This window comes from Oenanthe melanoleuca, chromosome 6 (genome assembly GCF_029582105.1).
Source record: "Oenanthe melanoleuca isolate GR-GAL-2019-014 chromosome 6, OMel1.0, whole genome shotgun sequence".
Lineage (NCBI taxonomy): Eukaryota > Metazoa > Chordata > Aves > Passeriformes > Muscicapidae > Oenanthe > Oenanthe melanoleuca.
In genome coordinates, this window is record NC_079340.1 from 14,056,137 (window position 1) to 14,128,225 (window position 72,089).

Genomic DNA, 72,089 nt, shown 5'->3' on the forward strand with positions numbered 1-72,089 from the left:
ACAAGTCCAAAGAGGAGATGTAGCACACCTAAGCAAAGGAGCCATTTTAAAATACTTAAGACTATATTAGACTTACAGGAAAAAAGCCTACAAATCCTATAGTATGAAGTATTTTTCACCTCCCACTAAAGCAAAACTAGTGAAGAGTCAATTGATCTAGCTGATTCATTCTGAAGTAAAATCCAAGAGATGCTCCATGCATCACGAAGGTAACTTGCTCATTTGCAGTTTATATTCTCACAAAACAGGGGAAGAGATGCTAATTAACAGCCGTACTTCTTAGACCTGAGTAGTTACACCCAATATTGGCAACATTTTAGGTTTCCACACTAGGAAATGCAGCATTAACTTGGGTCAAGCCATCTCCGCAATTCTACAGATATCCTTCACATTGTGGAACACAATTTAATAGAAGCACAACCTCCCCAACTCTTTCCCTTTTCCCATTAGCAAATTTCTAACATCCCTGTGGCACCCTCAGCAAGTGCTTATGCAGCAAAGAACTAGCAGAGAGGCATTGAAAACTGTTTCAGCCACCTTTCATACAGTTTTAACCATGTGATCAGCAAACACTACAGACCACAGCAATCCACAAACTAACTTCATTATCTGCTGCAAAACTAATGGCTACATGGATTACAACAGTGTAGCACAGAGTTCATAAAGCATTCTCTTCTAACCTTAAAAAGCATAATTTCCTGAGCAGAAAGTGCTCCTTTATTCATTAACATCAAAATGTCACTAATAGTGCCACTAGGCATCAAGCAGCATCCTTTTGAGAATCTGGCACATTCTTCACTCCCAGAGCTTTCAGATGAGTACAGCATTCGGCTGAATAGCTTTTTCAACAGATGACATTTCACAGCCTTGACATAAAAATACTTGCACCTTGTCAATCATTCACTCACCATCAAGTTCAAATGTTCATCTTCACAGAAATGAATTTGATCTGCACTGCAGTTAATGTTAAATATGGACCCAGAGAGGAGAAGACTAGCGCAAGTAAAAGTACAAAGTAATTGTGGAAAATCAGAGAAAATACCATGTCATTTGTACATTAAATAAGCAAGTAGGAACTTTTGTAGCATGTAGACATTCAGGCACATGGAACAACAACGGTCAAGTGCCAGATGACAAAGATGGAAATGTAAGCTGATATGGATGGCCTCCAATTTTAAACTGCTGACCTAGACGTCCCAGCCCAAAGGTTAGCTACTGTTTTATCTATCAAGGTTGTTATACTGCAACCATCACTATAATATAACACAGCCAGTCAGGTACTTTATTGCCAGAGAGAAATCCATGTGTCATTTCCAACACCCCAGTTATTTTTTTGATAGATGTATAAAACAAAGCACTATTGTGCACAGCAAGTTGCCTGTACTAGCCAAGGCATCACTCACCCTATGACTCAAACCAATTCAGTCTGAACAAAAAAAAAAAAAAAAAAAAAAAAAAAAGGTGGGGGGTAAAAATTAAACATACACACTTCAGAATTATTCAGGAAAAATAATAATAATTACTAATATTTGTATATCATCTCTCTGGGTCTATATCACAAAAATAATTCAAATATCTTAAAGATGCCTGCACGGAAAGAGCAAAAGCCACCTAAAGTCCTAGTCTGGCTTTTTAAAAAGGTGCAATAATTAAATCCAAAAGAGCTGGTACCTTAGTACTTTCAGGTCACTTCAGAAATAACAATCTAAGATGCCTACAATGACAAAGGTGTTGCCACTGAATCCAGGTGCTTTTGGAATTGATAGTAATGCAAGACACATGCAATAGGAAAGGTCTTGTTTAGTATTACACTCTTCCTGCTTTTCAGAGTAATTTTAGACTTGGCCTCATTCTCCCCTCCTCCTGCAGTGGGCTTTACACTGAATTCTATAGTATTTCACAACTGCATTTTTAATGGAGAACTACATTTAATAGAGAAGGCCATTTTCTAGCATAGCACCATTTTGACATGATGTCTTCAACCAGCCTGTTCACAGAGTTTTCCCAGTCCTCCCAAACCACCCAGAGAAGACACTTTCAACATCTGCACATGCTATCTTCCATGGAGATCCTGTTGGGCCACCTCACACAGCTAGGACACAACTGAGTTTTTAACAGGCATATCTCATTCAAGAGTTAAGGATTGGGATATATTATTCCTCTCATTTCACATTCTGTTTATTTCCTTTTATCTTGATACCAAACACCTCAGATAATAAGAGATTAAACAAACTGGTCAGCGGTCATACATCATCTAAGCTGATATACCACAGTTCTAAGGTTATTGACTCATATAGATTTTAATATCCCATTGAACAACCCAATGTGATTAACTCAATTTAATTCAATGCCACTCATTCATTACTTTGAGATCCTAACTTCCACATACTAGGTCTGCTGGATTTCTGTCTCAGTTTTCTTTTCATCCCTGTGTCACAGATTAGATTACTCTATACAGTATTTGCAGTCAAAGACCTCAGGGAATCAATTCACGAGTAGCAAGTGTCAATAAAGCAGTCTCTGCATTAAAGGTTTCAAATAGTCTCTCTTTGAATGAAGGTGCTGCTGCTTTAATAAGAACTCCTCCAGTGTGGGGCATTCCCAAGACCCTAAGCAACAGATAAGTGGCAGGATGAATAGTCAGGACACACTGGGATACTGTCTCCATGTTCAAAGACAGCAGACAAAAACAATCAAGGCTGGAAAAAACCTCTAAGAGAGTCCAACCTTTGACCAAATACCACCATGCCAACTAAACCATAGCACTAAGTATCACATCCAGTCATCTGTTGAACACTTCCAGGGATGGTGACTCCATTCCAATGCTTAACCACCCCTTTTAGTAAAAAAAAATTCTTCCCAATATCCAACCAGAACTTCCCCTGGCACAGCTTTAGGCTACATCCTCATGTTCTGTCAATGGCTGCCTGGGAGGAGAGGCCAACCCCCATCTTGCTGCACCCTCCTTTAAGGTAGTTGTAGAAAGTGATAAGATCATCACTGAGCCTTCTCCAGACTAAACAACTCCAGCCCCCCTCCTCATATGACTTATTTCTTTGATTTTTAGAGCAGCCTGCTCTTGTGCCCCTCTTGGAATTTTGATCCTTTTTCAAGCTACTCTAGGAAGGCTGGAAACACTATACATCCTCTTTCCAGAGTGGCCTGTATGCACAGAGCTTCCTCCTGCTCTTCTATGCCAGTGCAACACTACCGTATTGCCCATTCCAAGCCCTTTTATCTAAGGAGGGCTCTTGGATATGAACACTGGCATGAGGAAGAGGTACTTGCATAATAGCAAGTACCGGAGCTCTTAAAGCAATGTATTTCTCACCTGGTTCTAAATAATTTTATTGTATCTCAGATTTTCATCACATTATCTCAAATGGCAGACACTGGCCCACCATTCACTTTCATAGCATTGCCATTACTGCAAAGAAGCATTTCTTAATGGTGCCAGCACTATTGCTCCAACAGTAAAAAAAAAAAAAGGGATTGTGGTAAGGTGCCCATTTACCCACTGCTACCTCATTTCATCAGCCATTTATCAACACATTCTTCATTTGGAGAAATAAAATCAATGGTAAGTGGAGCTCTTTCAGTGCATTTAACTTCCCTGGCATGATACAGGTGGTAACACAGCTGAGATCAAACACTTCCATCTTTCCTCCAGAGCCAGCTTGGCTGCAGACTAGCTGCTTCTCAATTAGAGACTGCAATATTTCTGGCAAGGATTATGTGAGCTTTCTACAGCTCAGATTTGCCTCGCAGTTGCTTTTTTTACTTAAGGAACAATCACTTTCTTCTTACTAGATCATTCACCTTTTACCCAAGGTCTGTAAGAAATAAAAAGGCCTGGCTCAAGTTATGTATGCAACATAAATCTGTGGAAAACTTTAAGCAGATATGAAGACAAAGATTTTAGAACACTGATTCTGTGTCACAGTTTATAAATCCTGTCACACACTGCAGTAAGCATTTCTCTGTTGGTCTCCTGAAAGAGAAGGGTTATAACTGCCTTTTGAACAAAGGCCAAGGAAGCTTCAGGCAATCACCTGGTCTGTGGCTAAGTCATTTCTGTACCCTGGACATGTTTACTCCACTTTACTCCACACTCCAATTGTTCCCTGATAACAATTGCCTTGCACAGGAAATTATACCAAGTTCAATTTCTATGAATATCCATGAGGACAACAGAAAAGGAGTACCACCATTCCAGTGCTTTGCAGGGAGAAAGGTACTGTAGTAGCTTGCTCCACTTTTAAAATTATTTTTCACTTTCTTGGTTTTATATTTAATAAGTAATTTAATAGGTAAAATCAGCTATCCCAGCCCTAGAAACATTAGAGATCCCGGAATCAAAAGGTTAGTAATGCCTTATGCTTCCACAGCACCATATATGAGGTCCCTGTTATGGCTTGTAAGAATGGCTGATACAGAATTAAAAACTGAAGAGAACTCATACCAATACAAACCTTTTCTTTTTAGAAAGGCAGAGTATTTTATAATGTAAACCAAGGAACAAGAAAGAACAACTGGAAGTCCCTATATTTGCCATAAATTCCTCACAACCTCTTTCATGACACTTACTACTTTCTGTGGTTTAATATTGTAGTAGAATACTTCAGATCTTTATCTGCATCCACACCTCTCTATGCCACCTGCAGGGTCCACAGGATGACAGTATGCCATTTAATTAATTTTAAACTTCTACATATTTGTGTTCATTAGTATTTGCTTCAGTTGGTCACTCTTTGCAATTAATCACTGCTTCACAAGTAATGATTCAAAATAACTCAGATGCCTAGTTTTCAAGTTTAAAGCCAAATGAACTGTAGTCTCACTCTTGATACTGAGATCAGTAACATTTGGCTGACAGGTAGCATACCAATTTACAAATACAAGGCTTAAAAATGCTCCATACAGGAGATATTTCCCCCCCATCTTCAGGCTAGCTCCTCATCCAGTAATGTACACATTGTTTTGCACTTTATGAATTCCTACTATGCATGTAGCTCAATAAGTCAGCACTTATAAATCAGCCACAGCCTCTGTATTGCATCCATCTTCCCACTCCCTGCCTTGAAATGCTTTGTCAGCAAAGGCTTGAGCTATTGGTTCTGCAGGTGCAGGTAGATCAATATTAAACACATGGCAGTTTAGTCTGCAGTGACTAATTCTAGCTCTGCTCCCCTAGTCATTTGAGAGTGCACATACCTGGCTGAGATTACTAGAGCACTCAGCACTGACCCAAGTCCCCAGTATAACTCCTGCTGACACCCAGCATACAGATTCTCCTGTAAGCACTGATTATATTGGCCACGGACAAAAATGTTCCTGAAAGCTGAGGAAGTAGGACCACCTTAAAAGGAAAGACTGGATGGTACAGATCAAGCTGTTGTGTTGAGGTTAACAGCTCTTTCATCTGCTGAAATCCACAAACCTAAGCTCTCCTGAGAACAAGCACATCTTGCCACATCCATAATATGTAAAACTATCTGTCAGCTTAATTTTTAATCTTTTCTACAGAAGAAAAATGGGAACTCAGAACCCTCATTTTGCTACCTTTTGCTGATATTGAATGCAAAGTGGAATCCAATCTTTCTACACACTTTAGGTTGCACCTTGCCTGACATGCAAGGAAGTAAAATCATAGAATTGTAAAAAAAGAAAGGAAAAATGCACACCAGAGATCAGGCTGAAGCAGCACAATTTGGCACAAACTGTTTTCATCTTCAAAAACAATCCTGACTCTTAATTACATCAATTTTTTCCTCTTACCAAAGAGCTAGGAAATGGCTTTGCTGCTGAAGTACCATGTGATTTTTGGCAGGGTATCATCATAATCTGATGTAAAGCAAAGAACTGGGATATGATAGAAAAAAAAAAATATCATCTTTAGTCTACTTGGAAGGGATGTAGAAAAACAACACCAAGGAGGCAGCAGTGTTTCAGCCATAGGTATCACAGCTTAGTGTATAGTCCCAGAGTAAACATGGGAGAGCAGCAAGTTGATCCAGGGGTGCAAACAAAGTCAGAGACCATAACTGATGCTCCAGATAGAGGGATCTGTCAGCATTTAAAATAAACCAAAAAAACCCCACCCTACATTCACAAAAACAGTGTCATCATACACCACCTGCCCAGCTCAGCTGTGTGGACAGGCAATAAAAATAATTCTTACTGCAAACTTAGCACCTCTGTCAAGGAAGACAGTATGCCTATCATGGAGTGTCATGACATACTACAGACAAACAAAGCCCTTCACAGCTTTCAACTGACAGGTAGATCAAGCACAAGAATAACTTCTTCCCTTCTAGTATAACCACTGGAATGCAGTCTCCTCCAGAGCAAAACACTGAAGAGATTTAACAGCAAAAATGTAACTCCACACTGTAGATATTACAACGGAAACACAAAGGTAGGGGAATTAAGGAAACAATCTATAGTTGCAAAAGAGCCAAGGACTGGAGATAATCCTGGTTGCACAAAGTGATGGGAATAACCACTTGTTATTGGCCACTTAAGTCTTTGCCTTAGAAACTTGCCTAGAAGGAACTCTACCAAATAAAAAGAACAAGTCATCCAAGTCACCTAATAAATCATCATCCCTTCTTCTGCAGTATTTAAGGTTTCTGCATTCGAGTGCTCACCTGAGCATCCTCAAGATCTTACCAATCACAACCTGAGTGCAGCTTTCAGAGGGGAGGTTCAGGGGGGCTCCATGTTATGACAGACTGCTCCATGCTGTCAGTTGGTACCATAAATACTGTCAAACTGGATCCTTGCTTTGGACCAAGGTGGCATGATTTAAACCCAGGCAGCAACCTAGCCCCACATAGGCATCCATTCACTCTCCCACCAGCAGGAACAAGGAGAGAATCAAAAATGTAAAAGCTAAAAAACTTGTAAATTGAGAAAAAGACAGTTTAAAAGTGAAAGCAAAAGCCACACATGCAAGCAAAGCAAGGAATGAATTCACTGCTTCCCATGTTCAGCCATCTCCCGGAGGGCAGGGCCCCATCACATATAACAGTTACTTGGGAAGACAAATACCCTCACTCCAAATATGCCCTCACTTCCTCTCCCTGATCCCACAGGTGGGGAAGTGAGCAAGCTGTACCTGGTTGCTGGCTGGGCTTAAAGCACAACACAAGGACACATTTCTACAGGCCCCAATATGAAATATGCAGACTATTACATTTACATACAGCTTTCACATTCCAGCTGCTTTAGGAACAAGACAATAGTCCATGGAGAATGCCTCTCTGCTCTTTCCTCTTGTTCTTTTGCATACCCTTGAGCTGCTTTGCTTTTAGCCAAATGCCAAAGATATTGGGCTTTCATCCTCCATGGCAGCACTCTACCCCACAGGGAAACACATCAAAGCTGTCAGTCCTACACACACATCACCATTTACTGAGAAATTGCCCTGTACTATTGCCACCCACTCCTCAACAGATAAGCAACCCCACCACATGCATCAGTCTTCAATAAGAAATGGAAAAGCCTGCAGCCAAAGCAACAGCTGCCACAGTCAATTTAGCCATTGGTAGAAACAGATGTGAGGGAGAAAGAAACCCACTGAAACTCTGTAGTCTTTGCTGTTATTTTTATTACAGAAGATCTTGATCAACACCATTTCAGGTATAATACCTATACAGACCCTGGATCAGGGTAAAGTCCCAATAGAGGAGACATGCCAGAGATGTAGTATTTCTGTTTCTACAACCCATTAATATAGTGACTACATGACAAAGGTCACAAAGGGAAAACTGGGATTTGTGTCTCCTGTGACACAGATCAGCACCAGACTAGGGAATAAGGGGCCATTCATGTGCAAGAACTCCAGCAGCCCAGAAGAAGCCTTTAAGAATAAAATTCAATGGGCAAATCTCAAAACTGTCAAAATCAAACTCTCATGCTAATGCTCCTAAGCTGCTCCCAGGCTCTGAAATGGTTTCATTATATATGTGGAATGGTACAGTAGAGGTGAAGACCTAACACCAGATCCACAGCACACATTCAGACCAGAAAATCCAATGGCAATTTTCCTTCTGAATTTGCTTTTACTAAGCCTTCAGAAGAAAGCTTCACACAAGATCTCAAGCCCCAGGCTGTAAACAGTGTTTTGGTGGGATGTTTTTTTTTGTTTGGCCATTTTCCTCCTGTTGGAGCATAATTTCCACTTGTGGATTATCCAAGGGGGAGAAAAAGAAAGAACCAAGGAAAGTTATTAGCACCAAAGATGTGCTCCTATATTCCAAGATGCTGCTAAAATTACATAAATTTGCAGCTCTCTCTGCCTTACAGGATGCATTTCCCCTGTCCTCCAAGCATATCTGTGTTTCTACTACTGTGGCAATGGCTCCAGCCAGAGGAGGACTCCATGATGCCAAACGCAGCCCACTTACAGTAAAGAAATGGCTCCTGCCCCCAAAAGCCGTCAATTTAGAACAAGGTGAAATGAGGGGGATGAACCAAATACAGAGGACAAGATAAAAGGATGGAAAAGCTATTATAGGAACAGGACCTTCAACTGACCGACTCTACTCCCCCTCCTGTTTTTAGAGATCTTAGCTGCCCACAATCAACACATCATAAAGACTAAAACCATGAATTGGAGTTTGATGCTTTTTTTTGGTGCAGAAAAGGGCAGAACTATAACAAAGAGCTACCTTAATGCAGGAAAATTCAGCTGTTCCCATGCTCTCTTAAGCAAGTAATTACAAGTGATTGGGTGATTCTCTAGAGGTGTGTTAGGGGAGGCAGGGATTTAAATGCTGCTCTGAATTTTACAACAGGGGAAGGTACTTATCTACCCTGACCTGGACCTGCTTTTTATGACTGGCTTATTCCATTCTCAGATGCCTAAAAATGATGGGAAAGAATGAGAAAGTGTGGGAGTACTCTTCTTTTATCCCTGCCTGAAGCAAAGAGAATGTTTAATTTATAGCATGCCCACTACACAAACCCCACCACAGCTTGTATCAGTCAGAATCTACAGCAGAAGGACATGACATTTCTCCAGATTGCAATACGTCCATTCATTTTCAAATACCAGTACTGGCGCTTTGGATAACTACTGCACACCAGGAAATTACTAGGGGGGGGAAAAAAAGACAGAAAAAACAAAACCACCATGTGCCAAGAGAAAACAGGACGCACGTGCCAAGCTCTTTTCCAAGAAAATTATGCTAGAAACTAAGCAGTGATCTGAAAGGATAACTTCAGATGAATAGGCTCATATGCAGCCCATGTACTTAGCTCGTATGCCAACTGCCAATATAGCACAGCTCTGCTATTCATCCCATCTGATTGTAAAAGGGTGGGAGTTGGAAGCTTTGCACTGCCAAAATGCCAGCCACTAGCCAAAAGGTACATTTGGTTGCTTGTCAGTGCAGCAGATGTGAAATGGCAGCCTTTTCCTTCTCTGACCCCCTCAAGGACAGCAAAAGCAGCTCCAGAAAAGACTAGAAATTAACAAAACTAACTGTTTTTCTGAAAGTTCTGCTTCATGGCACTATTCCTACATTATAGATTTTTTTTTCCCCACCAGAAATTTGTCAAGAAAAAAATATTCCCCTTAATATTTATCTCTTGTATAAGAAAATCTAGGAAGCTGAGGACATTCAGATTAAATAAAAAATGAGAGTTATCAATAGCAGCAAGAAGGACTTGTGCTGACGGGATTAAGAGGAATGCTGACCAGCAGGTGGGAATACTGAGCACACAGGACTGAGACACCACATAAATATAAGTCCTCTCAGTTTTCTCTTAAAAATGCACTGCTTACTGGCTGCCTTTTGAAGTATTAAAACATGTAATGGGGTATCCCATACCTGGAGGCACTTTATTAAAATTCAACAATCATATAAGTACCAGGAAGAAAGGTTGCTTCACCTTGCTGTGCAGCATGGAAGAAAACTACTGCAACCATAAAGAGAAAAGGAGAAGGCAAGAGGAAAGGAGTTTCACTTGGTGACTCCACTTGAATCAGTGCTGGGGAGAAATCAGCTGCAAACAGGACAGCTAGGAATCTGTAAGAAACAATTCTACACTTAAAAGAAATTCCTCTAAATAAAGATATGACAAAAAAAAGCTATCTTGCTGCTTACCAGCAATAAGTATTTGCCCAATCCTACCACAATATCACAGTCACAAGAGGCAGTTAACCTCTTGTGCACCAGCTAGATTTCATGCAAAACAGAGACAGCAGAGATGTGATATACACATATATACATATATATATATATATATATATATATATATACAGAGAAGCTTCACAAAGCTACCATTCTGAAAGGGAAAGGATGCTTGCCCTTTGGTATGTTTACCACCTTTTAGAAACTCCACCAAAAAAACTGACAAGCCAAAAATACTCAGTTTCAGCTTTAAAAAGGCTAAAATTTTTACATCTGCCTGTTAGGAAGAGCTCCTGTATTACATATAATTCTAAGCAAGTTGATTGGATAAATCCATGGGTGATAAGCTTTTTCAAAGTTACTCATTTAATTAGCCATTGTATTTTCAAATTGGAACCTGCATTTAAAGCCACTGGAATATTGAAGTTATTAAAAGTAGGGTTTATTTACAGAGCCATTCTTAGCAGCTTATTTAGTTAATAAAATATAGGTAAATTGTATGTGCTATTAATAAGCTTATTAAAACAGTTAACCCAAACACATTTCTTCCTTAATACAGTAATCCATAACCCTCCCAGAGAGCCACTCCTTCCCTGTTCAAGGGAATTTACTGAGACCAAACTTCCATTTTTCAATTCAGGCTATAAGTGGCATATTCCAAGAGGTTAATTTGAATGACCAATTTTTAACACAGTCTATCCAATCAGAATAATAAAAACTTTAACAACATGCTCCACTTAGTCACAACTCCTTTAAAGAAAAGAAAAAGTTCTTCTGTTTATCCTGGTAGTGCCAGGAAATGATTGAATTTCACCTTAGCAATTTCACCTCTTCAACACAGTAATAAAGATCAGATGGAAACACCTCTATAAGTAGAACACACTTCCTTCTACAAAAGCACCACCAACACCTCCATCTGGAAATGCCAGGTGACAAAGGCAAAGACTAGGAACCAATTGTCTCATGAAGAACTTCAAGTAATTGAGGTTTCTCAATCTCTATACTGTTATTGTGTTCTCTCAACTACACATAAATATCTATGAGATTTCCCAAGTACCCCTGAAGTGAATTAACAATATTCTCACTATATTCCATTTCCCTTTCCAGCCCAGAGGAGGTGCAAGGTGATAATGTGTCACAGTTACACGCACGCACACACACAAGTCAAGGAAGAACTAGATGACATGTTACACTGATCAAAGAGAAAGACAAGCCTTCCTCCCTTAACAGCTGAAGATTCATAGCTTTCCATCTCTTCTGCCACTGGTTTCTCTACCTGCCATCTCTACACAGAAGGACAACTCAAAAACACTCCAGTTACTGAGATTGTTTCTCTTAACAATATTTCAGTTACTAATGTCTGTCTCTTTCCTTCGAGCTTCCAAAACTCATGAATGCTTCAGTCATTCACTCCATGCAATATGAGATACTTAGAACTCTAGCACCTACACTTGATCTAGTAATACAGAGTCAGAGAGCAAAAGGCATTTACAGAACACAATTCATCTTCAGAGATTCTTGGCTACCTACCTTACTGTGCATTGTGCATCCAGAAATACCGTTTCTCCATACCAATGATGTACAAAAGTCTGGTCAGATGCAGGTAGCTAAAGATATTAAGCTGAACCCTTTAAATTCAGATTTACAGAGCAATTCTTCAGAGAAATGGTAGGTGAAGCAAAGACATTATAAAAAAATTATTAATTTCTTGAATGGTGCCAGAAGTACACTTACAAATAGCATTTAAAAGCCTCATACTTATTTCCCAACTCAACTTGTCACAGTTGCACAGATTTTTCAGCTCACCTCAGAGCCAAAGTCAAGGGTATCCTTTTGCTGTCCTGTACACAAATTTTCTTGCATTTCCCACAAACAAGTCCAGTCCCCAGTCCTCATTTTCAGGCCCTCCACTGACTGAGTTTGATCTGATGATCACAGTTCACTTCTTCAGGATCTGTTTGCACAGTGCAAGCTTGAACACACCAATAGCCCTTTACCTGAGACAGTATCTTGTGAACTATTAATTCCTGATCATCCTGCATCAGGTCCAAGATCTTTTTCACACCCCAGCCACTGTGTTACATTAGAATAGACAAAAAGGAAACAAGCTCCAGGGTCTAAATGGCTTTCATAGTCTCAAAAGGAAGGGCGGTGATGTGGAGACGAGGAAGGGCAAAGCAACCCCAACCATCAACAATTATGTTGAACACAATCATAAATAACTACTGATGAAAGTTAATATTTTTTTTTTTACAAATATCTAGAAGGAACTGAACAATGCTAGTGCTGTACACTGACTTAACAGACAAACTCCTTTCTAATGGCAGAAAGCAGTGAGAGGAAGCAGGATTTCTCACTTCTGCCTTTGTACAATTACCACTTGTATTGCTCAGGTTTTGGTTTGTACTGGAGATACTTTACAATACTTCATTCAGAGACTACTGTCCCTTAGAAATAGATTCTAGAAGGATCATTTTGATACCTCCTGTGTTCAAGGCTCTAAAAATGTGTTACATCAAGGAAAACAGAAGTGAAGGATAACTTGCTGTAGTACTACAGTACCAAACACCGGAAAAGAGCAGCTTAGCCAGAGTTTCATGTACATTAGTGAAAAAACAGAACAATACATGGCATCAGCCTGCAACACTAGCAACGAGTATTCTTTGCCAGAGTCTCAGGAGGACCCAATACATTTATAGTCTAATATTTTATGTGTACTAGTGCCTAACAAAAGCTCTTGGAATTGCCCATGTGAGGCCAAAGCTTCCAATGCTCCAAGGAATTCCCAGTTTCTCACATAGCATGAGACTCTGTGGTGATAAGAACAGTCCTTCGATGCCTGCACACCCTACAGCTTTTAGTTTCCTCCTTCAAGTCAGTGAAGGAGAAACCACTTTCTAGTGAAAGAATCCCTGCGTCTGGTGGAAAATGGCCTGTCCATGGCTAGGAGCTGGAACTAGATGACTTTTAAAGTCCCTTCCATCTCAAACCATTCTATGATGACTTTACATGCATGGTCTCAGAAGGTATAAGCCTCAGAAGCTATCACTTTCAAAGCATCTAGATTGCTCCTCCTTTTTCACTTTACTTCATCAGTTTATTAAGAACACACCTGTTGTCACTTTAGAGCTTTAAGACAGGAAACAGGTCTGATCCAATACAACAGAGCCAGGCTTTAAAGCATGGTGAGTATTTGGGTCTTCAAGCTTATTTCAGCACCAGAAGACCCACTGCCTCTTCTAAGGATATACCAATACAAAATATCATGGAAAAGGTAGAAAACTGGGTAAGAGCAGTCAGCCTCATTTACTAGAATTGTTATGGGACATACAACACTCAGTTAACTATTCCATTTGCCCTTTTTAAGGCCAAGCTGATTGCACAATAAACACCAAATCCACATTTCATGCCTTATTTTATGTATACAAAAATTCTGCGGGTGCATAAACATCAAAAAGCTAAACAGTCCATGAAAGAGACTGCAACAAGGCTGGAGGAGTTACTAAACCCCATTTGGTCACAGAAATTGTCTCTGCCTTGGAATGAGACAAAGAACTTTAATTTTCCAAAAGGCATTTAATTAGGAAAGTGTATGGCACACAGTAATCACCCATGTTCTCCAAAGTGTTGAGACAGATGACCAGCTGCATACCTATCCTCCTCCTGGCCTAGCTCCCAAGTACTCTGGCATTTTCCCCTGTTGCCTTCGTGAATCTGACTGAAGACAAAGGCAAACTGCATTAAGGTTTCTGGCAGTTGGGTAGCACTCCATGTTTTAAGGACCACAGCCCAGGTAGGATTACAGTTACAACAGTAACTGTTTATAACATGCTACAAATACCCTGTTAGGAAACATAACAGCTCCAAACCGCCCTCTTCTGTGAAATATATCAGCAGAGTTTTGCCAGGGTACAGCCACAGTAAGTATTCTGCGCATCCTTGAAATCCAAATGTTTGTGCCACCAAATCTCACTAACCTCTCACATACACTTGCTGGATAGGAAGCTGATGGTAGCTGAATTAATTTCTAAATTTCTAGTTGATTTAGGGGTTTTGGGTTTGTTTTTTTGTTTTGGTTTTTTTTGTTGGTTTTTTGTTTGTTTGTTTGTTTGTTGTTGTTGTTTGTCTGGTTTGGGTTTTTTGGGTTTTGTTCGGATTTTTTATTTCAAATAAAATCTTGTTTACTGTTCCACATAATTTGCTTCTGTCCTTGTAAAACAGGGCACGTGAAAATCCAGAGGCAAAAGCAGCTTCTCTTCAGTGATATGACCAGAACTACAATATTCCTTCTGCAAGTTACCTCTTACCTCTGAAGCCTCATTCAGAAAACCACTTGTCTCTTTTTAAGGAAAGAGCACTTACAATAATAAGGAGCTACTGCCCTTGTTACAGCTTTAATTTAATCTAATTGCCCAATTACAGTTGCTCCCATTTTCACAAGAGACAATATTATTTGAAGCATTCCTCTACCTAGCAGAGTCTTTACTGACATCAACCAGGCACAGCGTAATTTATTTCAGAAAAGGATGAAGAGAGAAACAAAGTAAAGCTTTCAGGAAAGAGCACGACTGTGTTTCCCCTCTGTGGCAAAATGTAGCAACTTCAAGAACAAAATGGCACCAGAAACAATCTTTAAAAAACACACGAAGGTAGAGGAGGGAGAGGAAGAAAGAAAGAAAGAAAAAAAATACTAATAAGGGACTACCCACAAAAGGAATGCAAGGTGAAAAGGACTACAGGGAACACGAGGTGCAAAGGAAAGACTGTAAAGTAAATTTCTCCCAGATATTTCTTCAAAGAGCATGGCAAATTCAGGAACAGATTCCATAGCAATTGTGCAATGCAACCCAAAAGAGCTAACTGTTGTCCAGAGATATTTATGATGCTTTATACAGGGAGGCTATTATCCCTTGGAATGGACTACAGAAGAATCATTTTGCTACTTCACAGGTCCAAAGCTCTAAAAATCTGTGTTACACTTAGGAGAGTAAAAGTGAAGTATGCAGAAGTGATCAAAAGAGAACAGGCTGGGTTTATAGCCTGCAGGGGAAACAACTGATCATATATTCTTCCTATGACAAACAACTGAGAAAGTAATTGAGAGCCTAGCAGAAACCAATGTTGTTACCTCAGCATTATTGATTTTCGGCAGACATCTTAATCTAACACATGACAAAACTTTGGTCATTCCAGTAAGATATAGCTTTCAAGGAAAAATTATATTTATAAAGGTAGTTTATGGTTCAGTTAGAGATTCTTATGAAATCAAGCTCAGGCTATAAAGAAATGGAAAGAAAAGGCCTTCTGAAAAACAAAATGGATAGAAAGTTCGATTAAAAGCTGAAAATATGATTCAAGTATCCTAAAGCAGAGGGATCTTCTGATCTTCAAAACACTAAAAGGAGGCAGTAAAAACATAACTTTAAAATACTGTACTAAGAAAGCTTTATTTTTATCAAATGGATGAGTGGCACTGAAGACTCACAGTTCACCTGTTAGGCATTTTTGAAAAAATTTCTTGCAAATTTTACCAGAAATATTCCCATCATTTATAGTAAAAAAAAAAAAAAAAAAAAAAAACCTGGTAACAGGCTAAGACAGTAACAGCCTATATAGTCCTTTGTTAACATTCAAACTCAAAGAAACACAATAAATAAAAATTATTAATACTAAAGAGCAGAACCTCATAAAATTACAACAAGCATCTTATAAATATATGTTGAGAGAAAAAAAGTGAGTTCAGCTCATAGCAATTACAAAGACTGCATCTTCAATTTATTAAAAAAAAAAAAAAAAAAAGGCAGGAAAATAAAAGGAGCATTGAACACAACTAAAAAATCCCTTCCTACCTTCCCTCTGTTTCTTCCTACAAGCAGCCTGCCCTTTACAATCTCAGACGCCATTCTCTGCCCATCTCACTCTCCTTTTTCCTGGGGATATCTGAGCCATTCTCCCCACTGTGGCTTTCCAGCCTGCAGGGGGTAATGCACCACGCACAGTGTTTCAGGTGACACTAATTGGGCTCTCTCTTCAGCAGATGTTTTCTACCTGCTAAAATCACTACTGCCTTCTTCCCAGCTGCATATTAGCAAACCAGAGCTGATTAACACAGATGTCCCCTTCTCTGATTTTTCCAACTGACAAATAATCTACTAAGAATTTTTGCTTTTAAGTCCCAAAGTTAACAGCCAGTTACAGTTTTTACATGCTTGTGACAAATTCTTACTTGTGAAATGAAATCTGACCTAGAGCTCTCCAGAAATCAAGCCTAGTGAGATGACCATTCATCATTCTTTAATATGCTCGGGGTAGGCTATCTAATAACAACCTAGTCCTGCACTTCTTCTGCCATCATGCTGCTGCTGTTGCTTTTGTGCACTCTCAGACAAATGCCCTTAAGGGAAGGGAAAAAGTACTCGCATCCAAAAGTGCTCTTTATTTTTCATTTCCATTCACATGGCTGGTATGAAACACATGCAACCTGCTAGGTTTTGACATATATTTTTTTCAGTTGTCAAAAAAGAGAGGCAAAATATATAATATGGGAAAGCCTGGTTAATGAGGTGTCACAGCTATGGTTGATTTGTCCACTGCTTCTTTAATTTTATTACGTGAATCAGAGAGATAAGGAGCAACATTTCTCACATTTTGTTTATGCACTATACAGTTTAAGGCTTAAGTGGAGCAGCATCTTGAGACTCACAGCAGGCTTTGCAAGTGAAGCAGAATGCTCCACTCAAGTTGTGTCTATTTCAATCACATGGGGACTATTTGTAGGAGCAAACTAATGCTAAGCTTTACTCCTCAGTAATAAACATCCATTGTACCACTGTCCATGCACTCGCTCCAAGTGTGAGGCTGGACTATAACCTGGAAGGAGATCATTCAGAAAAGTCTGACACCTGTTTTGAGGAATTCAATATGCCTCTGATCCATGTACTTAGACTGCAAAGTCTCTTTGTCAGGAGAACTGCTTCTATCATTGGATCTGTCAAGCTGAGCCACTGAACAAGCCATTTCACTGGGTCTCCCCCAGTCAAGCTCAATTTGAGTTTTACAGTCCTTGATACTTGTAGGATATTGTCATAGAAGCCATTAACGTACTTTGCACTGGGAATTATGCTGCTTGGCAGGGACTATCTCTCCTCACGATACCTGCATGTCCAAAGCTCAACCTAGTCTTGTAATGAGATTGCAAAAAGTAGTCATATATATTCAAAATGTTGGCCTGTAAGCCAGTAAGGCCTGAAAATATTTACCAATATGTCAAAATACTTCTAGCTGAAAACCGTTTCTAAACCATTCGCTGTTTGCAAGTTTAATGGCTTAAGGCTTATGGGCTCATGAATCACCAGCTTTCTTAGCAGCAGCATTTGAAATGTTGATATCTTAGCCTTGAAATAGATGTGAAGGTACCAGAGCCTTTACAAGCTGTTATCGAAAGACATACTTTAAAAGCTCCCACAAAAGACTGAATGCAATAGAAGTAGCTGAGCAGGATGAAAGTAACCGAACCAACTTAGTTAAAGTCATTGTTCATGTCTGTGCTCCATTTCAGTGATTGCCCTCCAGCTGGACAATGAATCATACTAAAGGAAGCTTTGCTACTTACAGTTCATCTGATACAAAATCCAGATGACTTCAGAAGCAATGATGAGTATTTGGAAAACTATTAGTCTTATTTCAAATTACTGAATTCAACCTAAAAAAAATTTGGAGAGCAATTCCACTTATCACAAATTTTAAAATTTTTTTTTAAAAAAAGGGTATCATTCTTAAAATTCCAAGATTTTCAGCTGAGAATATGAATGAACATTTATGGGAAAAAAATTGATATAACAGATATGTGTGGAATGAGTATCTCTAAGGTCAAGGAGGTTATGCTGGTAAATGGTATATCCTGCTTTACAGAACTGCAAAATGAAACCTTAAGCATAATACCAGAAAGATAATAGGGATGGAACAGACAAATACATAGCAAAACCAATTAGAAGAAATAAGAAATCTCAGTCATGAATAAAATAATAATTTCATATACAGTCCTCTAAAATACACCATCAAGTGATTTACCTAGGTCTTGCAAGGGGATGTACACTGCAGAGTGTAAAATCATCAAATAAACACATATTTCATCTACAACACCCAAGACAGAAGAATGAACACATAAATAAGATAAATAATTTCTGTTTCAATTTTAAACAAAGATATTATAAAAACCTATTAAAATAGAATAAATAAATACAGTTGAATGCTTATGGGTTTGCTTATTTGTGAATATCTTAAAAGGTAAGGAATTCCTGGCCTGATGTCTTTTCTGAATATCTGGCCCAATCTATGCATGCATTCATCCACAACATCAGTGCAGACAAATTGTAAATATTCCTCTTCCCTCCTGTCTTCTTGAACCAGATTTAAATCTCAATCTGTATCAAACATTTCTCTGAAGATGGCTAAAATCAGGTCAGCTTCAGCTCTACAAACTTTTTGCTCCATCAATATAGATAAAAATTACTATTTTGCCTATCACTCAACCTATAACTCTTCATTATCAACTCTCTTTTCACTCCAAACCCTCACACTCAGCTATGCAATACCAAGCAGAAATATTTTGACATACTTTCAAGATTGTATGTTCATCTTCACAATTAAAAGGTTTCATTACCTAGCTTGCTATAACTTCTTTCCTCAGCTCTCATCTCATTCAAGTCACATTAGCCCAGACTTTCAACCCAATAAGCATTTTCAGCAATTAATCTGACCACAGGAATGCATGAATGCATTCTTCTCGGGTTTCTCCTTGTATTTGGGCTTTTACTTATTCTGCACTCATACTTGAGGTAAACTTGTAAACCACTCCGGGCTTCATTTTCCTTCTTCCTGATCACTCCTTAAAACTTTGCTCTGATTTCTCTTAAGAAATTTGAGTTAGGCTATTGCCAAGCACACTGCTCAATACAATCCAATTCCCTACATTTCCTGCCCATGACCATGGTTTTACACTCACACTGCAAGCTTTTGGGGACAAAGCTGTCTTCTCTTTCAGACGTACACAAGCGTCAAAAATGTTTCCACTTTACTCACTAAACTAATTACATGTAGCCATTTTGCTTGCTTTTCAACATTTTGACATGTTTTAGAGGACTGTGTGACTGCTATCCTCGTTGTAAACAGAGGAGAACAATGTGCAGATAACTAAGATTTTAAGTAAGCAACATTTAAATTATGCTTGAGGCCAGACCATAGCAACCTGAATGAAACAGACACAACATGCAACTCCACTGAATGCTTTCCAAAGTCATAGACAATATATCTTCAACAAATGTTTAGGGCAACAACACATGTAAGGCAGTGAGTTGTGCTGTTCAAACACGCCTGTACACGCTTCCTTTGGGGTATCTGTGTTACACAGTGATTTTCCACCACAGAGTATGATTTTAGAAAGAGTCATCTATACCCAGGCTGCTCACACAAGACAAAGGCTGAAACACTCATAGATTTTACTCCTTTTTAGTGCAGCAGTAAGACAATCATGATGATCATAAACTACTCTTTACCACCGCCTTGGAGCAGGCCACAGCACATCACCAATGACCTGGAAGGTACAGCCTGCCAGAATAGGCTTTCAGATAGTTGACACATGGAAGAGTAAAGAGGGAAATAAAAAGAAAAACAACAACAGAAAAAGATGTAAATTGGGAGGACAATGAAAGGAAAAACTTTCTATACTCAAGGCAAGTAATTTAGCATTTTACAATGGTTCCTCAGTTACTAGGCACAACTGGTACATGTAAAAATAGTTGCAAATGAAAGGCAGAAACCTGGAAGTGAGATGACAGCCTTATCAGTGGGCTCTCTGCCAGTCCCATTTCTACAATAAGTCTACACAGATGACACAGAAGTAGATGGTGTGCAACATTCTCACATAGAAAAACACTCCTGGAAGGAAGGTTCCCGGCAAAGAACAGACTATCCAGTTCTGTAAAACTTTGAATAGATTATCAACATGAATAAATTTGTACACCCTGAGATCAGCCACTATCCTGTCTGTCCTACTCCATGTGTTTTACAAATGTAATAATGTTCTGGCTTCAGTCTGAATATGCTGCCAAAACTCTCCTACCCTTTCAAGAATGCAATTCCAGAGAGAAGGAACTTTCAGGCATAGCAAATATGCCTACTGACTACAGTACTGGGAGCAATCCTGATCTTCTGTGAAATCTGTGCAAGTGGACTGACCTTAAGATTTAGGGAGCAGTGGGGTTTGTGTCCAAGCCCATATTACACTCAGTTTTTATCATTAGATAACCTTCACCTTACTTAGCACAAGTAGTAGGCAGAAATTTACCAAAATGTTTAAATGCTCAGGTAGCCACCGCACACTGCAAGTACATGTCTAATAAATCTGCTAATCAAAATTTTCTGTTCAGTATATATCACAGAGTTAAGTAAACTGAAAATGGAAATGGCTCAGAGAAAAGCTGATGGCTCCATTCTATCCAGCTGGAATATTAAAACGCTTTTGATCCCTCCCTATGAAATTGTTTCATCATATCTTAGATATCTGAAAATCAACTTCCTTATCTAAAGGAAACAACATGTTGTCCAGTACAGCTAGCAAAGGTAAGCTATTACTGATTAACCGTTTGGGGGCGGGAGGAATTTCGGAAACACATTTATGTTAGCAACTCAGTTCACCAATTCTCTTGGAGCTTTCAGAAACTTGAAGTTCCCAGAGATATTTGAATGGGACATCTTGTCGTGTCGAGAGGTCACCGTGACACTGGAATCTTGCATACTTAGTGTGTTTCATTGAACAGGGTTCCTCTCTCCCTTGTGCTGCAGTTGTAGGGAAGAATCACTAGATGGAGCCGCACCGTCACAAATCTGATTTATGGCCGCTGTAAGAGTTGCTGCCTCCTATAGTTGTTCGGCCTGAAACTGACACATTGCAGCACCTGCCGATAACTCATCTTCTGAAAGACGGGATGGAATGCTCTCATTTACAAACGCAAAATGTACACAGAGAAAGTGACAAGATGCTGAATGAAAAAAAAAACCACCAAGAAACCAACAACACTTACAGCTTTCAAAATCAAATAAATTTTAGAAGTGAACTGAAAGTTATTTTATCTGCCAAGACAGATCATATGTCTTACTTTGGTCTGCAAATAAGAAATCACAGCAGACTCTCTAGTGAGTGGTTTAATCAGTTGCTGGAAAAGGAGCTCTGGGGGCAAGTCTTTGTAAATAAGCTCTAACACACTAAAAATGCACTGATAGCAAACACATTTCCCATAAATACCCTAGTGATATACTTAATCCCACATTTAAGATGCACTTTAAAATAATCTTTTTCTTCTAACTGTACTGACATTTGTTTTGCTAGCATAGGGAAATAGTTGAAATGTTTTCATCCAAACCTACCAACACACAATTCATCTGGCTTTCTGGAGATAGACTATGTGTCAAAAGGGAATTTTTACCTGCTTTCAGCCTACATCTGTGGAGCCCAAGTTGCAACCCAGTCCACTCCTATGTATTCCTGGTCTGTGTGCCATGGCACTAATTTCATCTCTCATAGAACGTCAAAATGATAGAGCTCCATATTTTGCTTGTGTTTTTCCAAAACCCAGATATTACCAATACTTTACAAAATGAAAACCAAATCCCCAGCCCATCTCCAAAAGGCACAGAAGCACAAAAAAGTCGGGTTTAGGCTGACATGAAAAAGATTACACCAATCACTGTTGACTTACAAACCAACTCCCTCAACAACTGATCTAGAGACCCTTGTTGAGGGATTTCCTCCCTCAACAAGGTTATTAAGCAGTGGCGAGGGCACTGCTCCACCTCACTGGAAGGAGGTACTGCAGAAGGGGGCTGAAAACAGCAGTGGGGGAAAGCAGGCCCCATTTCCCATCTCTTGGAGAATCTTCCTTGACTCCTTTCACCTGGAAACTCATAGGTCACAGGACTGAAATTCCAAAAATGTTACATGCTTTTTGATGAGTAATTGCTCACACCTCAGCTGCAAAGAAATGTGCTCTAGGGGAAGGAGAGAGCTTGCTTCCCGGGCTAGTTGGAGTACCAAGCCTCTTACAAGAATATTTCTGTGAAAAGCTCCTCCAGCAGAGCCCATTACGAGCTCACACGACACTTGGGTGTGTTTTAAACCGAAGACTGTAGTGAAGCTATACCAGAACCAGCCTCTGAGGAGCTGGTGGCACAGATTTCAGGCGCTGTCTTTGTCACTTTACGCACCACAGGCGAATATGGCACCGAGAGGAAGGCGCACACCTCCCGCAGGTGACCTACCCTCTCGCCACCCCGGCGCGGGGACCGCAAGAGACACCGAGACGAACCCGAGCGCCGCCGGGCCGCCACCCACGGGCAGCGCGGCCCCGCCCTGCGGGGCGGGCGGAGCGCACCGCGTGAAACCGGGCCGGGCCGCTGCCTCCTGCCGCGCCGCTCGCTGCCCGCTCCGAAATGCCGCTTCTCAGCGTGCCCAAAGAAGTGGCCGTCGGGACGGCGATGCTGGGGGTCGCCTTTGCCACGGGTTTGCTTGCAGGTAAGCGGCGCCCCCCAAGTCCTGCCACACAGGGAGACCTGAAGGCTGCGCCTTCCTCGTGTCCCCACCGGGCCAGGACGGGACGGGAACCGCAGCGCCCGGGCAGATCCCTCGCTGGGCGGGCAGGAGTCCCCGCCGCGGGCACTGCCCGGCGGCCGTCGGGGGAGCAGCCCCCTCGGGGCTGCCCTGCGGACACGGATTTATTTTACTGAGCTGCGGCAGTAAATACACTGATGTTCTTAGAGCCCAAGCCGCTCCCTATAATCCAGCTATCGCAGTGTGGGGCCGGGCCAAGGTCCCAGCGAAGGCGAGGACGCGCTCCCCGCCCGGTCCCCTGCCTGCAATGTTTGGCCAGCCCGGAAAGGCCGGGGTGTGGTCCTTGCGCACAGCATTGTTTGCTGGTAGCAGTTTCCCTTTCATTCCCCGGGGGCAGCGAAAGAACGAACCCACGATCCAGGAGGGGAAGGAGATTGCTGTTGGGTTTGTAACGCGGGCGCTTGGTTACTTACGCTTTGATTTAAAGCAAGTTGTTGAAATAATCTGCATCTCGGCGTGGTCGTCTGCAAAATAGAACCATTAACAGAAAATAAACGCACTGAAATAAAAGTATTCTGTAGTATTAGACAACTACCAGGAGATGTGGAAATTAATTTGTTATTTCTTCAAAATAGTTGATCCATTTGGTAAAAGAAACATTGGGCATGAAAGCTGCAGTCTGTTCTGTATTTGAGTAGACATGTACTAATCCTTAAACTTCAACTTTCAGCACCTACTTTGTCTGCATACAGGTTTCATGCTTAACAAGCCATTGAGCAATACTGCATTTCCCCTGGCTGGAGGGCAAGACAGTGTCATGAGGGAGCACAGGATTTGAGAAGACACATTGGCTGATAAGCCTAAAACCCAGCAGCCTCTATTCATCTGCAAAACAAGGGCCCCAGACTAAGAAAATTGTACATCTCATTCATGTTTCTCTCTTTAAACTTGCCCTTTTGAGTTTTGATGGGGTTACTTCTCCTGTGAGATTATGTCAGTTTGTAACCATCAAGTTGGCCATTGAAAAACAGAGTACTGAAGCCTTTTCCCTTCAGCCTTTGGAGGCCTGGGCTGGACATCTTAGAGGCTAAAAAGGAGAAGAGGAAAAAAAATTTATAGTCTATCTGGTTGTCCAGCTATGTTGCATTTTTCATTTCCACAGCTATTTTAAAGCGGAGAACTTTTTAACCTTTAGTAACACTTCAGTGCTTACTTTCTTTAAAACAGCAATAACTGAAAAGTATAAAAGTTCTTATTATTACCTTTTTTTTTTTTTTTTTTTTTTTTTTTGTAGGTAGAAAATACCCATCTTTAGTTTTTGGGACACCGAGTGGTATGATTGCGAAAAACAGTCCTATCCGACAATACATACTGGATCACTCTCTGCGGGAACATCCAATTCTAAAGAAGCTGCGTCTGGTCAGTATCACCCACACCTCATCCTGAACTGCTGGGATCCTGGTCACATTTCCTTCCTCTGTCTTGTTTGCATACCCACTAGAGGGGTTTTTTAACTGGTAATGCCCAGACTCTTCAATGTTCAGGGCTACCTACATGACTATTCAATAGTATTGGCATACATTTTAGATATGTCTTTCTATCCTTGGCTCCCAAGGCTTTGTGTTAGGGCTGTACTTGATTTGGACTTGAACAGATGACTTCTGTTCCTTTTGGTTGTCATATAAGGAACCTTTTACTCAGAGAGGTGATGGCCTCCATCAGGCTCCAGTGTCAGAGATGAGACCAGACATCCTGACTCAGGTTTGAGTCATTTCAGGTGAGACAAACTGTTCTTGTATAAAAGAAATTAAATGCTAACTGCTGGAACAGGTTGGTTGGAATGATCCCTAGCAGAAGAAGGGAAATACTGCCATGGCACAGCCCTTCTTCTCCCATTGCCCACTCCTCAATGCCAAGAGCCTTTCCATGCTGGGATGGGCACAGCTTCTCCAGGTTTACCCTGTGTAGCCAGGACCATGTGGTCTGATCTTTGGCAGACGTGAACCTAGCAGTTCATTAAAGCATTCTACACATCTTGAAGGAGTTGTATCTGTGTAAATTCACAGAAATCAAGCACTTTCACAGTCAAAGTTCCTCTGATTCTTCATTAGTTGCAAATATTGCTGCGTCTGTCACAGCCATGGTAACTTTGGAGCATACTACTGCTTTGAATATCCACTGCTTATGATGCACATAACATGCTCCTTACTTATAGTTAAATTCAAACCAATTTCTGGCTCATAGATGGAGTAGAAAGGGATCTAAAATGAGAAGACATAGGTATTTGTTTTTCCTGGAGTTTCACTGGGATTTTTTTCTTTAGGAAATTGGTTTGGTAGATTTGGTTTTTGTTTGATGCAAAGTGTTATTTTTTTCCCCTTTTCTAGCTTACTGCTGATCATCCCTGGGGCAGAATGATGGTGTCCTGTGAGCAGGCTCAGCTTATGGCAAATTTGGTCAAACTCATTAAAGCCAAGAAAGTTATTGAAGTAGGTAAGAATGTCACTTTGTAGTAAAATAAAACTCTTGACCTATCATTCTCCAAATACAGCCATGTTTAACAGAAAATACCAAATACAGAAAGGCAGTGCATACCTGTCAGCAAACAGGTGGGCAAACTAGAGCATGAAAAGGAGTGTCTGATTTGCACTTGGTTGCCATTTTGTCTAACTGTGCATTCAGTAGTTCTGGCATCAGCATGGATGGCTCATCAGTTCTGAGGCAATCTGAAAAACTGAGCTAAATAGACCTCTTGAGTCTTCAGCAGTTGCAAGACAGGGTGTATTCTGTCCTTCCTGTATCAGTTTCTTGCCAGAAGAAGATAATTTTGCGGCACAGGCCCTGCATCAAGTCCACTTTGCTTGATGCACCTATATTACCAGGATGTCCTAAAAGATAGACTGGTGCTGAGCAGCCAGGTATGGGTTCCCACCATCTTCTTTCTTGACCTGGCTGTTACAATTCCCTGGAAATTTGCTGCTCACCCAGTCTCTCTGGGTTACACATGCAAGACCAGACTCTGCCTTGTAGGTCCATGAGCCTTTTGGAAAAAGCTAACATTGAAGTTTGCTAAAAGATTGATTAAAAAAAAAAAAAAAAAAAAAAAAAAGTAAAAATTCCTTTCAACCTACCATTACATTAAAATGGAAGGAAAAATGAAAAATCTTTACTGTCTATTAACAAATTGCCATCCTTAATTCATTTGTAGATTTTATTCCTGAAAAGAACCCTGTAGTAATTTTTCCACAATACAATAAATGTTGATGTCTCTTATGATTTTCCTAGGTGTTTTCACAGGTTATAATGCCTTGAATATGGCACTTGTCCTGCCAGATAACGGCCGAGTTATTGCTTGTGATATAAATGAGGACTATGCCAAAATTGGAAGGCCACTGTGGAAGGAGGTAAGCAGCATCTCCTGTACACCTGCCTTTATAAGTGAAGAGATTTTGGTATTTTAGACTTGCACATTCACACAGAAGTATTCTTACCATTAAAGGAGGCTGATAAGAGTTTAGTTTGGGAAGAACAGTAAGTGGTGTTTGGAACCTAGAAATAATAGGAAAACTATCTGAACCCCAGTCACTCCCTGAGTACAGCCTACTAATAGATTATTTCTTGACCACTTTTATCAACACTGTTCTTTTGCATCTTAGGCAGGAGTAGAGCATAAAATTGACCTGCGGATTAAGCCAGCAATTCAAACGCTTGGTAAGTAACCTGAATTAACTGATTGTTTCCCCTTCTCTAGAAATAGAAGAGGGGTACAATAGTGATGAAACATAAGACCAAATAAGCTTATGAATGTGATCCCTTTTGCTAATAGGGAGGCGGCTTCTCTTATATTAAAAAGTAAAAATCTTTAGGAGTTCACAGTTTTCCTACCTAGTAGTAGAGAGGAAGAAAATGCTTGTCTTATGCAGTGGGCTGTACTGGTCACTCACCTGTCCTGTCCATCACTTAATCTATCAAGTACTATTGTCAGCTGCTTCTGGGAAAGCTGATTAACACAGATTAATTAGACAAAGCCAAATTTCTCTTATCCATTGTCCATTCTAAGAAAGTACTTCTTTGTTAAGAGAGGAAAAGTTCCCTGAAAGGGCTGAGGTGCAGAAAAAGTTCAGAAGCCAATATATAACTTAGGCTGAATTGTGTTTAGAGAAGTTCAAATTTAGGATGTGCCAAAAGCATGCAAGGCAATTAGTGAGGTAATAACTTTTCTCATTCAAGGAAAGAGAAAATGTGAGGCAGAGGAAATACTAATAATGTTATGTTCTGAAAATGCAAGAAATTTTCTAGGATTGTTGGATTCAGAAGGATTGCAGCAGAGGTGTTTGATGGATCCACAGATCCATTAATAACCTTGTATTACTTTCAAATCCATCTTTTCTAAAGAGGCAGATATAAACAGTTTGTTGGTATGCAAACTCCTTGAAGTCTATCCAACTGCTTTGTCCAGACATTGCATCAGACAAAAAGATCATCTGCTGGCAGAGGCTAAGGGCAGATTAGGGTGGTGGCAGAGGACCTTAGGAGATAGCAATCACCTCCTCTGCAACTGGCAATTTGAAATTCTCAGTCAAGAAGTCTGTTTAGGAGAACTTTAAAGGGAATTCTACTTGCATTGGCACAGAGAGAGACTACTTACAGCAATTTTTTGCTGTAAATATCTCTAACAAGGTTTGTTCATGACCTGTGAGAAAAATTCTAATCCATTCAAGAAAACACTTCTCAGCTCAAAAAAAACAAAAAAGCTGAAGATGTAGAGTATGTCCAGTTTCAAAGTGCTTGACTTACCTTTCAGCAGTCCCAGCTGTATCCTTCAGGTTTGGAGCTGCTCCACAAACTCCTAAGCATGCAGAACTCAGTCACTGCATGTTTTATGGCATATATAATGTCTAGATTGGTTTCTGTGGGATAAGCTTTTCTAGTAATTACCTGTGGAAGAAGAGGCTGCCTGGTCAAGGCAGCAGAAAACATTTAATGAGAACTTTGACACAAATAGATTACTTCCTCCTACACAGCACCAACCAGGGTATAACAACTCACTTTGTTGCTCATCTAGATGAACTGTTGGCCAATGGAGAAGCGGAAACCTTTGACTTTGCTTTCATTGATGCCGATAAAGAAAACTACAATGAGTACTATGAAAAATGCTTGCGCCTCATAAAGAAAGGGGGATTAATAGCTATTGATAATGTAAGTACTGCAGTTCTGATGGTAATGCTCAGGCAGTTACTGCTTCTGGCTGTGGGAAAAGAAAAAAAAGTCATAGTGGAATTCTAATAATGTGACTTCTGACCTGCAGTTAGGTTGCTAATTGTGACATGTTTGTTCCATGGAACACAAACAAAAAGAAAATTTAACATAAATTCTTAAAGTAAGCTATATAAAACACTAATAGAAAACATGTATTTTTTTTGTTATTCGTTACAGAAAATGCTCTGTATTATTCTGGTTTGTCTTGTAGTATGTTTATACTATGTACAGTACTTGCACAAGATCAAAAGTAGCACTTTTAATCAGTAACTATTAATAAGTTATCAATTAATTACTTTTACAAGAAACAAAGATGTTAAACTTCAGGCACCTTTGGGGTGGGGTTATGGTAGCAGCTGAATAGGGGCTCTTAAAAAACCTGTGTTTCAAGACATCTTTTATTTCAACAGTAAAAAAGAAAGTAAAATTAGAAGTAAAATCAGAAGTAAAATTAGCAAGTTCTGTGGACTCTCACTCTGACTTACTTATGAGAGTTTCATGTCAGAGAGACCATTAGATGTCTGAAATATAACAAATAATATCAATCTCTAAAAAATATAGGGGAACTTTTCCAAAGCTGCTTCTGTGGTCCAAGGACCATATTGGAAGAAAGGAGGTATATCATATTTCTTTTTTCAATAGGTCTTTTGGAATGGAAAGGTGCTAAAACCAAGGAAGAATGACTTGGCAGCACAGAGCATCCACCACCTCAATGAGAAGCTTCTCAGAGATGCACGTGTCAATATCAGCATGCTCCCAGTGGGGGATGGAGTCACATTAGCATTCAAGTTGTAACAGCAGATGGGAAATAGCAATCAGTATCAAATCATCAGGAAAAACACAGGTGGAACAGTATCAAAAATTTAATTTAACCTGTATGTCCACTGGATAGCATAGCCCAGGAAAGCAGACTTTAGGAGCAGCAGGATCCTAAGGACAGCTAAGTAGAGAAGAGAGATATATTATGAGATCTGCTATAGTTTCTTACTTTAATTGTAATAAAGTAAATAAACTTACTTGAAATTGTCCTTGTAAGGCAGTGGTTGAAAAAATCCCCCTCTATAGTTTGTCCAAGTGACTCAATACAACAAAGTAATTTTTTGTCCTAGAAGAGCATCTTTAGCAGTGCAATTATCAGCCAGTACCATCAAAAGGAAAAGAAGTGCACTTTAGTAAACTAATGTTTATAAACTAATGTTTATAGCCATAATAGAAAAATGGATTTTTAATGAAATTACATCAAGGAGCTTGCTAGCCTTCTCAGACCAAAAATATTGTAAGTCATTCCTTATCTTTGAAGGGTACTACAGAACAAGCCTCAAAAAGACATCATCTGGAAAAAAAAAAAAAAAGTTATTTTTAAAAGCTTGTCAAAAAACAAACGGTATTCACAATACAGTAAATATATCTCTAAAACCTTTGTGTAAAAGGACTGGATTTCTTTAACCTAGGTAACAGTGTACGTAGATTTTTTTTAAGTCAGAATGAGGAAAAGCAAATGGGCAAGAAATAAAGCAAAACAATATTCCCTCTTTCCTGTGTCACTGCCCCTTGCCCCATCAAAGAAGCAACTTGCTAGTTGCTTGTTTCCTAGGAAGTTGCAAGCACAGAGTATTGGTGGCAAGCCTAGGGAAGGATTATGATTGTATGAGGATGCAATACAGCTGTTAACTGGATATTTAAATTGTTATTGCAAGCAGAGATTCCCTTCCCTAGGAAGCATGTAACAAAATTTCAGCCTGCAATTCTTTATTAAAGATAAGAATTGATTAAATAAGAAACTGGAAGTAAGATTATACAGACATAAGCTTCACTGGTAACTGGTTTGGGGAACTGATAACACTGGAAGGGTATCATACGTAAAGAAGAAAGAGATCTTCAGTTTTGTTGACCTGAAGGGAAGCTGTATCAGAGCTAAGAGAATCCTTTGTCCATTTGCTTAAACAATGCACTTGAATGACTCGAGGCACCAGGGGACAAAGATTTCAAGTTTCAGAGTGTTTAAAACTGGCTGCTTGGCTCATATTTTTGAAATTTCTGGGTGATTTGGCTTCTGGTAAGGGGCAGAAGTTCAGAGCATGGCTCTTGCCTGTCTCAGACACTTGCCATATTATACTGTGATGAAGGGCAACGAAGAAAGGAAGCATTGCCTGATGGCTTCAGACTAGGGTTATGGCTGAGGAGATCTCAATTCTATTTCTGTCACTTCCACTTAAAACCCTGATTCAGCAAAGCATATCAGGATGTGCTTAAGTACTTTGCTGAATTGAGAACTGACTCCAAAATCCATGTCTGGGAGAAGGCCAGGACAAACTGCGCGTTGCCCTTAAATTAGAATTTAAATCAGGCATAAAGTTTGCCCAATTTCGTTTTCTGAGTACAGATTTACCCTCAGAGCTTTAAACCTCTGCACTCCCCAAATTTCTTCTCTGCATAAAATAAATAACACCTTATTAAATTCTTTGTGGCTATAACAGGTCTCAGATGGGGTGGCTAAAGGAGTGTACAGGATCATTATACATTTGCATGCAGAGCTTCTGACCATGTTCAACTTTACAATTTTACTTTGTCAGTAGATACTAAAAGAATCATAAGGGTTAAAAACACAAAATGCAACACTTCAACAGCAGGGGCACCTTCTCAAATATTCCTGTTTTCAAAGGCTAGAGGCTGATAAACATAAGCAAGCCAGAAGCTGCTAAGAATACATACCCTGCCCTAAAAGTACCATGATGGCCTTTCCCAAACATGGAGAAGTCACTGGAAGATCAGTCACGACTGTTTTACTACTCTTTTCCAAGTTGCAAGAACCCTCTCAGTGAAGGTGAGCCAAAAATGGGCAAGCATCATGAGTATTTTTGCAGGAAACTGTCAATTAAGGGTTTAGCAACATTCAAAACCAGGTACAAGCACTCATAGTTGATGAGTTCAAAAACAACTATTCTTTCTGTGGTGGGAACTGGCAAAGTCCCCATTACCTATGCTAGAGGAAGACCTACCAAGTGCCTGAGGTTGAAGCCATGTGCAGCAGCCAGCTAGCATTTTGCCTTTGCTTTTGGACTCTGTTCCATTTTAAATATGCAGATCATAATGTGAGTATTTCATCAAACCTGTCTCCATCCTGATCACCTAATTACCATTAGAAAGAATAGCAATGTGTCCCTAAACTATAGATTGATGAGCCATCTGTAAGCGGAAGCAAAGAGCAGAAGGAAGCTTAATTGAATCAAATATTTAGAATACATTACTCTATCTTGTAGTTACTCAGAAACTGGCCTTCTCTTCTGCCCTGCACATCTGGAATTCATCACCACTAACTGCATTTCATCCTTCAACCTTACTATGAAATGACTGCTAATAATACATAATTATGGTTTAATTCAAGTCGTGAATCAGCTGTGGGGAATTTGTGGGGGCAATGGGAATTTAGACTTCCATTAGCTGATGAGAATGGACCACCCAATAATGCAATGCAAGTCTTTGTCTCTCTCTAATGGAGACACCATGAATGGAAGCTTGTGGGTCTGCTGGGTCTGCTCACCCCTCTCAGGTAATTCACCTGCCTGAGCTACTCTTTCACTATAAGGGCTCAGAATTTTCTGCCCCTGGAGAGGAGCTGACCCAGAGGCACAGCTGTTGTCCAAACCCTCTCAGCCAGCTGTTCTTGCAACACCAACATCTCTTCTGCATGGAAGGGAGGACCCCAGAGAGGTGACAGACGTACAGCTGGGACTTGCTCAGAAGCAAATGGGGCTGAAGGATGGGTCATTAAACAAAAAACAGAAACAACAACAATGAAAAACAATTCCCCCTAATATGGTAACTCCCAGAAGCCACCATGAGAATTAAAGCATGTAATCCTAACTGCTGGTTAGGTATCCCTAGTCCAAAGATGTCAGATTCAAAATCATATGGTATGATACTTACATGGGTGACAAGAAAGTAAACAGAAGACTTTTTAAAAGTATGCTTTGCATCTCTGCTAGCTAATTAAATGAGCAGGAATGAGGCTGAATGCTCAGAAAACTAGAGAGAAGGCTGACCCCAAAAAAAACAGCTCATTGTCCAAGGGTAGACACAGGGCTCAGGGCTGAGTTCTGCATTTTCAATGCTGCAGCTTTTAATCCTGCTGGGACACTGGGGGGACAAAGCAGGGAGTATCCTCAGTCTCTCATGTTACTAAAGAAAGTAATGGCCTACAGAAAACCTGTGTTACTGAGTGTAACATAACTTAGAGTCATTTGTTGAACCTCTGACACTGCTGTTACTCTCTCTTTTAACAGACTCAAGTGTTTTTAATCTATTTGAATTCAGTCATGTTACACACAGACAGCACTTTCTGTGAATTGCTGCTCATAGAAGACAATTAGCAAACTTGTGACAAAACACTTAGGATACAGAGAAAGGAACATTAATATAACTTCATCCCAACTCCTTCCTTTGAGGCATGAGCAGTTCCCAGAAACCTTGGCAGCTCAGATCTGAGGGATATGCCATATCTTAAGCATGGCAATCTTGATACTGGAGTGGCAATAGCAGCAAGTGCCATAACTGGCTCCTTTTTGATGATGTAGTAGCACACAGTTGGTGCTACTGTTGGTGCTGCTTATGTTCTGTTTTTCACTTGAAGAAATCAATCCTAAATTATCACAATGGGAGTAAAAAAGCTAAGAGATCAGTACTGTTTTAAGAGATTTTTCTCCTGTGCTGGGTTGGGCTGGAGAAGAGTTAATTTTTTTTCATAGCAGCTAGTACAGGGCTATGTTTTGGGTTTGTGCTGGAAACAGTGTTGATGTTCCCCTCACTCCACTGCACCAAGGAACAGGCTGGGGATGCATAAAAAATTGGGAGGAGGGAGAGCCAGGCCAGCTGACTCAAACTGACCAAAGAGATACCATGTGGCATCATAAAATGGGGGGAAGAAGGAGAAAAGGGAGACATTCAGAGTGATGGTGTTTGTCTTCCCAAGTTATGTGAGATGGAGCCCCGCTTTCCTGGGGATGGCTTTCCTGCCTGCAGATGGGAAGTGGTAAATGAATTCCTTGCTTTTACCACTTCTGCTTTGTTTATTAAACTGTCTTTATCTCAGCTTACTAGTTTTCTCACTTTTACCCCTCCAATTCTCTCCTCCATTGCACCAGAGGTAGTGAGGGAGCAGCCGTGTGGGGCTTAGTTGCTAGCTAAACCGTAACTCCCTACTAGCTGAGATTAGTACAGCTCGGTTTTATCCATGCCATCTACTGAAAGTGCACAGGTCTCCTCCATTGTGGCACCACCTGTGCACTACCTTGAGGAAGGTGACTGTGCTGAGTGGCTCCATCTCTTCTTCCGAAGAGCAGCCAGACCAAAACAGCAGAATAAACTAAAGCACCCCACACACAAAAGATCTGGGCCCATCTCTGAGCAGTTTGCAGCAGGTTTGATTTTATTGTTAATCCCATTTTAATGGGAAAGGCAGCACTATCATGGCATTCCCAGAATGAAAATGTGGAAATCACAAATACAGCAAGAAGAGTCTTTCTGGAAGGGATTGCTGATGACATCCCAAACAAGTACTGAGTGAGAGAATAACAAAACTGATTTTTCCCTCTGTGCACACCTAAGAACTGCAAATGAGCATTTCCTGCCACAGTGAGCACTGAAGTTTCTTCAGACAAACTTAAAGAAATTCTTTTGTTTCCTAACTCATCAGTTGCTCTACCCTCTGGTCTGCCAAGCCTTTTCCCAGGGCTGTGGCATTTCTCTGCTGCTGCTGCATATTGTGCCAGTGATTTGCACTAGGTGAAAAGGCTCTGCTCAAGTATAAAGCATTACCTCTGCATAATTCTAATCACACAAAATTGGTCTCATGCATTTGCAGCTACTCATGGTTTCTAAGTCACCTGTTTTATAATAATTTTTAAAGCAATGTTTTGAAAAAGGAAATGAACAAACATAAAACCTGCAAAAGAGGGAAATTAATGTGGGATTTCAGACAAGTTATTTATTTTCCTTTTTGGCTCCGTGCAATACTGTAGGGATAAGCACATAACTAGCTGCTTTAATATTTACTCCTATTATAAGAAAAATAAACATTGCTGATAAGTCACTGCTTTCCAGGATTAGATTTCATATTTTAGAAACTGCTTTAAATTAATGCAGAAGCAAACATTATCTTTTCTTCTTATTCATATATTTCCCTAATGAGTTCCAAGCAAATTGTGCCTACTTATATTTTATGATTTTAAATAATTAAAACATTTTATGGAGGCAACTAAAATTCTCCCCAGAGTTAGCAGAAAGATTATTGATTGAACAGATCTCAGGCTACGAGGAAAAAAATTATTATTTAGTTTAAAGGCTCATAATTTTATTTCTATTCACCTACTAAAAAACCAAGAGACTGTGCATTTTTCCAGCAACCTTTTGAGTTATGCTGGGGTAGGGACTTAGGTTATATTGGTGAGATGAAAGTAGTAACTTTTTGACATCATGAAATTAGATTTCAGAAGATAGTTAATGAGAAAGTATTATTGCTGCTGTCACAAGTAAATGCAATACCTAAATACTGCACACCCACACAACACCACAGCATTCATTACCCAAAATAAAGGCTTTCTGTACATTCACACCACCAAGAATTTTAATCAAATCCACAAATACAAAAAATATCAACAGAAGAAATCCACTCTTAGAGAGGACTGGTTCACAGGACACCCAGGCTGTCAGGTCATGTGGCATGGCCAGAGAAGTCCATAGGTCAATGGCCCAGATGTCACTGTCCTGTACACCCAGCAACAGAAAAGGAGGATTCTTCCAGCATGAAAAGAAAAACAAACAAGCCACAACAAAAAAAGAAGCAAATCTAAAAGAGACAAGTGCATCTTTAAAACAGGTGCAAAAGAAACCTTCACAAGAAGGAAAATGGATGCATTAAAATTCAAAAAAAGTAACAGCTGCAGGTAAAATTCAGGCTTATTTGAATAAAATCTCATGCTTGTCCATTATGTCACCTTGTATCTTTTGTTGTGTGGGGTTTTAGGAAGCAAACATTAGGAGTTTACATTTAAAGGTAAGCAAAGCATGTAACTCCCTGGACTAGGTAAAAAAAAAAACCCAAAACAAACAAAAAAAAAGCAACCAAGCAACCAGAAAAGACCCAAAACACCTACAATACTTAGCTCAAAAATGGTGATTTTGAGCAGTATTCTTACCCTGCATTGCATGTCTGACCCTTTTGCTTACAACAGTGAAATACACACAGGCTGTGGCCCACAGCTCTCAGTATTTACTTCATAAGGTATGTATTTTTCTGTCTGCCTACCAGAAGTCAGTGCTGCTGATATCTGCTACAAATCAAAACCTGGAAAGCGAAGGAGCAGGAACAGCTGCAATGAGCAGAACTGGAAAGCTTTCTCAGACAACAATGGACACCTTTGGGTGCAAGCAGAGTTGTAAAGACTACATGGGGTAAGGGAGGGAGTGGGCAATGAGATCTCCCTGCTGCTCTGTGAGGAGGGACACACATCTTTCTCCACCTCTGGCAATGTTCAGCTCCACAAACAGAGGTGAGAAGGGGTCCCTCAGGTGCCTTCACCAGCTTCCACCCAGCTACCAGTGCCTTCTCAGCTTCCTGGGCACATCAGCAGAGTTTTGGCATGTCATTTCCAGTGTCACCTTCAACATCCTCCAGACATCTAAATGTCAGCTGCATAAAATGTTCTCCCAAGACACTTAATCCATCTTTTCTGCATAGTTTAATTAGTGGGGTCATTCCAAAGCAGAAAGCCACAGTTAACTGTGCAACTTCTGTGCCATCATGTATTATATCAAATAGATTAACACAACCTGAAAGAAAAAGCAGAGCCCTCCTTGGTTTCCTTTAAGCAGCAGAGCTAAATTATATTCCAGTGAGCCACAAAGACATCCCCGGTGAAGAGGAACATTAATTCACTATCAAAGTACAGTTACAAAACAACACACACTATGTCAAACTTCTGACTAAATGATTCCTTGACAAAAATCTGGAGTTTCTCCAAGTATGTTTAGAGCCAGCTTCTATTTACCACCTCTGGGTCTCCTCACAGCTGTTGTGGATTTTAGGCACAGTCACTTCTTGTGAGCTATTCCCGCCAACAGTCAGTAATCCCTCTCTTCAGGTTAGGAGGACCATCAAGACCTCATAAGGTGTCCTGCAGAGCACCTGTGACACAGTACCATTGCTAAACTCCCTTGGCCCCTATCAAGGACTGCTGCATGGGATCAGACCTATCTTCATAGGTCTGAGACTGATCCAAGATACCACAGAAGGCTAACTTGAAGGAGGCAAAAGCACAGACACATTTAATCAACACCCAGAAACGCAGCACTTAAATTCCTTCTGTCATTACAGAGCATGTCTCAGGTACCATCAAGCCCATCTCGTGCCCCTGTCTCATGCTGCTTTGGTTACTTTGATGGCTGTAACCAAGTTTTCCTTTCTTGATTTTCAGTGTTGTCACTCACCATATATTGAGTCACCCTTCAGCTCAAGCTTAAGTTCAAGTGCATATTTAAACTTGCAGACACGGTCTGTGGTAAACTCTTAATGAACACTTTAGACATGCAGATAGGGTCTGTCTGCCTGTTGACCTTAGCAACTATTTATGGTCATCTCTACAAACTACACTAAAGCTGCATGATTAAGGCTGCAAAGTTAAGCACTGGCAATATTGCAAAAGACTAATCAAACTTGCACAAGCAATCAGTTTTGACAGCCCCTATTACGTGTAAGCATTATAATATAGATTTTAATTTTATGATCAAACATTTCTGCATTCAACATTTGACATTCCTGATCTTATTGGGTTTCATATTACACTTTTTGCCTTCAGGCTAATAAACTGAGAACCTATAAACAGGAAAACAGATGCCTTTTGGCAGTCAGTGCCAGTGGAAGACTCCTAGATCTCAGAAGGGCCAAGCAGCTTTCTGCTGTGGTCACAATTCTCTAGCAAAAGAAGCAGACAAAATTAGGGAATCACCAGCAGAAGTTACAACTGCCCTTTCTGTGTTTAATTATCTTTAATTTATGCTTTGGGTTGATCTTACTTCATAAAAGAAAATTGGACTATGACAGCTACAGCAGCACTGAGTCATTTCGGCTAACTCCCTGTACTTTTTCTCTAAGGGATTAAAGGCTGTAAGAGGAAAGAAAAACAGAGGAGAGGTAACAACAGGTTTTCTACAGCTATCCTGTAAAGGAAAGTATCAAAGTTAGAGCCTCTCTTCTGAAAAGTTCACATTTTGAATGTGATTTTCTGCTTCTCAGCTGTTCTCTCTCTTGCTGCTATGCAGGCTGAGGTGCTTGTGCCTGTAACCCTGCCCTCAGGCACCCACCAGCTGCTGTGCAGGCAGCTCAGCTCACAGGCCAGGGCAGGCCTGTACCCACTCCCACGCAAGGCCAGCATTGCCACACTCCGTGGTGTGGCCACCGAGTGTCCCAGCCCCCCCAGACCAGGCACATGTGGCACACCGTGTTTTTAATTCAGGAAATCCCAGATAGAAACATGAGAGCAATCTCATTTCATGAACAAGAAACATAGTCAGTCTAACACAGAAGGTTTCTAAGGCAGTAGGCTCATCCTTTCTAGGAGCCCTGCTCTCTCTGCTCACCAGTGACTTATGCTTTTCCAAACCCCGAGAGGAGCCCAGGCCAACCACCTGGCATTCATTGGGTTGTGCTGTGAGTTAGGAGAAGCTGTGCCCAGGAGAAGCTGCTACTAATGACTGTTCTGGGACCCCATGTACATCTCTGCTACAGATGCCCACACAGAAAAGGAAATGTTAGGAAATGGGACTCCAAGCCAGACGGTTTTGAAAAAGAGAAGGTGTTTCAGTTAAGTTGTGCTATCTTGGCAGAGAGGCTATCCACACTGCTACACCAGTGCTCACTCATGAACTCACCTTATCATGGGCGTGACAAAGCTAAAACAGGGGAACTTCAGGCGATTTAAGTTAGCTGCAAACAATTTCAAAACAAGCTCATACATTCTAAATGCAGAGAGGACCTGTGCTACAAAGCATTAAAACTCAACTGAAAGCCTACCAGTCTTGCACCAGCACTGAATGCTGTAGCAGATTTCCTAAGCTACTTCAAAAGAGTAATACAAAAGTAAAATATTTTCTCAAACACAGTGGAAGATCAGCCTTATAAGACTGCAGCATTAGCCTACAACACAGTAAATTACAGCACCATGAAGAACTATTTGTGAATTGAGGTTCTCTTAAAAACATTTCATAAAACATTGATTCCTGAGACACAAGACACCCACTCACACTCACCTAGTGCTGCCTCTCTCAGGGCAGATTCTGCAGCTGACAGCAGAGAGGCCCACCACCTCTGTCTGCTGCATCCAGGGAATGTCTGTCAAAGCTGGTTCTGTTCGGCTCAACAAATAAACCTCCTAGGTATGACAGCAAGAGCTGCAACACACTCCATCACAATAGGCAGGCTTCCATCAGGGCTAAAAGACACATAGTGCATACCACCACCAAGAGAAAGCAAAAACACACCCTACCCTGCTCCCCAAAGCACATGCTGACAATTAGAGAAATAAAAATGTCACCAGGTGTTTCCTGCAAACAGTTACAACCCACCCAATCCACTCTACAAGGTACCAAGGGAAAAATTCACCAGAGCTGTCAATTTGGCCTGGGCCCAGGCTCAGCCCCCTGCACCAGGGCAACTGGCAAAGAAGTGTTTGAATGCTCTACTTGGAAGGGAAACAAAGCCCGAGAGACCAACAAGGGTCCCCAAAGAGGACAAGGTGAGGCAGCATCCAGGAAGAGGCTGTGGGGAGCCTGGGGCAGCTGTGACTATGCAGCACCATGGATTCACTAGTCTTCTGGTTTTGTCCAGCAAAGACAAATTTTGTATGTTCATGAACAAAACAGCACAAACAAAAGTTGTGTCTGCTCCCTATCCTCAACTGAAGTATTTTGCACAGCAACTTTCTAACAGCCCCTCTGTGTGAAAGGGATGGTAGTACAGTCACTCCTCACAGCAGAGCTAACCACTTCTGCCCCATGGCACCAGCAGCTCAAACAGCAAAGACTAGTGCTTCACCACAGCATCACAGAATCACTGAATCAATTAGGTTGGAAAAGACATCAGAGATCATTGAGTCCAACCTGTGACCAAACATCCCTATGTCAACTAGACCACGGCACTTCACTTTTCTGTGAAGAAATTCCTTCTAATATCTAAACTAAACTTTCCCTGCTGCAGCTTAGGGCTATGTCCTCATCCTGTCACCAGTTGCCTGGGAGAAGAGGCTGACCCCAGCCTGGCTGCACCCTCCTTTCAGGTAGTGGCAGAGAATGATAAGGTCACCTCTAAGCCTCCTTTTCTCCAGGCTAGACAGCCCCAGCTCCCTCAGCTGCTCCTGATAGGACTTACCCTGTAGACCTTTCACCAGCTCTGCTGCCCTCCTCTGGACACGCTCCAGCACCTCAATGGACAGTCATTTCCCTAGCATCATTTCTTATACAAGCCAGGATGCCATTGGCCTTCTTGGCCACCTGGGCACACTGCTAGCCACATCCACATGGGACAAGCCCTTAGCAGACTTGATGGGCTCTCTCTGTCCTCATGCTCCAGTGGATTGGGTTTAAATAAATTTAATTAAATTAATTGCAAAGATGGGGGAAGAGTTTGTGAGCTACCCACAGTGTAGCAGTGTGAGGTCCTTGGGCTGCAGCCACGTATCCCCACTTCTAACATGTCCTGTGGCCACCACAGCTTTGGTCCAGTCCCACCACACTCCTGATGCCACCAGCCATGGCAATATCACCAGTCAGCAATGTTTCAAATCCTTCCCCTTTACCTGCTGGGCTTTAGCAGCTGCTGAACCCTGTCCACCTACCAGCAAGTGTTTCTTATAGCCAAGGGTGGCCAGAACATCTCTTTAGGTATTGCAAGCCATTTGGGGATTTTTTCTAGAAAAGTATTGTCACGTCAGGAGCAGAGCAGCAGTCGGGAAGACAACTTGTTGCGTTAAAGAATTCTGTTTTGACAGGGGAGTGGATGCTCCCAGGAGCCAGCTGCCGCAGGCCGTGAGAACAGCGCTGCCTGCTCTCTCAGAGCCGGCGGGCGCTGCCCGGGTCTCAGTCGCAGGGATAGAGCACCCCAAGTGCCGGCGTGTGCGAGGCGTTTCCTCCTCTAATTCTATTTCTTTGTCTCAGAATGAGCTCGGGCTCGCTGCCATCATCCTTTCTCACTGCCTCCCTCGGTCGGCGGGTCGGGGACGGTGCCCGCAGCAGCGGCTCCCGCTGAGGGCGCAATGGCGGCCTGAGGGGCGCACCGCCGTCCGCCAGGTGGCGCCCGCGGCGGACTCGGGGCGGGCGCCCGGCGCCCTCGGTGATGGTGGCGGCCCGGCCGGCCTGGGGCGGTCACCCCCTCACGGCCAGAGCCGTGGCACGGACCGCAGTGGATCACGAGGGACGCTAAGTTGGCAACAAACTCGCTCAGAAGCTGCCGGGAAAACATACCGGACTGTGCAGGAGAGAACACTCACACACACCTTTCCCCACGCCGCAGCGAAACCCCAACCACAGCACAGCGAAACTTCTCATTTCTTAAACGAAGGAGCCACGTGTGCGTACTAAGGAGTAATTTCAAGTGTATTTTCCATAATGCCACCATAGACCGCTAGGAATCCGAGGGCAAAGCTCACAGGTTTCTTGTGAGCACCCAGCTCAGCTCTCCCCTCCGTGCCGGTTCTCAGGTGGAGCTCGGGAAGCTCAGGCTGAAGCGATGAATCACAGCGACAGATAAAAGGGACATTTTCTTTAACAGACATTTAGTGTTTTAATGCTCATAGGAACACAGGCAAAGTAAACAAACAAACAAAAAAAAAAGTTATTAAGAGCTAGAAATGCCAAACCCTTAAACAGAATCATTGCTTCAGCATAGGATCTTCTCCCATGGATCCAGGACAAAGAACACCCGTGAAAAAAACCACAAACTCTCGAAACATTTCTGGTATGTGCGCTACTGTTAACCAGCAAGTGTACTACAAGTACTGCTGTGCTATTTGGCTCAGCAGAAAATCCTCATTTTAGAAGATACTGAAGTAAAGGTCAAAGACTTGGAGCTGAAACAGTCCATGCTTGCTATCTTTAAAGGTCTGTCAGCACTTTTTTCAACACCAGCAGACAAATGAGGGTTGTTATGTGAACCAAATCTCAGTAACACCTCACATTTTGTCTAAGAGCATTTTCATTAGTTTTAATTGCATATTCTCAGAAATCACTTTGAGGGAAAAAGAAAAAAAAAAAAAGCTTTCTTCTTTTTACACAAGCATTTGTATCAAACTTGCACCTGAAGTAAAAGATGCTGCACATTATGCTCAGAAAAACCCAGTTGTTTATTGCTTCCCATTTGACCCAGCATCATGTGGAAATAAGGACCCAAAGCACAACTAAAAGGCAGGCCCAGAAAGTAAATACCACTAAATACAATGAATGCATACTACACTAATGGATATAATCTATTTTTTTATTACTATTCTAGATCGGGAACAGAAACATTCCACTGCAAAGGGAAACTAACAAACATAATAAAACCACTTCGAATAAATGTAGCCTTTTCATGCCACCTAACAACCCAAACAGCTTTTTCTTTGGGTTTGCCTTCCTGCCAGTTGGTTCCAGGAAGCATATCTATCTGCCATTCAGACTCTACTGCTGCAGGTGTGAGCCAGTTTTATCATTACTGACTCTCCTTGCATATAGAATTGCTTGTCTTTGCTCACTAGTTTGATAAAGAAACAAGGACCTTTGGTAGAAGTAGAGCTGAATCATCCGTGCATGAGCTGTCTCGTTTGCCAGGTTCTACTTCCCCTAGGAGAGCAGCCACCACGAATCAAATGTATTTGTGCCCAGCTGAGAGCCTCTTGCAGCAATGAGCCGAACACCAGAACAGGACATTAGAGGGCAGCAAGCACCCTTACTGCTGCCTCACATAATTTATCCAGCACCAAGGGAAATGTAAAAACCCTTGTCCCAACGTTCGGGAGTTTTCCCCTGCCCATTCCAAAATAGTTCCAAATTACCTGCTTTTGAGTAACTGCAGTGTGCAAAAGGCAGATTTAGGAATATACCACACCCAGCTGAACCACGTGAAGAATGCAAGGTTAAGTGAACTAACCTGGAGAGATTCTACAGTACAGGAAAAGCATAAACGTTCAGGACACTCAGACAGTGACTCGTGAAATCCAGGGCGCCATAATCTCATGTGAAAGGATTTTTATTTATGAAAGCGTGATTAAGTCTCCTTGCAGGATACACAGACACCCCTTACTCCAGCTGTACCAGGCAGGAATGCAATGCTACAGTTCACACAAATGAGATGCAGAACGATGCTGTGGTCATTGGTGATCTCAAGTGGTGAGGGCGTTTTATTCAGGACACCTGAGGAAAGGCTGTCTGGCACTGAAAGTTATCGTTAAGGCTTTTTACATATTTTAATAAAATGGAACTATATAAACTACCAACATTCCTTACCACAAAACTCCAATTACACCACAAGCTTCTGTAACAGTTGACAAGTAAGTTTGAAAGCCATTTTTAATAAGCCTGACTTGAGAGATATTAAGAAATACACTGAACTTCCTTTTCATGTTCAAAGCAGTGATTTAAGACAGAATATTTTAGAAAAACTCACATTTTCACAGTTTTCTTTACTACTGCAGAGCCCTTTTACTTCTCCAGTTGCCTATCAGCACTATAACTACTTAAGGTTTAAAAAGGCTGAGGACTAGTAAAGTCATGCACATTTACAAAGAGTAAAATGAATAGGTTCAAATTTTCCATTACTAATTTTTTTGATTTGAAGAGAAACTCAGCAATATGTGCTTTTATTTCACTTAGCCATTTTGTGACCTCAGAAAAAAAATATCTAGAGGAGCAGGTAGTGAAGAAAAAGGTTAGTGTTGTTTGCTGCTAAAATAAATAAAAACCAAAACCCACAAACCACCATCACCACCAAGAAAAAAAAAAAAAAAAAAAAAAAAAAGTCAATTACAGCCCTATCAAAAGCTGAGAAACATCAGTGTTGCTGGTTTAAGGATAGAAAAAAGGCATCATTCATGACCAAAAGACACAAACCATTTTTTGTCTGGGTGCTGCAGCTGAACAATACATACAGGCACACAACATTTCAGGGAGTTTTTTTGGTAGATTGTTTTGGGGAATATTTGGTGGTTTGTTTTGGGTTTTTAAGCTTTTAGGTTTCTTCTTTTTGTGATTTTTGTATCAGAAGCCCAGTCTTTATGAGGCACCAAAGATGGTTATACTGAAAAGCTACCTACAAAAATTCCACGTCTGGTTGCATGGTCTCTAGCTTTTAAGTGGTCTAGCACGTAAAACCACCTCAAACTAAAAATACACACCATGGACCTTAACATGCAATGACAGCAATGAATTGCCCCTTACATGCTTCTTCTACCCTAAATGGTAAAAATGCAACTCAGACAAGGGCATTTAGTGACAGCAGTAAAGGTACTCCACAAATGCTTTACCATCATGTAATAAAACTAGTCAAATACACTAGCAAGGCTGCTCAAGGGCCTTAGCTGGAGGCTTTTAAGCTCTAACTCTACTCTATAAAGTAGGTGGCTCAGCTACTCCACAGCTAAAGCCTAAACACAGGCAGTTCAGAACAGGCTTCATGTGAGAATTTCAGTCTGAGGGCAACAGTACAGGATGGAACAAGACCTCAAGCGAGTCACTGATACTTTTAAGGGCATTAATTTTAATCCAGAGTCAACTGATAATACTTTCAAACCAGAGAGAGCTTCCTGATAACAAGCCAGCCACCTGCACTATGAAGAGAGCTGCTGTGAATCACTGACTGCAAGACTAAGTATCAAGACACCCTTCTCAGCTATGAGAGTGTCTTAAGAACTGGGCTCCAGGCAATCCCCCAAGCCCATTAAATGTAACCAGTGCAACTATATGTATTTAATATATTCCACATTAAAAGCACTCACAGCTAGTTCAACCTTCAGGGACGTCAGGTACACAGACTAAATATCCCTCATACTTCTAGTCTCCATTACTATTCTAGAAAAACATTAGAGTTTTTCCCATTATTAAGTTTCTTGATTTAAAATGGGTATCTGCCAAGATTTATTAGTTAAAGGGAAAGCAAGATCAGATGCATTTTCCTCCAGCTCCATTTAAAATTGTCTTTATTTCAGTCATTTTAAGCAGAAACCTCTCACAGCAGTTGGGATAAGCAGGCTGTTATACCATTACACTGTTACATTCAATTGCAGAGATACATCTCACTTCATACAAATATAAGCAAAGGGTGTGTTCGTGGTGAGCTTTTTCAAACAACATTTCTTAAAATGTCTCAGTGTGCCAAGTATATTGATCTGCACTTCTCGCATCAAGAGGCCAGCTAGGAACATAGCACACCTTGCCCGGTGATCACAGGGGGAACTAAACCATTGTGTTATGACAAACCTTACCTGACAGAAAAGCACATTCCATTTGAGGAATTCCATTGAGCTTGAGGAATCCAACTGTTCACCTGTATTCAGTATTGTCATGGGTGGGGGTCCTTAATTGCACAAAGGTACAGAGCACTACTTCTTGGATTACTTAAAACTTAACTGAGCACTACCCTCCTACCTTTACTCTTAAAATATCTGAGGCACAAGTATGTGTGTGTACTTGTTTTATTCATAATTTGTCTTGGGATACCAAATAGATTTCTAGTTCAGGTCATTCAACAGAATTGTTGACCTCATTTCAAAACATCCAGTGATCAATTTTTCATTCAATGGCAATATTGAATGTTAAAAGGAACATAAAAACGAACATGCACACAATCGTACAGTATTCATAGATGTCTATTTCATTATCTGTGGGTAGCGCATTAAACAGTTAAATACATTTAAATAATGTTTAAGTGACTGCACTAATGCAGAATTTTAACTAGATGGGTAACCAATTTAACTAGAAACCAGCTAAGAAGTAACTGTCTAAATACTTCAAATACAGCTCTTGTTCTAGAGATCATCCTTCCTGGAAATAAAGCCTGCTGGTCACATTGGAAATACTTTTTATTTTAAGGCCAAATTCTTCAGATATTCCTTCTCTGCAGCAGTGTCTTCACCTTTTTAAGCCTCCAGTTCCAGGCCAAGACCAAGTTTATGGCCACCAGCATTGATGCTCTTTCCATCTATCAGGGCAGACAGCGTAAGCTTCACACCTGTAAGATTTTTAAGCAGCATGTTTACAACACACACAGTACCTTTCAAGCAACTTAATCTCTGTCATTACAAGTCCCAGTTGTAGCTCTCTTTTTATACAATTACTTTCCTCCAAAGATTTTTAGAGGATAATATATTTACCTATCTACTAAATCTACTAAATGTTAGTTCAGTGAAGAAAGCTGTATGATTTTTGTAAACAGTTATAAAGTCAATATACAAAGTTTCTAATTGCTAAATACACAAGAGTTCTCCCTTCCTGCATTAAGACATGCAAAGGAGGAGGAAAACTGCACAGACAGACACTCCTACATATAAAAGGATGGAATGAAACTAGATTTTTCAAATAAGCTACTAACCAATGGTAATACAGGCATTAACAGGTGCTTTCATACTTAAGTGGAAAAAGTTAAGTTCTGAAGGGTTTTTTACTAAGTATGAAGTGCAGGAAGTGTAATCATAATTTGAAGACCTGCTATCATTCAACATAGTATGACTGGGCAACACAGTGCCAAAAAAGAAGACATGCTTTGTCTTGCTTAAAGCTGTCTAACATAATGCAGTCCACTCCTGCACAGATCAGTGAAGAATATAATGTATTAATACCATTAGATAAAATAGAGTTTGTCCTGTTTAGATAAAGGTTTGATGTATGACTGAAGCTACTGTAAAATCTACTTGGCCTTCAAAGAAAAAAATATTCTGAAGGAAAAAAATTGCATATAAATGCAGATATCTCAATTATTTTTTTTTAGGATGCATAGAAGGTATATATGTGACATAGTTCACATGATAGCTCTTACCTGGCCTCAGAGTCTGGGTGTAACCCACTCCAACTAGACTAGAATTGTTCACTTTTGCCTAAGAAAAAAAAAAAAGAAAAAAAAAAAAAAGCAATTTAAATGTTGTAACTGATTCATTGTTACAATTCAGAATCTAGAATAACTATGGCAACACTGCCGTTATCAGTTTGACCAAATTTTATCTGTCCTTTCAGTATGCCTGGATTTCCTGAATTCTCCCCTTCCAGCTATGCCCTCATCCCTCAACTTACAGCTGAAGCAGTAACATATTTTGAAGCAGCAAAATATTCAAGAGCAGAGGGACTGCAAGGGCAGGGAGAACTTTTATTGGAACTAACATGGTTTCACAGGTGAACCTCACCACTTCCCCTTTTTCAGAAGGACAGAGGCATTTACCACCAGCCTCTCAAAAAATGCCACATCGGAAAACTCCTCCATGTTCCTATTATTACACAGGAATCTTGCAAGTCCAATCAGTCATGCAGTAAACATTTTGTAATATCATCATAAACAATATATACAAAATGATTTCTCACTTTGCATCACTTCCTCAACAGAATTATTCCAATTTCATAACATACAGGAAACTTTGCTGCTTACCAACTTTTAACCAGTATTGCCAGAGTTCTTACCATGTGAACGTGACAGAGCTTTTTAAAAAAATGCTGTAAACATACAGAACCAGACACAAACTTTTTTTTTCTAATTTGTGTCTTTCTTTTAATAAATACAGCAGGATCTCTAACATTTGACTGTCAGATTCAATGAGACTTTGCTGTAAGCAACATTCCAGAATTTAAATACTGCTGGTTTAATTACAATTGCCTAGACTGTAAGAGTAATTCCTACAAGGCCTCCCAGCCTATTTTGTACTAATAACACACAGATTCACAGCAACTGAAAATACACTGTACTTTGCACAACTTACAGCCATACTTACCGAAATAGAAGCAGTGGGATCCAACTTGTATTTAGCCGCAAGGCCAAAGCGAGTGCTGTTGCTACCTGCTGTCCAAGCCAGATTTACGGCAGTTTCAAGACACTCACTCACTTTTTGGTAAATTGACCCACCAAATTCAGAACCATCGTTGCTGCACAAATTAAGAGAAAAGTTAGTTTCCTATTTGTATAATCCACTCCTTTTATTTTTTCCTCCTTTTGTTTTACTACTTCAGATTTTTATTCAAATAAGAATTTCAATTGAGTTGTTACACATTTTTTAACAAGAGAAGAGGAGGTGAACAGAGCTTTCAAGGCAAAACTAAATGGCAGTAATTAATGGAAATAAAAGGTATTTCAGAGTGCTACAGCTTATTCTCATGTTAATTGTCAAACAAAGTCCTTGAACAAAATTCCAGATCACATCCTTACAAAACTGACCAATATGTGTAAATGGTTACAAAATGGACCTTCTAATTATATGATTATTGAATACATGAAACTCCTAGAGAAGTGGATCACCCTTCAAAAATTTGTCACAATGTTTTACATTAGTAAATTGAAATGCAATTCTTACAGCCTGGATTCTAAAGCATTTTATAGTTTGCTCCTATATTGCTCAATTTCTATTAATTCAGACAGATAAAATTTCCACGCTTCCCCTTCAAAAGCAAAAACTTTTAACTATCTAAACACACTAGAATACAAATTTTATTCATTTGGATTGAAAACATCATGTTTTTCAGTAGGTTTTGATCAGATTGGTCTGAAGTAAGATCTAAAGGCAGGAAGTCTGAAGAAAGCCTTACACTTGTTTACACTGTTTCATGCACACTTAACCCCTGACAGGCAAGAAGATGAACCTCCACAAAAAAATCCAGACCCAAAGCCCTAGTCTTGCTCTAGAAACTACTACAGCATTGGTGCAACAATAATTACTACCTCTAACAAATCTACTGCCCTTAAATTGTGATCTGATACTGTTCAATGTAATGGGATAGCCAGGAAAAGCATTATTATCAGTTCTGCATAACTGAAGTACTCCACTTCCAATCTGCACATGCTTCAGTATTCAGTAAACTGTATCACATATGCTGCAAGTGTTTACTGTTTTGAAAAAGAGAGATACAAAGTATAATTTATATTTATTTAGTGTTTCCTACTGAAAAATGCACTCCATTAATGGTCTTGTAAGCACCTCTTATTTCAAGCACTTGTATTTTGATTAGAAGGAAAGGTAAAGAAAGCCTGCTTCTGGAAAGCTGGAGAAGTTTTCAGTACTTACACATTAGTGTGCAGTTGGAAGTCTCCAGTCCTGTAACCCACAGAGAAATTATTTCTTGTCAATTTTGATTTGGCACTATCAAAAGTCATCTGATAACCAGCAAGCCATCCTTCATAACCAAAGACGGCTGAACCATGGACTGCAGGCCCAGCAAAATCGAAGTCAACATCACAGCCGAGGTTGACGCAGTCACGTTTATAAGATGACTTGATTTTACCACTTTTCTTTCTGAAATAGAGAAAAGAGTTATCCTAAGACAAGCATACATGATCTTCCTCGATGACCTGCCAGATTCAAGCCCTGTGACTCTACACAATGTATCTAAATGCCTTGCACATGCATCCCCTGGACCAGGCAAAACTACAGCCAGCCCATCCAGAGCACTCAGGGCTATAGCCAACAGGCCTTTTCTGATGAATGCAGCAGCAGTTTCATATTTCCTACAACCTTCCAGGTATTTGTATCTCAGAAAATAAGCAAAGTTGTGAAATGTGCAATACTAACCCCATGATGATGTCATGGTAAAGAGCAGAAGCCTTTAGCATTGGGATTTGCTATGCTGGATCAACAGCAAACCACATAAACTGCTCTGTCAATATCACAGACCAGATCAATGGACCATGGGTGCTGTTACTCCCCAAGTAAGGTAAAAATGTTAACAATTCTTACCCTGTATTTGGTGAGAAGGTTGTATCAAATATCAACTTCAAGCCTTTGGCAATCTAATTGAGGGGGAAGAAGATAAGATAAAGCTATAAGTTCAGTTCTTACACAGAGGTAAAACAAATAAATATTGTCCTAATCTATTACCTGATCTTCAATTGCTATTTCTGTTCCCAGGGTGTTATCTGTGTTCCATTTCTCTGTGAAGGTCAGACCGTACTCAGCCCACTTGTATTTGGTCTCCAAGCTCCCGTTCACTTTTCCAGTATCTGTGTTCGATGACCCAGATGTTGTGAATTCCTAAAAGGCACAGAGGATACATGTGATCCTGAAAGCATTATACAGTGTTTCCTTTAGCATCCTCCTATTGCTCTAAGATCTTGTTATAATATGGAAAAAATATAAAATCACTAGACAACTTGAGGGAAGGGAGAATAGCACAGCCAAAAAGAATTAATAACTCATGCCCACATGGAGGCCTCCACACAATCCCCACCTCAACTGCAGTGTTCCTGCCACTATTACAAAATGTACAGGGTGGCAAATTAACTCCAAAGCAAGACAGTAGATACCATAAGGATTCTCCTCTAAAGCAGCAACAAGTTCTTGAAATGTAAGGCTCAGTTTGATACTCCCAGTAAGTACCTTAAAAATCAAACCAGGAGCCAAGAACACTATTAGGCACATATTACGACTCCAGTAGAATCCTTTAAGAATCAAATGTATTTTCATTACACTTGTCAACTATCCCTGAAGATAGTGTGCAACTGTAAAATGTCACAGAATGGCATCATTTTTCAAACTGGGGGTGGGGTGGGTGGTCTGGTCTTTTGTTCAGGTTTTTAAAGAGTCTGCCCAATGCACTAGCCTTTCACACCAGCCATAGACACAACCTTTTACTGACTTTCAATTCCTGTTGCCCTGGCACTTTAGTTCAATGACACACAGAAATAACACTCATTTTTGAAGTGGGAGCTAAGCAAACAGGCTGGGTTTATAGCACGGTATGATCCGACCTGGAATTCTTGAAAGTAATTTAGAAGTCAACAGTATCGCTCACATTTCTTTATTAAAGGAAGTAATCACTGATGTCTCTCACTATTTGGATTCTCACAAAGAACAGAATTAATAGTTTCTGTGTACCACTGTTCAAAAACTCAAGGTAATTAGAAGTGGGAGCCAGGTTTGCAAACAGCTGTTACAGAGCTCTATCCAGTGAAGTATTACTGCCCTTACAATTTAAGAAGTCCACTATTTCAACTTTTTTTAAAACATATAAAGAAATATTTTCATCTCTGTCTGCCTCCACATACAACACTATTTTCAAACAGACTTCTCACACGTTTCCCAGAAGGAAACACAGATTTGAAACTGCAAGTCCTTGGGCACTCTTACAGCAAAAGCCCCAGGAGCACAAAACAAACATGGCTGAGACTGTTCTTTAATGGTGGCTGACCAAATTTGACCACGACCAAGACATTTATTTGTACTATGTTAGTGACACGCTACACCATATGCAGTTGCATAATTCTAGTAGGTCTATTTCTTGGCAAGGGATGGGAACACAAATACCTTCAGCTTTAACTTCTTGCTTTGTGCTATTCCTACTGCACAGTGTCTATGTGACTGTAACCACTGGGGCAATCGCTTCAGGAGAAGCAAATTATTATATTATCTCTTATCTCTGCTTTAAAACATCTGTAGTACCTATGTGCCAGCAGTTTCTCCTCCTGGGGAGGATGGCTTATAACTGATACAAGATTCACATTAGGGCTTGGATTTTTCACGGTTTTACCAGCATAACTGGTAGTCCTCCAAAGAAACAAGCTACAAAAAGAACAACTACCTTTGTAATAGGGCTCTTGCAAACTGTTTCAGGTGGCATACAGACTTCCAGAAAAAACAGAGCATATAACCCACAAACCTTGTTTCTAACAGCAAGTTACACTGCTCAGGCTCCACTTATGGGGAGAAAAAAGAAATAAATCTACCTTTATATCTTGCAATCTAGAAATAGATAAAAGCTACAGGGGGCACTGCTTTCATGACCAAGACATCTTGCATGGAACACTAGTGCAACGCTTTAGTACCTAGAGGAGCCAACATGCTTATTCAATGCCAACTTCATACAAGAATCAAGATGCCAGGAATTTCCACCAGACAGTATCACAAGGTACTCCAGAAATAAAATCTGTGTACTATAATTGGTATATTAAAATATTTTATTTGTTCACCTTCACATGTAGGACCAGGGACAAGTAATAAGCCCTTTTATTACACAAAGATTACTGAACAAGGCAATATTGCTGATACATTCACAACTTTAGGGGCTTCTGAAATTATATAACACCAGATATTTATCATTCATATAACCTGTAAAATACTTAACAGCATCTGAAATGTGCCCCTTTTAACTAACCATCAGAACATAGCTAGAAAAAAATATAATGAATAAAAGTGACTTAAACTCACCACTCCGCTGGCAGATTTTGTTTTCACATCCAGTTTAACCAGCCCAAACCCTTAACAAACAGAAGTCAAAGTAATATGATTAGGCCTTAACTAAGAACCTGCATATTTTTCAATAAGTTGGTCTTTCAGGCAGTCTCAGCAGTGTACCACATATATTCATACATATAAACAGCTACAGACTAACTTCAGCACGTTCCACTTTCAGATGCCACATCAGGTAAAGGAGGCCTCTCCAAAACAAGGCAGGGAAGTGCCTCTCAGTTCTACATGAGTATTTTTAACTATCATCAAATGATGCTTCCAAAAGGAAATACATTATTTTCTGCTCCTGGAATGGAACAGTTTTTATAGTCAATGCTTTTTAAAGAGTTATCCCAATGCATAAAATGTCTCTTTCTGTGCGAAGACAAAATATCTCAAAGTAAAAAGCTGTAAAAGCAAAGTCACTGGGAAATACACAATCACTAAACTGTAATATAAGTAGGTTTTGTGGGAGTGTCAATTCACATTGTTATCCAGAGAGGTGAGCAACAGTCTTAGTGAAAAAAACCCCACGTTTCCAAAGACCAGAAAGAAACAGCACAGTGACAAAGAATGATTTAACTATGCAGCTGTCTGGTATTAAAGCATTTAAGATGTGGAAGGATTGTTTATGCCAATATCCATTCCTCTTTCTAGTCCAAAAAAGGCCACAACATTACACTGGTATATATCCTTCTGTATCAACAAATGTTGTGGCACAGAGAGACCAGTAAACAAAGTGTACTCCTAAGTTAAACTACACTTGCTGCTTACATTCTTGCATGGTTCTCTGACATCTCTGACTTGCTCGAGCAGTAAGATTCAACAACCTTCATATCAAAACAGTCCACAAAAAGCCTACAACAATCTGTTAGCTGGTGGTAAAGGCACAAACACAGCACACCTTCCTCCTCCCCAAAACCACTGGCATTTGATCATTAATTTTCCATACAGACTCAAAAAGGCAATTCATTGCTGCACCTCAAACACCACTTATAAAAGGTACTGTTCTTACCATATCCTTTATTGAAGATATCTCTGGCAGGTTTGCCAAGGTCTGCGTATGATGGAGGAATCGCCATTGGTGCTGAAAGGTAAAGGGCTAATTAATAATGAACTTTTTACCACTGCACACATGGAAAAATGCTACAACAATTCTTTCAAGATAATCTTTAAGGCAGATTTATCTACATAAAGGCAATTAATAGTTATACATCTACATACAGGCATATATATCATCTATATAAAGGCATTATAGTTATATATTTAAAATTAACAGATATGGTACTACAGTATTCTGTGAAACACTAAGATTTTCAGTGAAGGTCACTGTGAACATGAGATGTTTTCTCAGCTTATGCAGAGAAAAGGCATTACAAGACCACCCAGTTATTAATTTCTCAGGTAGATTTCCCCATAGGTTTTTCATTACCAGAAATTAACTAATAACTCACATTTCCAGAGTTGGCATAGTTACTGCCAAAAACCTGGACACTAGAAATTTTTTTTAAAATTTAGAAATTTAGCAGACAGTTACTCCCTGAATTTCTAAAAAGTCAAAGTTGACATATGCTTATGAAAACTACCTCAAAGTACCCATAAGGTATAGTTTTGAAAACGTAAAAAGAGAACATATCTGCTCTCCAAAATAATTTTTGCCCCATATCTTACAAGGCAGACATGCAATTTAAAAAAGAAGATCTAATGTCATTAACCAGCAATCAATCTGATAACAAACAAGACTTTAAGTTTGAGAGGTTGTTGTATTAGTTTAAAACATCCAAGTAGGAAGAGTGTGGGGTTTGCAAGAAGAGATCTCTTCACAAGTGCCTTTCTCAGACAGGGAGCCTCTGTCAACCTTGCTGTCGAAGAATCTGTCACTGCAGATGAGCTATGGCCCAGCTCTCCAGTCCTGTGGACAGACACCAGGCTAAGGTCTCACCCAGGCCCCTTATCACTCTCCTCCCTGAGAAGATACACTCTTATCTGTAACTCCTGGAAAGACTGTTTTCCCATGATTTCAATAGCAAGAGGCTACTGTTACTGTATTTTAAATTCTTGAAACACAGAAAAGAGAGCATATTAATAACTCTCCCCTTGCTGTGAAAGGGGGGAGAAGGCATGGGGGGGAAATTTAACTACACAAGGCCATAAAAAGGTTAAACTCATGCAAACAAAAATCTTATCTTCTCAAACTGATTGGTCATGTTTGTTAACAGATTAACATAACTGACTTTTTATCTTCCTTTTGTGAGGTGGATTGATTTTCTTTTCTTTTTTTAAGTAAATGAAGAAACTATCTTTAGAACTTGAAAAATGACAAGGGCAGTGTTCTCACATATTAACTTCCAAACCCTAATTACATCTGCCATATACAGCCAAATTGAATGAACTGGTACTATTAAAAAAAAAAAAAAAAAAAAAAAAAAGAAAAAAACTACTTTAGCAATCAATGGGAAGGCAGAAGGCTCTTTCTTATTTTTGTACAATTCATAATGCAGTGTTCCAGAGTACCCTACTTCAGCTCCCTACTGCCCTGCAGGGATAATTTCAACCTCCTTTGAGAAACAATATTTACACTCAGTTTTACACACATACAAATTCAGAAAAACTTCTTTAGCAAAGATGTCTGAACTCTACAACCAGGTCACTATATCAAGACATCTATCACTTGCTCAAGAACAAGTCTAGTTTTTCATGGAGTTAAACATTATTTTTTTAAGAGACATGAAAAATGGCTTAAAGCATCTGAAGTTTAAAGAAGCTTAGCCCAAGTTCAAGTCTATAGAAGAACAGGACCCAATCCCAGTGACAAGCCATTGAATGGTTCCTATTATTTATTCCATAAAAAGAAGTAGCTGATAGACCAAATTACAAGGGAGTGTGAGAATTCTCTGGCCTGTAGAGTTCTGTTGTACAGCAACCATACAATTCTTCACCAGTTTAATATATCCCAGAGGTTTAGCTACATGTTTCCTCTAATGAATAGATCTCACCTCTAATTAGAATTGCCAGAAAAATAATTTTCTAGTTGTGAAGTTTTATATTAGCCTTTAACACAGACATGCTTTTACAGTGTAAATAAATGAGCTTTTCCCTTTTGTTTTCAATGTTTCCAATCTGACTAGACAACCAGTACAGATGGGATATTAATACTAAGTAGAAATATCCTGAGAAGAAACTTGTATCTGTGTCAAAATTGAGAGGATTATTACAGTAAAAATTATGTTGCTCTTTTATCTGGCCTAGTCAAGCATCCTTATTACTTAAAGGAAACCAGCCAGTATTTGTCAGACACCCCACGCCTACATATACAAGTTTTGTAATAAAATGTTGAAAGAGAATGCAACTGTCACACTGCTGTTCTAATACTGTAATACTGACAGGGATTGATGAGGACAAAACAGGAAACCACGAGTTAAATTCGGATATACTGAAACACCTGATAAACTAGTGTCATCATCAGAATGCTCATTAAATAAAAACAGGGCAATAAAAAAAATCAGTCCTGTGTCCTCTAACGTTAGTTAGGTTTGCAAATTCTTTTAATCACAAGTAATTTTTCAACCCCATTTTAAGCATCTTTCACTTAAATAATTTGAAGTTACTAAACAATAAGCATCACTTAGCACCTAGAGGATGTTGTAAAAACTGTAGAATAATGGACTTGATGTATAGAATATATTTGAACCAAGTGAGAGCTCCACCCTAATCTGTGTTTCATGCCACTGTGATGAAAAAAGTTTAATTAATCTGTTACTTGAGAGCCACAATCATGCTTTCTTCTGCGATAAGAAGAAAAAAAGAATCGCCCCAAGAACAGAAGAAATCTATTAACGTTATTGGAACTACTGCATCACAGTTCTCCTTGGAGGTAGTATTTCAAAACTCTCACGCCCTACAATTAAGGAATGCCACAGATCTCTATTAGGATTTCTAAGAATTTTAGTATCTCAAGATATTCAAGATCAAACTACAAACCATATCAGCCTATAATACATTTTTAAAAAACCGTATTCACACAATTTTAAAAAGCAACGACTATTATCCCAGTAGCCCAATAAAAAGCAAAGAAAAAAACCTGAGAGTTAAAAATTAATTTGTTAAAACATATCGGAGACACGGTGACCTTCAGGCTTACACTGATAATACACAAAGCTTTAAGAAAAGAAAAGCTCCCTTCCTTGCATTAACTCTCTCCCTACTCACAGATCGGAGGTGGACATGCAACCCTAATACTGGCCAGGCCAACGCAGAAACTTTAAGGACAATGTCCGAAAACGGACTACGGATTCGGGAAGCGCAGGCGGGGGCAATAAAGCAGCGCCTCCCGGAGGGAAGGGCAGCGAGGGGAGAGCGGGGACGCGGCCGCAGCCGGGGCAGGCCGGGCCGAGCGGCGGCCCCAGGCCCAGCGCCAGGCGCGCCGCCCGCTCGCCGCAAGGTGAACCGACCCGCTCGGCGCGGCCATCTTGGGCATCCCGGCCTGACCCTCCCGCCCCGCCGCGCCTCGCCAACCGAGCCCGGCCGCGGGGCCGCGGGGGCAGCGCGCACGGAGAGCCCCCCGCCCGCTGCGCCCAGCCCGGCGCCGCTGGGACGCGCCCGCCGCCCCGACCCCCCCCCCCCCCCCCCCGCCCACGCGGCCCCAGACCCGTTCGCCGCCGGGCGAGCCCCACCCGCCCCCCTTGCCCCGCGGGGCCGATCGCGGCCGGGGCCGGCACCTGCGTGTCGCGGGTGGGCGGCGGAGCGGGGCCGGGGCCGGTTGCGGGGCGGGTGGGGCCGTGCGGAGGCCGCGCTGCTGCAGTCGCGGGCACTGGAGGGCGAAGTGAAGGAGACACCGATCCGCCCGCCCGCCGCCGCCGCCGCGCAGGACCCCAGCGCGCCGGGGCCGCCCCGCCCGCCGCCTGCCCCGCCCGCCGCGCTACAGCACCACCCGCCCCGCGGGAGGCGGCGGGGCTCGCAGCACAGAGCTCGGCAGCGGCGGGCGGCGCCGCGGCCCCGGGCCAGGAGCCTGACGGCGGCGCCGCGGCCCGGCAGGCGCTAGGGCGGGCAGCCCCGGCGCCGGCGGGGGCCTGCGAGGGGCGGGGCCTGCGGAGGGGCGGGGCCACGCGGGGCCGCTGTGCGCAGAGCGGGCGGAGCCGCCCGCGGGACAGGAGGGGTTCCGCTGCGGCCCGAGCGGCCACACCCGGGAGCTGTACGCCCTGGGGCTGCGGGGCGGTGTTCTCCCCTTGGCGATGGGCGGCACTCGGCTGTACACCAGCAGGAGCCGTGCGCCGCTGCCCTTCCCCAGAAACTGCCGGTCACTGTTCCAGGGCCCAGCCGCCTCCCGCCTTCGCCCGCGGGCTGGGGGAGCTCCTCAGCTGGGCCGCGGAGAGCCGGGGCCTTTGTGCCCATGGCGCTTGCCGGGCGCAGCCCCTGCTCCTCACAACCCCAGGAGCCCTTTCACTTCTACAGGGAGCAGCGCCCGCAGAGCGCCGGGCCCTGCATCGCTCTCAGCGCTGCTCGCCTTTGCTGTGCCAGTGCCACTGAGCACACCGCACCTCTCTTGCTGTGCTGAAGGACACCGACACGGGGACACCCCGCACATGGCTGTGCCATTGCTGCTCTGGCACTTGTACTCCGTCTAACAAAGCTTGCTGCCTCCTGCGGACAAATTACCACACACTTTCCAATTGCCTAAGTTCCTTTTTTACTTCTTCCAGTCACCACCCGCGGGCTTCCGCCATAGAAGTGCAGCGTCTCTCAGGCCAAGAACAGCAATAACCCTCAGAAACCTTTCCTAGATAGTGCTGTCTGACCATAAATCATAGCTGGAGAGCACAGGCGCACGGCTGTTGCACAGCAGCCACTGCACAGCTCTGCAGGAGGAATCGCCGAGTCACCAATGCACGCCATTGCAAGGCCAAGGAACTACATGATAGCCATTTCTAAAATTAATATTCTTCTCTCCTTGCTTGGATTATGATATGATCTCAAATTCCCCAAGAAAGTAAAATTCATTTGCAAATAAAAAGTATATTGTTGTGATATGAAAAATACATAATAGCACAATTAATTTTCCAGAACATATGGTACAACAGTAATTTTCCAGGTTATTAAGAAGACAGCAGATTAGCAGCAAGGCCCAACATAATGCCAGTCAGCACCTGCTTGTTATATCAAAAGATAAGCAACAGATTTTGTGTGTGTGTGTGTGCGCAAGTCCAATGCTTTCACATCAAAAGACCCAAGAGATGTTTCTTTTTGAGTTTTAAATAAGACAGTTTGGTATTGCACAGGTAGATATGTGTTGATGAATCAAGAAGTAAAGCCACATATTGAGAAAATAACAGTAGGAAAATAAACCCAGAGTGTCTTATTGCACATGGAAACATACATTAGGAATAAAGACAGATCTGATTAAGCAAAAATAGGCTGTGGAATAGTTTGCTCATTATTTAAAGACATGCATTTATTATTCATACCAGTCCTATAAATCCATTCTGAATAAAAGTTCAGTTGCTTATAGGAGACATCAGCATTCTGCCTTTTTTTTTCCTTTAAAGATAATATTTTAATAATGGTTTTGTTTTATTTTTAGCAATCTAGGAAAGCAATTACTACCCCACCCTGAGAAAAAAGAAAAAAAAAAAAAGCAAAAAAAAGAAAAAAAAAAAAAAAAAAAAGCAATGGATCACTTGCTTTGTGAGACAAGGCAAAAGAAATAATCTGAGATAGACAACAGCACACAAACTCCTCTGCATTACTCCATTCCAGGATTCCACAGTAGCAGCCTCTGCCTGCCAGTGTTTTTTACTCACTCTTGCCACCCTTGCCTCTTCCAACCATACTTTATTTCTCTCAGCATATCTGCTAAAGCTCAGAGCACCAAAAAGGCACAGCTTCAGGCCTGCAATAGCAAGCCTTGAATTACTCTGGGCCTTTCTTAGTGATCTCATACCATTTAGTGCACACACTTCCTGTGCAGGTGCACTTCCTCTGAATGGGCTGGTTTTCTATTGGAATTCAGCAGCTTTCTGGTTTTTGGGCCAGTTGAAGTTGAACTGTTAACATTTTGTATGAATACTGCCATATTTATGTGTAGCTGACATCAGAGTCACATGCTTTACTAGTGCCACTTGAGAAAAATAACTCACAGGTTGTAAACCCATAAGATTACTGCCATTTGAACACAAACTTTGCTTCTCTCTCCACTGTTCATAATCACAATTACTGCAGTAGTGCATGTGAACAACAAAAGGAGAGCAAGTGGCTACAGTATCTACCAGTGTGCACCAAACAGTTCAGATAACTTATGTTCCCTTCCGACATGAGCCTGAAGTCATTGTTTGCTCTCTCCCCTGGATACAGACCTTCAGTTGAAGCCTTACAGAAGGTCTAGCAGAGAACAGCTAAGTGATTCAGGACTCCTCATTCTGAAACAAGCCGATTTAAGGGACATAGCAGAGATTATGAAAGTGTAACCAGCAGGGAAAGGGTGGAAAATATTTGAAGTTATCAAGAAACAAATTCAGAACAAACAAAGCCAAGGTTTTTTTCTACAAATGAGTACAATCCAGTGGAATTACCTGACACAAGAAGCTAAATGTTTATATGGGCTCCAGGGGAAACTAGACAAGCTTGTGGACGAGAAATCCAGCAAGGATTACTAATTACTAAACCACTCAAGAATTGCATATGGCTGTATAACCTGTTTGGAGTCAGAAAATCCCTGAGTTGCAAATGGAGGTATCATTTAAGTTTATCCTATTCTTACACTGTTTCTTATAGATATGTGCTGCCTAAGTCATTGCTCACTGCATCATCCCAGAGGCAGGGATATTAGATTGTCTTCACCTTTTGTTTGATACCCTACAACTATCCATAAGCAAACCAGGAAAGCCCTAAGAGGGCAACCAGCAGAGGCCCATACTGCCAGGATCCTTTAGACAGACAGACTTAATGCCTTTCCATTTTTTTCCTAAGCAGTTTTAAGTAACTTTCATTCATTTTAACTTAAACTGCTAGGAAGAAGTTTAACTAAAACCAGATTCTAAGACACACTTAAAACAGGTCCACACAGAGCTAACGCATTTAAATAATCCAATAGAGATAATAACTTAGCTCAGAGGAACACCAGCTAATATTAACCAGTGATTTTAGGGCTGAGAAAGTAAACAGAAATCAAATTTGAGAAAATCAACAAGGAAACCAACTTGTTTGCAGTCTCTGCTAAGACTAATGGAGACACAAAGCACCTTACAACTACATAAATTTTCTGGTAGTTTTCATTGCCTTGGGATTTTTTGTTGTTGTAGGGGGTTTTTTATCTTCAAGGAGAGTTAGACATTTTTTATCTTCCTGATATATTTACTGACTATCAGGTGTCCTGACACCCTGAAACAAATTAATTAATAGGCTTAATTCCTTGCAGGGAGAAAAATCCGAGAAAAATCCGAGAAAAATCCGAGAAAGGGAGTGGCAATCACACAATCAAATGCTGACCTGTAAACAAAACACAGCAATTAATGCAAATCTCACTGAGAAACTCGAAGAGATACGCCCAGTGTCCCAAATCACTTATGTGGAACAATAGGTTTGAGAGATTGGTGCAATAGTTCTCACCTGGAATAAATATGAGACCAGCTACTCATTTGTGCTATACTGTTGACATTTCTGCTGGTGGCAAAGGCTGTAACAGTTACTTTGTCAAACGGATGCATGGCACTTAGTTTAAAGGTTACAAATTTTCAATTATCTCAAGTTTTTTGTAAGAAGTTGAATGAGGATTATATGTCTCAGAAAGCCCAGGGCACTTTACAGCAAAGGAATTATACTGCAGAGCAACAGACCTGTATTTGCCTTGCTGAAAATAATTTGATTGCCTCCACAACACTGCTTTTCTCCTTGTATAGTTGACCCAGTGAGGGACACAAGTTGTTGGGCAATGTTTTTATGGCCTTGTCTCTCACTGAAGCCACTCCAGGGTTAAACCTAAATGTTGTAAATAACAAAGCAAAGCTGAGCCATGGAGGAGGAAAATGCACAGGACCGTGCCCAAGAGTTTTGTACTGTGTTCAGAAAGGGGCTTGGAGAGAGGGAATAAAAAACAGCTTGTCCCCAGGCAAATCCCTCTCTGAGAAAACAAAGTGCTGCCCTGGCTTCACAACCTTTCACATTATTTACAGGGTGTCCTTATTGTGCTCAGAGTATTCTGGTGATGGTCTTTGCTGTAAACTGCTCTGATGCACAGCTCCAAACCTGAGAGCATCTCTACAGTTAACAGCACATGTTTTAGGCCATTTGCTTTTGAAGGACTGTTTCCTTCTTATAAAATTAACAAAGCTAAAATCTTAATAATATTTGCTGTCATACCAATCTGCACTTCAATCAATTTCTCCCTGAAAGTAGGTCTTTCTTAAGGTCTCCTCTCTTTCTAAGGTGCGTGTTTGTAGCTTTACAAGCGTGGCAGGTGATGGCAGGCCATTCTCAGCAGCCAGGCTGGAGGGGTTCAGGCTGTGGAACCGGAGCTCCTGCCTCGATGGCTCGGGCTGGGAGGAAGCTCCAGCCGGGCCAGGCTGGCTGAGCTCGGGCAGGAACGTGCCTTAGCTCCGGGGCCGAAAGGCACCACCCTCCTGGGCGGGAAGGGAGATTGGTGGGTCATTGAACAAGGAAAGAGGGGGACTCCGGGAAGCAGATGTGCAGTGGGAGGATGGGGGTGCAGTGGGAGAGATGGGGGTGCTGTGCGAAGGATGGGGGTGCAGTGGGAAGGATGGGGGTGCAGTGGGAAGGATGGGGGTGCAGTGGGAGGGATGGGGGTGCTGTGGGAGGGATTGGGGTGCTGTGGAAGGATTGGGGTGCAGTGGGAGGGATTGGGGTGCTGTGGGAGGGATGGGGGTGCTGTGGAAGGATGGGGGTGCTGTGGAAGGATGGGGGTCCTGTGTGACAGGACGAGGCCGAGCTGGCCAGCGGCTGCCGCGCTGTCGCCTTTGGCTTCTGGTGCGATGCGGGGCCTGAGCGGGCGGGACCGGCCGCCGCACGCCTTAAGGAGTGTGGGGTGACCCAGTTTGGTCCCACGGGCCCACGGAGATAAGGGTGAAGTGGCGGCCGGGCACGGGCGCCCTGCGCTGCATTCCCGGCCCTCTCCCAGCGCTCGTTCCCGGCCATTCCCGGGCGCCGCCCTGCAGCGGAGGCCGGGCTTCCCTGCGCCGCCCGGGCGGAGCTGGCAGCGCTGACACGGGCCTGGGGAGGGGACACAGCGACGGAGCTCCTGGCACCGTCCTTCTGAAACCAGGCTGGCGTGCCGGAGGGCACACAGCGCTCCCGCACAGCCCCCAGCGCAGCCGGATGGATGGAGCTGAGCGAAAAGCTGGTCTGTGATCAGCCGCAGTTTAACCGGGGCAAGCTTCCCTTCTCTGGGAAGAGAGGCTTGTCTTGATAGGACAAACCCAGAGGAAGTCATTTATCTGCAGCTCTATTCCGACAGCAATCATGTTAACAAATATAAAAGTCGTGAATTAATTACTTTTTCTGCCTGCATGATTTCCTTGAAAAACTGTACGGTCCACACTCTTCCACTGCATGTGGAAAGTAAGGAAACTTTGCCAGCAGCTTTGACTCATTCAGTCCTTTAAGGGCTGCACTTTCTTTTGAATGTAATAGAACACACACCCTCACACACACACAAAGAAAAGGACTTGGGTTGGATTTTCCTCTTACACAGAAATTTGACTGTGTATGTACAATCATGTTCTAGTCCAGGTGCTCAGTGCTGGACTCAGTGCAGCAGAGCTGATGACAGTGGTTCTTATAATTTGATCCACCTAATCACCACCAGTAAAATGTCTTACTTTAGTAATACCTTGTTTCATTGATTCATTTTTATCTATTCACATTGGAGGTTCTAGTCCAGAAATTTGTGTAAGTTAGAATGTGTTTTCAGAAGTTTTGATCAAAATGTTCAGTGCTTTATAAGGGAAAAATGCTGTTTGGCCAATTGAAATAGTTCTTAATATAATTTGAGAGGGCTCTGTGCATTCTATGTTGAGGTATTTCAGATACCACATGAAAGAATTGCCCCTTATGCTGTTTGATAAAACTTACCCACTCAACCTATAAACTTCAGAGGGATCTCCCCTGGTACAGTCTGGCAACTGATTTCTGTTAAGGGTGTACTGATGGAGGCATGTGCTTAATCTCTGCACTTAATATAATTGGTCTAAACCATCTCCCTGAAGCACCTGTGCATGCTGCATCCCACAGCTGAAACAGTGAAATGAGATTTCTACAATTTAACCCTGCACTGTAAATTTGGCTGTGGCTATGAGCAGAACAGAAAGTCTCTACAGGTAACCATTCAGGAGCATAAGAACTCTAAATGCTTTCTGTGTTCAAGAGCAAAGAGAAAAGGGTGTATAAACCAAAGGCAGACAGACAGAAGCACAAATAAATACTAATACAAGGAGATAATGAACTGTGACAGGAATGAGGGCAAAGGTGTTTGCTGACAAAAATGAAGAAATCAGGACTTTACTACAGGTTTACCTCTAGCAATTAATTTCACTTCTCTTTAGGACTCTTTGTCCTCCTGCAAAATGGGAGTTATGACACTGACCTCTTTTGTATAGCCCAGCAAAAAGTGAACATTGAAAAAATTGTCCTGCTTTCCAACTCTTACATAACTACAACTTTTATTTTTTAATGTCACATTGAAAAACTTGCATACCCAGGTGTAAAACTAACACAGCATATAATAGAAAGATAGATAAGATATTGCTTAAAAATCTACACACACTAAAATCCTCCACATTCAAAGATAACAAGACAGAATACAAGAATATGACATATCACAGTCTAAAGAGGCTGTATAATTTGTATACAACCAAACCATCAGGAGAAATCATGCACCATTCTAAAATAAAACTAAACAACTTCCTAGCTGTCCTTTTTCTGTTTGGAAGGAAGAGGTGTCTAGGCACACCTATATCATACCCTGAGAGCATGTTCACCACATTTTTAAATTCAGGCATTTAAAAAAAATTCTCCTATGCTATGGTTTGGAGAGACATTTGTCTGACACTACTGCCTACTAGTAGAAGTAGTTGTTGCTAAAAATTGCTGGCTTTCAGATACAATATGCTGCAGAGACTTGAAAAGCCTGTGCTGGGCAAAATGGATAGTGTGTGGTTGCAGATGGGTTCACAGGTGCAGGCTGTGGAAAATTTCAGTGCCACTCACTTCATCTGTGTCACTTACAACCAGAGCCCAAAACAGATCTTTAGGACAAAGATCTGCAAGTAATGATCCACAAAATACATATTTCTCAAAAATGTCACTGGGAGCTGCCAGCCAAACAGACCTCTGTCTCTTGATGGCATTCACAGCAGGACATGGGCCAATGATTCAATTAACCCAGCAACAGATTAAGGAAGCAATAAACATTAAGAGGCTAGCCAGGACATATATAGAGAAATAGCACATGGTCATTGATCATAAGGAGTGATCATAAGGAAGGAGTCCTTTCAGAGAGAGAAGTGAGCCTTTGCTCCATTTTTGTCATGTAGAGATAAAGTTTTGTGGTAGGGTGTTTTCAGACCCAGGATGAAAGTTTCCAGGCAACTCACACGATCCAAAGAGAAAATATAACCTTAAGAACTAGAATATAACAAGGAACTACAATTCTATTCAATACATTTTTATGTGCACTTAAACTTCACATTCCAATTACATTTAGATAAAAACTTAGGTACACACTGCATATTTAAGTTCATGAATGTTGTGAAAATATGTATTTTGAAACAAGTTGAGCATTTTTTCTTAAATAGCTTCCCACATTTTAGAAAATTATTGAACATATTATAAACCTTGCTGTTCTGTAGTGGTTGTGTACAAATGTATTATGCAGGTATTATCAACAGCTTAGTAATGCTTCCTAAGTCACAATGACACTGGAGTATTATAGTCATCCAGCATATCCAAGGGTCTCCTTGTGTGAATCCACACATTTTTGTCTGACAGGGCCCATGAAACTAAGAAATGGAAATGGTTTTGGTATGGTTCAGTAAGTGGATATTTGACTTTTGTACATTCCAGGAGTTGAGAAACTCAGAAACTTTCCTTTCTATTGTCTTATTTGCACTTAATCTGACTTCTTAGCTCTTCAGTCCCATGTGCCAAACTGTTTTAAGTTATCCCACCTCAGGTAATCCTGTGGAAAAGATTAAAAAAAAAAAAAATCTTATTTTACTTCACTAGTTCTATTCTTCTTGCAGACAGGCTTGGAGATTCAACCAAGCCACAGTAATTTTAGTTCTGAGTCAGGCTTCAACTTTCTTTATCAGTACAGCTTCTCCCTATTTCTCCCAGTAAGAGAGACAAAATTTATAACTTCTTATGACTGAAATAGAAAGCTACTAAATAGAATAACCTAGATATATTAATTCTTTCAGAGAGAAAAAAAAAAAAAAGGAAAAAATTATTATGCTGTACCAAGGTTGCAAGTAATAGAAGTAATAGAGATTCAGCTGTGCAGGGAGTGCCATGGTTGGTGTTAGCAATGCTGCATTTCCAGTATAATTAAATCAGCAGCTACCCAAAAGTCATCCTTCAATGTACTAGATTCATCCACCAAGATTAGATATTCATAGGAGAAAGTTGTTATGAGATCAGAAGATAAGAATATAAGATTTATTATACAGAACATTAAAATAGAAGCTAGAGAATGACAAAGATAAAGCTTGCAAGATACTTTACATGGAGATCTCGGCTCTGTTTAGACACAGGAAACAGCTCATCAAGCTGCAGCCTAACATGACTCAGCTTGATGGCATCATCATCCAGGGTCCTGTCATCACTGAAAATTCACCCAGTAGCAGTAAATGGAAATATCTACACTTTGCAAGTGTGAACAAAATGGGATTTTTCAAACACTTTTAAGCCTGGAAGGGCTGAAGAATCTACCCATTGAAAATCAAACCCTGTGATAGCCAATATTTTTGACAATATCTCAGGTTATGAAAAAGTAACAGAAACAAAATTCCTACAATAAAGATGGTTTTTGCATTAATCAAATGCAGTTCCAGGCTGTGTATCCAGGAGCCCAGTCCAGGATGGCTGATTCAGAGATACAGTGAGCCTCTGAACTTTGTGCCATTATATGGCTGTTAACATTTGTTCAGTACATAGCATAAAATTAGCTGCACTGAGTGCCAAATATAACATGAGTCATATTGTGTAGGACTTCATCCTGGGCTATGTCAGCTGAGCTGTGGTCGTTCCTGGCAGGGGGACATTCTGTTCCAGGATTTCATGCCTCCAGCATCATTTTCCATATACTTGGCAGCTTTCTTCTGACACAAGTTGCAGGGAAAGTAGTGTGAAGTGTTGCTGTGGATGCTTTCTGATACATCTGCCTCCCTGGCCTTTCTCTGCAGTATCCAACCTGCCAATCAATCCATGCCTTGTCTTCTCCATGCCTCTACAGCTGGCACTGCCAGCAGCTCCCAGCTCACCAGGCTTCTGTGAGCTGGCTTAGACTGCACGATGCGTGGGACCAAGAACAATTGCATACACTTTGTTTTTCTCTCTCTCTCTTGTTTTTTGGGGTTTTTTGGGGGGTTGGGAGTGAGTAGATTGGGTTTTGTTTTGGGGTTTTGTTTATTTATTTTTTTTTTATTTTTACTCAGCTCTTTATTGTAGGCACAAATAGACAGCTTTATTAGTAATGTGTTTATTTTCTTTCATTATAGTCCTGATTTCTTACAGCTGAGGGAATTTATATATAGGTGACTGATTGAAGATATTCTCACTATTTTAAATAGGCTCTCTGAGAAGCCAGGGCAATATAATAGGCTTGTCTGATTAAGCCCACTGCAATCTTTGGCATGCCTGGGACTTTCATTTTCCAAGAGGATGAATCTCAGATGTGCTTTGAAATCCTCAGAGCAGGATACAGATGTTCAAGTGACAAAAGCCAGTGCTCAGTAATCCTAATGCACAAGAATACTTCTTTTGGCAGGATCCTGGCACTCAAGCTGTTTTTCTGATCTGCTGGCCGTCTGCTTTCCATTAATCACTTCTGCCAGACGAAAAGGCCTTCCAAAAATCTTTCACCTTTGGCCTATACTCAGGCAGCAAAAAGGATGTAGCAGCACACAAGGTTTGTGCCAGACGGGATCCTCAGCCTGAGAGCACGATTCGGAGGTTTTTGCCATGAGATTCCCCACAGGTCTTTCCTGGAAGACCCAGCAACCATGTCAGCCACACCTCATCTTAGATTTCTTTATCTAAATAGGGTGGTACTCCTTAGTTACCCTGCCTGTGTTTGTAGCAAGCTGACAAGTTAGTTCATGCCTAGCACAGATCTGGCAGGACAATATGCCAGGCATGATGATTAGAAGATGGATAATGCTGTACAAGCTTTTTCTTAAGAATTCTTTGATTAAGGGAAGAAAAGAAGGGGAGGCAATCATGAAAATATGGATCTGAATCCAAGTCAACTTCAGTCTTTTCTTTTCTGCACTTGGGAGCATTAATGTACAAAAATCTTTAGAGAAAACTAAACTCCTCTTAGTGATCTAAAACATAAAAAACATTTCAAGAGCACCACATATTACTAACCATTAAGATAAAATCTTTAAGAAAGTCAGCACTCTTGATTAGAGAACCCAAAATACCTTTATTTTACTCCTGATAAATGTCTCCAGAAACACTGATGAATTTATATATCTGTCAGTCCACCCTCAGTTAAGCTTCTTCATTTCTTACAAAGGGAAGTAAGAAATCCTTCTTTCTAAGCTAGCAACTTTTTTACCTGCCTGAAAATGAATTCTCACAGCTCTTCAGTGGTCAGACTGGCATTTGAGATACCAGGGACCTGCATCCCAACCACCTACTGCCCCAGGATCCAAGTGGGTTTAAATTCCCAAATCTTGCACAGCTGGGACTGGTGGCCAGTGCCTCTTAAGAGCTGAAACAAGAATGACAATGACAATGTCATATAATGACAATTAGCCTTGTGTGGGGGATTTCTTTAGATTAAGTCAAAGAAGAGAGACAGGTCCTCAATCTTTGTGCAGTTCTAGGTGTAAATTCTTCCTACATCTGATACGGAAGCACTGGATTAGCTGGAACTGAACTTTGAACATCTAGGTAAATGAGCATAAAGATGAGCTCAGGCTTGCTCTTCCTCTGGATGACATGCTCACCACACTGTGTGCTGGCAGGGAAGATCCTGCACCTTCCCGTGGTGCTGCAGTGGTCTGGGCTATTCTGTCATTCATTGCCAGTTCTCCCATGCCATAGGAAAAGCAGAGCAAGGATTTGTACTTATAAATAGTATGTAGAAAACCAAGAGCAAATTAACAGCCATCAGATGATGAAGTCCACATCCCCCTGGAAAGTGAAAATGAGATAGGCTGTGAACCATCTGTGAACCACACCCGCTAGGGCAGGTTTGAAATTAACTCCGGTGCATTTGAATGCGGTAGAGATAACGCCCGAGGCCAGTGTGCACATCAGTCCAGCCCTGACTCGGTCATGCCTTCACACCAGCCTGTCCCCGCTGCCCAAATCCCAGCCTAAATCATCAACGCAGCATTTCTGCAGTGCTGGGGCAGAGATAGCACCTGGGTGGTGCTCCATGTTCCAGCTTGCCAGAAGCAGACATCAGCCTTTTACCAATGCTCTGGTGTTCAGCTGCAGCAATCCACAACTCGGGGAAACAGCCCAATTAAGGGAAAACCAGAAGAACCAAAGAGAAGAGCACCTTTGGGAAGGAATTGTCTCCAGAACGACCAGAGGTGTTCAGCAAGGGCTGCCTTTAGCAGAGCCTGCCGCAAACTGCTCTCCTTTTCCCTTTGCCCTCTCCTCTTGATCATCTCATGGACCCTGCAGGACAGCAGATGCTTTTCTAGGTATTTCCAGCCTCCTGACTGACAGCTTGCACCTGTCTCATGTAGGGCTGTTACATCCCCGGGCATGAGCCAGGGGGCTATTTTTAATTGGCAGGACAGAAACTAGAGGTAGAGCCTTTGGCCAAGTACCCTGCAACCCGGTTACTCATAGACTGAATCACTTTTTGGCAGCCTCATTAAAGCACTTGCTAACAAACTTTGCTGTCCTCTTGAGGAGCACTGGTGCTGAGCAGTGCCCTGCAGAGCTGTTTGCTGGTGTGGGAGCAGGAGAGCACACCTTCAAATCATTCATCAGGAAACTGAACTACGGCAGCACCCTCCAAGGCCTAGTCAGTGTCTCACAGGAGAAGGCAGAGCTTGCTAAGGTGCACTGGGACCCACTGGGAAGCAAAACCAGGACTGCAAGAACCCAGGCCTAATCTGGGCACTGAGGACAATTTAGTTTGGCTGGAGCCTGATGCAAAACAATATTTGTGGTTTTACAGAAGATGAAGCTTGTGCTTTATATTTTTATTGCTGCCTTCTCTCTCCATAACTTGGGCTCGTTTGTAGGTCAAAATGCCACTTGGAGTAAACAATTCAAGTGTGCTTCTGAAAGGCCCTTTGGGGCACAGCACTGCCACAGTCCTGCTCCTCCAGCAGGACTTGCTCCCTTGACTGTCTGCCTTAACATTAAACAGAGCTTAGTTCTTACCTTGGAGCAGGGGAAGATGGGCACATCACTCGTATTTCTGGCACAATCATACACAAAACAGTTTTTACAATGTGTCACAGTTTTCATTCCTCTGTAAACAACAGTCACATCAGCTTATTGTTCTGTACAGATTCAGTATCACAAACTTCCCTTCCTAAAAAAAAAACACCAAGAAATTTTTTTGAAGTGCCATTAGAATACAAAAGTCTTATCTGTTTAACTTTGCCGAAAAAAACCCCACAAACCCCTAACATCATGAAATAATTTGAATAAAAAAAACTCTGGAAGGGGCCTTCATGATTAGATTTTCAATGAAGTTGCAAAATCCAGCAAAATTGCAGGTTAATGTTATCAGCCCTTTTCCAGTGCTTCCACTCACATGAGGGACTCCTTAGTGGACAGTCACCTCTTGAATACTCTTGTGCACTCCACACAAAGTTCATTCTTCACTCTCTTTCACAGTATTTATGAATTGCTATTCCCTACATTGCCTGAAGACCCTTCTTCAGTGTTACTGTAAGTGTTACAGTGTTACTGTACTTCCTCTCTGCCCTTTCTTTTTAGGGCTATTAACCTTCAATTAGAGTACTTCAGAATCTATCAGTAATCAAGAGACAGATTCAGTTTTGATGACTTCATATAGCAGAGTGAGAGGGGAGAAAAGTGAACTGTTTTTTATATTTAAATTGAATGATGAATCCTTGTTTGAAAAGCATTGCCTCTTTAAAATCTATCTTGCACTCTGTGGCATTAGAACTTGAAAAGAATCTTTTGATAAACTAAGAATGCTATTAGAAAAAAAATAGAACTGTTAACAAAATTGCCTGTCAATATTTTGCACAAGTCAAATTATTTCTGTGAACAGTCCAGTGAGTACCTATTCTATCCTAGTATCAAACTTCAGTACAATTTTGACAGCAACAGGAATTTAGTATTTGGTGGCTGTTTCCCTGTTCCAGGGAAAACCAAGAATTTTACCAGAACCTGTCACAGATCAGTGCCAGAAGATAAAACAAACCCCTTATAGGTAGCTGCAAACTTAAGACCACAGCTGTAAACCTCTAATTCCTGCATCACCCAGAACAGTTACTTCTCCAGAAACGATTTGAAGTATAAGCACATACTTGTAACAGATTGCCACAGGATGTGCCAATTATATTTTGTCAGCATTGCTTACTTCCATACTGGAAGTATGGAAGTATGACGTCATTCCATACTGGAGAATGACCTCAAAACACCATCACACCTATGCTCAGGAATACTTTCAGTCACAGTGCTAACAGAGACAATGAGCCATCATTTTGCATATAAAATAAATCAAGCATTTGTCATCTTTCAAATATTTTATTTTAGTATTTTTAAATATGTTTAACACAACAAAGATATAAAACAATATATTAATTCAATCTGAGTTTAGAATCAAAACAATATTTACTTATTTACAGTACTCTACACTTCACTGGCATACCTTCTAGCCATTAGATAACACTATTTTCTCAGTCAGGACAAAACTGAATTAACTGTTCAGTGTGAAAAGCCATGTTTCTACATCCTTACTATGTTAAGTATCATGCACTATGCAGTTCGTGGTTTCTCAAATTTGACAAGATTTCTCCTTTTTTGACAAAACTGAATTGAAAGAGCAAAACAAAGTTACAGTTAGTCTTTCTAACTACACAGTCAGGGCTAATAGGTCAGGTTATTGTGCTCCACATTAATCACCTTAAGTTCTCACACACTTATTGCAAATTGGCTTTTAAAACGTGCATGTCACTGAATTATGTACACAATACTCACTGCAAATTTGTTAGGATACAAGTGGTAAGTCTGCAGGATACTGCTATATGGAAGGTTCAGTGTTTACAATACCATAGTGTTTGAGGAGTTGTGAGGGTTTTTTGGTGGTTTTCTTCATATAAAGAACAAGACATCAGTAGGTTCACTCCAAAGAACATTTTTCCCCTCAGGAATACTGCTTCAATTAGAATACTGACAAGTTCAAAGATAGATCAGAAATATTTTGTATTTTATAACTTTATAAACCAGTGGTCTATCAATTAACCCTTATTGTTGAAGTCTACATGTATGAAATAATTCAGAGGGTAAGCTGTCTCACTGATAGGACTTCTGTCAGACAGACTTCCATCTTGACAAGACTATGGTGGTTTTTGAAGTTACAGGTCAGATTTCTAAAAAGGTACCCATGGTTATTTTAAAAAAAAAAAATCAGTATTGTCAGTACATTACTGCAAATTCTCCCTAACTCTTCAGTAGGAACTACATGGACAGATAAAAACTATCACAGCTGTTTTAAGTTATTTTGTTACACTCCAGGTCCATACAAACTACTGTTTGGGGTGTTTTTCTCCCTGACTGATGTTTAAAAACCAAGCGGGCTTTTATATATCAGAAAACTAGCTAAACAGTAATGGACAAGTATAGCACTAAGCACGGAGGCAATGGTTAAAAAACAAGGAGGTATTAATTGCTGCAAAAGGCTTTTACTGGTATCTGAGCTCAATTCTTTCCTCTTTAACTCTCTTTTTGGCACTACACAAGATACAGTTGTACAGAAAAGATTGTAGGAACCTGTGCTTTTATCCTCCTTGGAGGGTTTCAGTAGTTCTAAATGACCTTATTTAACATGCTTGCATCAAAAAATTACCTTTTTTCCCCAAATAATTTAACTTGCTTCTTAAAGCGGATAATTATCAAGGTTTTATTCTGTCTTTTGTTTTTTTACAGATTTCTTCTTTCAGAACTCAGTTAAGTAGCAATTTCTTTGAAATTCTACTGGAACGTTTTCTTCTACAGTAAATAAGGGGGGGGGAACATCAGAGAAAACCAAAAAGAAAGTGACATTACCTATTCCCATTACTATAGGAGTATAACACACACTGTATGCACTAAGCCTTATAAAAAAATATTTAAACTAAAATGGTAACACTCACTGAAGTCAAGAATATTTAATAATTTGCTTGAAGTTAAGCATACAAGTCAAGCACTTATGGGATCTAATTCTCGCTAGTCTTGGACATTTAAATACTTCAGGCCTACCTACATTTCTGTACT

At 41.0% G+C, this 72,089-nt stretch overlaps 2 protein-coding genes across 2 annotated transcripts; one reads left to right on the forward strand and one right to left on the reverse strand.

The window, feature by feature from the left end:
* Window positions 1-22,529: 22,529 nt before the first annotated feature.
* COMTD1 (catechol-O-methyltransferase domain containing 1) lies at window positions 22,530-29,032 on the forward strand. Its single transcript, XM_056494400.1, has 7 exons — window positions 22,530-22,710; window positions 24,041-24,165; window positions 25,134-25,239; window positions 26,032-26,150; window positions 26,403-26,457; window positions 27,812-27,945; window positions 28,648-29,032. The coding sequence occupies exons 1-7, from the start codon at window positions 22,629-22,631 to the stop codon at window positions 28,798-28,800; spliced, it is 774 nt and encodes a 257-aa protein (XP_056350375.1). The 5' UTR covers window positions 22,530-22,628; the 3' UTR covers window positions 28,801-29,032.
* A 15,170-nt stretch (window positions 29,033-44,202) lies between these two features.
* Window positions 44,203-56,339, reverse strand: VDAC2 (voltage dependent anion channel 2). Its single transcript, XM_056495394.1, has 9 exons — window positions 56,153-56,339; window positions 52,450-52,521; window positions 51,414-51,463; window positions 49,089-49,241; window positions 48,948-49,000; window positions 48,279-48,506; window positions 46,995-47,145; window positions 46,055-46,112; window positions 44,203-45,250 (listed from the first exon to the last, which is right to left on the reverse strand). The coding sequence occupies exons 2-9, from the start codon at window positions 52,514-52,516 to the stop codon at window positions 45,159-45,161; spliced, it is 852 nt and encodes a 283-aa protein (XP_056351369.1). The 5' UTR covers window positions 52,517-52,521; window positions 56,153-56,339; the 3' UTR covers window positions 44,203-45,158.
* Between the last annotated feature and the right edge of the window lie 15,750 nt (window positions 56,340-72,089).

Excerpts from the sequence above, each read along its gene's own strand:
- COMTD1 (XM_056494400.1), top strand. The coding sequence starts at position 22,629 with ATGCCGCTTCTCAGCGTGCCCAAAGAAGTGGCCGTCGGGACGGCGATG. Across the intron at positions 22,711-24,040 it reads TGCCACGGGTTTGCTTGCAG|GTAGAAAATACCCATCTTTA; the intron begins GTAAGCGGCGCC and ends TTTTTTTTGTAG. Across the intron at positions 26,458-27,811 it reads GCCAGCAATTCAAACGCTTG|ATGAACTGTTGGCCAATGGA; the intron begins GTAAGTAACCTG and ends TTGCTCATCTAG.
- VDAC2 (XM_056495394.1), bottom strand. The coding sequence starts at position 52,516 with ATGGCGATTCCTCCATCATACGCAGACCTTGGCAAACCTGCCAGAGAT. Across the intron at positions 49,001-49,088 it reads AAATAGCAATTGAAGATCAG|ATTGCCAAAGGCTTGAAGTT; the intron begins GTAATAGATTAG and ends CCCCTCAATTAG. Across the intron at positions 47,146-48,278 it reads TTCCAACTGCACACTAATGT|CAACGATGGTTCTGAATTTG; the intron begins GTAAGTACTGAA and ends TAATTTGTGCAG.